General features: G+C 43.1%; 1 protein-coding gene across 1 annotated transcript; it reads left to right on the forward strand.

Moving 5' to 3' along the window:
- The first annotated feature begins 12,765 nt into the window (after positions 1-12,765).
- Positions 12,766-40,324, forward strand: DENR (density regulated re-initiation and release factor). The gene is made up of 8 exons (XM_038763065.1): positions 12,766-12,844; positions 18,950-19,072; positions 31,521-31,540; positions 32,384-32,468; positions 34,732-34,815; positions 37,915-38,031; positions 39,774-39,913; positions 40,026-40,324. Exons 2-8 carry the CDS (start codon positions 18,967-18,969, stop codon positions 40,068-40,070), a joined length of 597 nt encoding a protein of 198 aa, XP_038618993.1. The 5' UTR covers positions 12,766-12,844; positions 18,950-18,966; the 3' UTR covers positions 40,071-40,324.
- The last annotated feature ends 11,611 nt before the right edge of the window (positions 40,325-51,935 follow it).

Here is a 51,935-nt window from a genome sequence, read left to right on the forward strand (position 1 = left end):
GTTAAAGGATTTTGAGTCTTTAGGAAGAAGGCAGCTCTTATGTCACAGGACCAATGAAAGCCCCTCTGGAAAATGAGTTGTATCAGCTGAATTGCTTCCACTTTCTAAAGCCGGATGGCTTCTTAGAACCCAGGTGGCTAAATTGGGCATTTCTTTTTCCTCTGTGTCCTTCTTCGGTTGCAGACGCGATGTCATCTGCCACGTTCTCCGCACTCGGCTCATGTGGTGTGTCAGGAGTGTCCCTGCTTTCAACATCTCCCCACCCTCCCATAACCCTTTAACCTCTGTTGCCTCATCTAAAAAGTCCCTCCTCAATCCTCTGCTCCCCTCTGCAGCTTGGACACCGAGTGAGAGGTGATGGCTGAACGTACTTAACTGGATTGGATTTCATTTCCTCAGAAAGTCCTAGAAGTGAAATGGAAAATAATAATAATAATAATGACGACATTTGTTAAGCGCTTATTATGTGCAAAGCACTGTTCTACGCGCTGGGGGGGATACAATGTGATCAATTATGTTGCCAATTTGTACTTCCCAAGCGCTTAGTACAGTGCTCTGCACATAGTAAGCGCTCAATAAATACGATTGATGATGATGAAGTAGTTGTCCCACGGGGGGCTCACAGTCTTCATCCCCATTTTTCCAGATGAGGGAACTGAGGCTCAGAGAAGTGAACTGACTTGCCCAAGGTCACACAGCAGTCTTGTGGCGGAGCCGGAATTCGAACCCACGACCTCTGACTCCAAAGCCCGGGCTCCTTCCACTGAGCCACGCTGCTTCTCTGAAAATAGGGTTCAAAAGTCATGTTTCCCAGCCTCTAGAAGCTGACATTCAGAGAGTGTGATAGATTAAAATAGATCATTTTCCATTTAGGCTATTTTCTGTGGGGAGGTTGGATTCTTTTAGGGAAAATACCTGTTCTCCCCACCTTAGACTATGAGCCTGATGAGAGGCAGGGACTGTGACTGATGTAATTATCTTGTATATATCCCGGCGCTTAGTATAGTGCACGGCACAGAGTAAGCACTTAACAGATATCATCATTATTAAATTGGAAATGCAGCGCCTGATTGATGAGGCTCAGGAAAAGGTGGAATCCTCTCCTTATTTATAGTGAAACATTTCTTTGTGAAACATTATAGTGAAACATTTCTTTTCTGTGGGGAGGTTGGATTCTTTTAGGGAAAATACCTGTTCTCCCCACCTTAGACTATGAGCCTGATGAGAGGCAGGGACTGTGACTGATGTAATTATCTTGTATCTATCCCGACGCTTAGTACAGTGCATGGCACAGAGTAAGCAGTTAACAGATATCATCATTATTAAATTGGAAATGCAGCGCCTGATTGATGAGGCTCAGGAAAAGGTGGAATCCTCTCCTTATTTATAGTGAAACATTTCCTGTCTCGGAATAATTGTCTCCGAGAAGCATCGTGGCTCAGTGGAAAGAGCACGGGCTTGGGAGTCAGAGGTCATGGGTTCAAATCTCGGCTCCGCCAATTCTCAGCTGTGTGACTTTGGGCAAGTCACTTCACTTCTCTGGGCCTCAGTTACCTCATCTGTAAAACGGGGATTAAGACTGTGAGCCCCCCGTGGGACAACCTGATCACCTTGTAACCTCCCCAGCGCTTAGAGCGGTGCTTTGCATGTAGTAAGCGCTTAATAAATGCCATTAAAATAATAATAATCAATCGTATTTATTGAGCGCTTACTGTGTGCAGAGCACTGTACTAAGCGCTTGGGAAGTACAAGTTGGCAACATATAGAGACGGTCCCTACCCAACAGTGGGCTCACAGTCTAAAACTGCACACTGTGTGCCAGGCACGGTACTAAGTGCCAGGGTAGATAGAAGATAATCAGGTTGGACAATTTCTGACCCATACGGAGCTCACAGCCTCAACAGGAGGGAGTAGGATTTCATCCCCATTTGACCAATGGGGCAACTGAGGCACAGAGAAGTGAGGTGGCTCGCCCAAGGTCACACAGCAGACACGTGGCAGAGCCGGGATCAGAACCCAGGTAATAATAATAATGGTATTTGTTAAGCGCTTAACTATGTGCCAGGCACTGTATTACGCACTGGGGTGGATACAAGCAGATCGGGTTGGACACAGTTCCTGTCCCACTTGGGGCTCACAGTCTCAATCCCCATTTTACAGATGAGGTAACTGAGGCCCACAGAAGTGACTTACCCAAGATCACACAGCAGACAAGTAGAAGAGCTGGGATTAGAACCCATGACCTTCTGTCTCCCAAGCCCATGCTCTACCCACTAAGCTGTGCTGCTTCTCTAAAGTGATGAAACACCGGTACCTGGCACTAAAGGAAATTGTGAAATCCGTGCCCCTGAATTTCTTTGAAAAACAATGAGATCTTCAGATTGGGTAGCATTCTTTGAAGCGCTGCCAGTTCCAGGAACAGCGTTTTAAAGACAGGCAGGCGCAGGCATGCTAGACATGCCGGAGGCCTAAAAAATGAAATGAGTGAATTGATGCGCTTGGCAGTTAAATAAGACCTGAAAATTGGCCTTTCTGAGGTTTGGTAGTGGGAAGAAAACTAATAGGATACAGTGCTGCCAACTCTGTGGTAAAGACTTTGATGGGCACATGGGAGAGAGTTTTGCGCTATTGGTGGGGGCATCATGAAGAGTAGTAACTGAAAAAATAAATAGTCTGCCTCACCCGAATTCAGCTAACCTGTAAATTGTGGCGGGTCAGCTGTATATCTGAGGAGCAAACAAAACTGGAAAAAGATTTATACTATGCTCTGGTCACCACATTTTAGGAAGAAAATAATGAATCTGGAGAAGGTATGAATCGTGAGAAGCAGCTTGACCTAGTGGAAAGAGCCCGGGCCTGGAATCAGAGGACCCGAGTTCTAATCCCGGCTCTGCCACTTGTTTGTTGTGTCACCTTGGGAAAGTCACTTAACTTCTCTGTGCCTGTTACCTTATCTGTAAATTGGGGATTAAGACTGTGAACCCTACGTGGGACAAGGACTGTGTCTGACCTGATTAGGTTAGAAGCAGCGTGGCTCAGTGGAAAGAGCCCGGGCTTTGGAGTCAGAGGTCATGGGTTCGAATCCCTGCTCTGCCACTTGTCAGCTGGGTGACTTTGGGCAAGTCACTTAACGTCTCTGGGCCTCAGTTCCCTCAACTGTAAAATGGGGATAAAGACTGTGAGCCCCCCGTGGAACAACCTGATCACCTTGTAACCTCCCCAGAGCTTAGAACAGTGCTTTGCACATAGTAAGCGCTTAATAAATGCTATTATTATTATTATTATTATTATTATTATTATTACAGAGCCGGGCACATAGTAAGAATTTAACAAATACATAAAAAAGGTATAGAGAAGTACCATCCATCCATCCATTCAGTCACTCACTCAATGGCATTTATTGAATATCTGTTTTGTGCAAACTTTTTTACAGGATTTGTTAAGCGTTCACTATGTGTCAAACACTGTTCTAAGCACTGTTCTAAGAGCACTGCTCCCATCGGTAAAATTAGGACATCAGGCTATGCGAAAGGCCTGTTGGAAATGGAATCAATCAGTGATCAATCAATGGTATTTATTGAGCCCTTTCTATGTACAGAGCACTGTACTAAGTGCTTGGGAAGGAACAATATAACCATATTTAGAGAGGCAGCGTGGCTCAGTGGAAAGAGCCTGGGCTTTGGAGTCAGAGGTCATGGGTTCAAATCCCGGCTCCACCAATTGTCAGCTGTGTGACTTTGGGCCAGTCACTTAACTTCTCTGTGCCTCAGTTCCCTCATCTGTAAAATGGGGATGAAGACTGTGAGCCCCCCGTGGGACAACCTGATCACCTTGTAACCTCCTCAGTGCTTAGAACAGTGCTTTGCACATAGTAAGCGCTTAATAAATGCCATTATTGTTATTATTATTATATAACAGACACATTCCCTTCCCACAATGAGTTTACAGTCTAGAGAGGGAGATAGACATTAATTAAAATAAATAAAATGACAGATATGTACGTAAATGCTGTGGGGCTGGGACGGGAGGGGGTGGGAATGAATAAAGGGAGTAAGTCAGAGTGTGCAGAAGGGAGTGGAAGAAAAGGAAAAGAAGGCTTATTCAGGGAAGGCCTCATGGAGAAGATGGGCCTTCAATCAAGCGCTTAGTACAGTGCTCTGCACACAGTAAGTGCTCAATAAATACGATTGAATGAATGAACAAGGCTCTGATGTGTGGGGAGAGTGACTGTCTTTCTTTCAGATATGAAGAGAGTGTATTCCAGGCCAGAGGCGGGACATGGGTGAGAGTTCGGCAGTCAGGTAGACGAGATTGAGGTAGAGTGTTGCTGAATTTTACCTCCCGAGCGCTTAGTACAGTGCTCGGCACACAGTAAGCGCTCAATAAATACGATTGAATGAGTGAATGGAGAAGATTAGTATTGGAGGAGTGAAGTGTGTAGGATGGGTTGTGGTAGGAGAGTAGTGAGGTGAGGTAGGAGGGGGCAAGGTGATGGAGTGCTTTAAAGCTGATGGTAAGGAGTTTCTGTTTGATGAGGAGGTGGATTGAAGTTCTAGAGTGGGGAAACATGGACTGAACATTGTGAGTGCTTAACAAATACCATAAAAAAGGAGACATGGAAGAGGCTGCTCAATCTTTCTCTACTTTTTCCCTTTTTAGCTTCTGTGGCACGGCCACCACCTGCCCGGCTATTTCCAAACAAAGCTCAAACTGGTCCCCCTGGAAGTCTTGCCGGACGTAGACTGCAACTCCCAAATTCATAGCCAGCCCACTCTATGTGAAACATTTGATCACAGTGGGTGGGAGGATGAATGTGTAAACTCGGAGTAGTTCTGCATCAGGGTAATGGAAGATTTAACCGGCAAGGAGAAGGTAGGGAGAAAGGAGCGAGGGAAACAAATGAGGCAAGCCAAGAAAATCAATCAATCGTACTTATTGAGCGCTTACTGTGTGCAGAGCACTGTACTAAGCGCTTGGGAAGTAACAAGTTGGCAACATATAGAGACAGTCCCTACCCAACAGTGGGCTCACAGTCTAGAAGGGGGAGACAGAGAACAAAACCAAACATATTAACAAAATAAAATAAATAGAATAGATATGTACAAGTAAAATAGAGTAATATGTACAAACATGTATAATAATAATAATAATAATAATAATGGCATTTGTTAAGCGCTTACTATGTGCAAAGCACTGTTCTAAGCACTGGGGGATACAAGGTGATCAGGTTGCCCCATGTGGGGCTCACAGTTAATCCCCATTTTACAGATGAGGTAACTGAGGCTCAGAGAAGTTAAGTGACTTGCCCAAGGTCACACAGCAGACGTGGCGGAGCTGGGATTCGAACCCATGACCTCTGGCTCCAAAGCCCATGCTCTTACCACTGAGCCATGCTGCTTCTATACACTATGTACAGTATATATATGTATGTATATGTATATAGATGTGTATATGTGTGTATATATCTACATATATACAAGAAAAGTTAACTAGTCTGTCGGGAACAGTGGGGGGAATATAGGAAATATGAGAAAAATGGTTTAGAGAGTGTGGGCTGATTCAATTTTCAAAATCCAACAATTAAAGCAGGGGACATTGCATAGATCTCCGCCTGGAGGAAGCAGCAGCATGGCATAATGGTTAGAGCCTAGGCCGGGAGTCAGAAGGTTACGGGTTCTAATTCAAGCACCACCATTTGTCTGCTGTGTGACCTTGGGAAAGTCACTTCACTTCTCTATGCCTGTTATGTTTGTACATATTTATTACTCTATTTATTTATATCTATTCTATTTATTTCATTTTGTTAGTATGTTTGGTTTTGTTCTCTGTCTCCCCCTTTTAGACTGTGAGCCCGCTGTTGGGTAGGGCCTGTCTCTATATGTTGCCAACTTGTACTTCCCAAGCGCTTAGTACAGTGCTCTGCACACAGTAAGTGCTCAATAAATACGATTGATTGATTGATTGTTACCTCATCTGTAAAATGGGGATTGAGACTGTGAGCCCCACGTCCTGTGAGTACCTGGACTCAGTAATCAGGACTGTGAGTACCTGATTACCTTGTATCTCCCCAAGCACTTAGAACAGTGCTTGGTACATAGTAAGTGCTTAACAAATATGGTAATTATTGTTATTATTCTTCAGTTACCTCATCTGTAAAAAGGGGATTGAGCCCCATATGGGGCAGGGACTGTGTCCAACCCAATTTGCTGGCATCCACCCCAGTGCTTAGTACAGTGCCTGCCCCATAGTAAGTGCTTAACAAATACCATAGCTGAGGGGGAATGAGGCAGAATTCCTCATCCACCTTGAAATTCCTCAGGGTGGGTGGGAGGTCAGACAGGTCCTAGATTAGTCAGCCCCTCCAGCATCTGCCCCGAAATAACAATAATAATAATGGGATTTGCTAAGCGCTTACTAGGTACTGTTATCGACAAGTAGGGGGCAAAATAAGTTAACCGGTGTAAATCGGCCGCAGGGTTCGAGAACCCAAGGTGGTGACGCAGATATCATCATCATCATCATCAATCGTATTTATTGAGCGCTTACTGTGTGCAGAGCACTGTACTAAGCGCTTGGGAAGTACAAGTTGGCAACATACAGAGACGGTCCCTACCCAACAGTGGGCTCACAGTCTAAAAGAGGGAGACAGAGAACAAAACCATACTAACAAAATAAAATAAATAGAATATGTACAAGTAAAATAAATAGAGTAATAAATATGTACAAACATATATACATATATATATGTATATATAGTAAGTGCTTAACAAATACCATAACTGAGGGGGGAATGAGGCAGAAATTCTCATCCACCTTGAAATTCCTCAGGGTGGGTGGGAGGTCAGACAGGTCCTAGATTAGTCAACTCCTCCAGCATCTGCCCCGAAATAACAATAATAATAATAATAATGGGATTTGCTAAGCGCTTACTAGGTACTGTTATCGACAAGTAGGGGGCAAAATAAGTTAACCGGTGTAAATCGGCCGCAGGGTTCGAGAACCCAAGGTGGTGACGCAGATATCATCATCATCATCATCATCAATCGTATTTATTGAGCGTTTACTGTGTGCAGAGCACTGTACTAAGCGCTTGGGAAGTACAAATTGGCAACATATAGAGACGGTCCCTACCCAACAGTGGGCTCACAGTCTAAAAGGGGGAGACAGAGAACAAAACCATACTAACAAAATAAAATAAATAGAATAGATATGTACAAGTAAAATAGAGTAATAAATATGTACAAACATATATACATATATATATGTATATATAGTAAGTGCTTAACAAATACCATAACTGAGGGGGAATGAGGCAGAAATTCTCATCCACCTTGAAATTCCTCAGGGTGGGTGGGAGGTCAGACAGGTCCTAGATTAGTCACCCCCTCCAGCATCTGCCCCGAAATAACAATAATAATAATAATGGGATTTGCTAAGCGCTTACTAGGTACTGTTATTGGCAAGTAGGAGGCAAAATAAGTTAACCGGTGTAAATCGGCCGCAGGGTTCGAGAACCCAAGGTGGTGACGCAGATATCATCATCATCATCATCATCATCAATCGTATTTATTGAGCACTTACTGTGTGCAGAGCACTGTACTAAGCGCTTGGGAAGTACAAGTTGGCAACATATAGAGACGGTCCCTACCCAACAGTGGGCTCACAGTCTAAAAGGGGGAGACAGAGAACAAAACCAAACATACTAACAAAATAAAATAGAATAGATATGCACAAGTAAAATAGAGTAATAAATATGTACAAACATATATACATATATATATGTTATATAGTAAGTGCTTAACAAATACCATAACTGAGGGGGAATGTGGCAGAAATTCTCATCCACCTTGAAATTCCTCAGGGTGGGTGGGAGGTCAGACAGGTCCTAGATTAGTCAACCCCTCCAGCATCTGCCCTGAAATAACAATAATAATAATAATAATAATGGGATTTGCTAAGCGCTTACTAGGTACTGTTATCGACAAGTTGGGGGCAAAATAAGTTAACCGGTGTAAATCGGCCGCAGGGTTCGAGAACCCAAGGTGGTGATGCAGATATGAAAAATAAAACTCGGAGACATGAGTTCAGATAGAGCACCTCCCGAGAGGTACGAGTGACAGCCCCCATCCAGCAGCTTCTTCCCTTTTATTTGGTTCCCCATCCGAGCTACACAAAAGATTCCCGGAGCGTGAAATTTTGGCACTCTGTTGTCAGGGGATGTCATCAGGAGACATCGCCCACACAGGATGGGGTCGTCTCAGATAGGGCATAGCCGCTTTAATCATCATCATCAATCGTATTTATTGAGCGCTTACTATGTGCAGAGCACTGTACTAAGCGCTTGGGAAGTACAAATTGGCAACATATAGAGACAGTCCCTACCCAACAGTGGGCTCAGTGTCAGCCCTCCTCGATGACAGAATCATCTGTGAGGCCGAGGCCGTCGCCTATTCCTCACATACCCAGTTAAGCCCTGCATACAATGGAGTCGGTTATGCTAAGCCTTTAGGGAAAATACAATCAATCAATCGTATTTATTGAGCGCTTACTGTGTGCGGAGCACTGGACTGAGCGCTTGGGAAGTACAAGTCGGCAACACATAGAGACGGTCCCTACTCAACAGCGGGCTCACAGTCTAGAAGGGGGAGACAGAGAACAAAACCAAACATACTAACAAAATAAAATAAATAGAATAGATATGTACAAGATAAATATATATGTATATATGTTTGTACATATTTTTTACTCTATTTATTTATTTATTCATTTTATTTGTACATATCTATTCTGTTTATTTTGTTAGTATGTTTGGTTTTGTTCTCTGTCTCCCCCTTTTAGACTGTGAGCCCACTGTTGGGTAGGGACCGTCTCTATATGTTGCCAATTTGTACTTCCCAAGCGCTTAGTACAGTGCTCTGCACATAGTAAGCGCTCAATAAATACGATTGATGATGATGATGATGATGATAAATAAATAGAGTAATAAATATGTACAAACATATATACATGCTGCTTCTGCTGGAGTACGCGGCTAGGGTGGGCAATAATGATAATAATGATGGCATTTATTAAGCGCTTACTATGTGCAAAGCACTGTTCTAAGCGCTGGGGTAGATACAAAGTAATCAAGTTGTCCCACATGGGGCTCACAGACTTAATCCCCATTTTGCAGATGAGGTAACTGAGGCACAGAGAAGTTAAGTGACTTGCCCAAAGTCACACAGCTGACAAGTGGCGGAGCCGGGATTTGAACCCACGACCTCTGATTCCAAAGCCCGGGCTCTTTCCACTGAGCCACGCTGCTAAGCGCTGGGGCAGATACAAGGTGATCAGGTTGCCCCACGTGGGGCTCACAGTCTTACACAGCGTGGTTTGGCGGAAAGAGCCCGGGCTTGGGTGTCAGAGGTCCTGGGTTCAAATCCCAGCTCTGCCAATTGTCAGCTGGGTGACTTTGGGCAAGTCACTTCACTTCTCTGGGCCTCAGTTACCTCATCTGTAAAATGGGGATTAAGACTGTGACCCCCTGTGGGACAACCTGATCACCTTGTAGCCTCCCCAGCGCTTAGAACAGTGCTTTGCACATAGTAAGTGCTTAATAAATGCCATTATTATTATTAATCCCCATTTTCTAGATGAATTAATTGAGGCACAGAGAAGTGAAGTGAGTTGCCCAAAGTCACACAGCTGACAAGTGGCATAGCCATTGGGATTAGAACCCATGACCTCTGACTTCCAAGCCTGGGCTCTTTCCACTAAGCCATGCTGCTTCTCTATTATGATTATGATGATGATTCTCTATTATGATTATAAATTATGGGAGACTCCTGGGGATCTCCCATAGAAGAGAAGCAGTGTGGCTCAGTGGCTCATTGGAAAGAGCTCGGGCTTGGGAGTCAGAGGTCGTGGGTTCTAATCCCGACTCTGTCACTTGTCAGCTGTGTGACTCTGGGCAGGTCACTTAACTTCTCTGTGCCTCAGTTACCTCATCTGAAAAATGGGGATGAAGACTGTCAGCCCACCGTGGGACAACCTAGCGTGGCTCAGTGGAAAGAGCCTGGGCTTGGGAGTCAGAGGTTATGGGTTCTAATCCCGGCTCTGCCACATGTCTGCTGTGTGACCTTGGGCAAGTCACTTAACTTCTCTGAGCCTCAGTTCCCTGATATGTAAAATGGGGATGAAGACTGTGAGCTCCACATGAGACAACCTAAGCACCTTGTATCCCCCCCAGCGCTTAGAACAGTGCTTTGCACACAGTAAGCGCTTAACAAATACCATCATTATTATTAAGCAGAGAATCAGCGTGGCTCAGTGGAAAGAGCCCGGGCTTGGGAGTCAGAAGTCATGGGTTCTAATCCCGACTCTGCCACTTGTCTGCTGTGTGACTTTGGGCAAGTCACTTTAACTTCTCTGAGCCTCAGTTCCCTCATCTGTAAAATGGGGATGAAGACTGTGAGCCCCACGTGGGACAACCTGAACACCTTGTATCCCCCTCCAGCGCTTAGAACAGCGCTTTGCAAATAGGAAGCACTTAACAAATGCCATCATTATTATTATTATTACCTTGTATCTCCCCCAGTGCTCAGAACAGTGCTTTGCACATAGTAAGTGCTTAACAAATGCCATCATTATTATTACCTTGTATTTCCCCTAGCGCTTAGGACAGTGCTTTGCACATAGTAAGTGCTTAACAAATACCATCATTATTATTACCTTGTATTTCCCCTAGCGCTTAGGACAGTGCTTGGCACGTAGTAAGCGCTTAACAAATACCAAAATTATTATTATTATTAGAACAGTGCTTTGCACATAGTAAGCACTTAACAAATGCCATCATTATTATTATTACCTTGTATCTCTCTCCCAGCGCTTAGAACAGTGCTTTGCACATAGTAAGCACTTAACAAATTCCATCATTATTATTACCTTGTATCTCTCCCCCAGCGCTTAGAACAGTGCTCTGCACATAGTAAGCGCTTAACAAATGCCATCATTATTATTATCATTACCTTGTATCTCCCCCAGCGCTTAGAACAGTGCTTTGCACATAGTAAGCGCTTAACAAATGCCATCATTATTATTATTACCTTGTGTCTCCCCCACTGCTCAGAACAGTGCTTTGCACATAGTAAGCTCTTAACAAATGCCATCATTATTATTATCATTACCTTGTATCTCCCCCAGTGCTTAGAACAGTGCTTTGCACATAGTAAGCACTTAACAAATGCCATCATTATTATTACCTTGTATCTCCCCCAGAGCTTAGAACAGAGCTTTGCACATAGTAAGCGCTTAACAAATGCCATCATTATTATTACCATGTATCTCCCCCAGCGCTTAGAACAGTGCTTGGCACATAGTAAGCGCTTAACAAATGCCATCATTATTATTACCTTGTGTCTCCCGCAGCGCTTAGAACAGTGCTTTGAACATAGTAAGCGCTTAACAGGTGCCATCATTAATATCACCTTGTATCTCCCCCAGCGCTTAGAACAGTGCTTTGCACGTAGTAAGCGCTTAACAAATGCCATCATTATTATTATTATTAGCTTGTATCTCCCCCAGCGCTTAGAACAGTGCTTGGCACATAGTAGGCGCTTAGTAAATACAATAATAATAATCAATCAATCATATTTATTGAGCGCTTACTGTGTGCAGAGCACTGTACTAAGCGCTTGGGAAGGACAAACTGGCAACATCTAGAGACGGTCCCTACCCAACATTGGGCTCACAGTCTAAAAGGGGGAGGCAGAGAAAAAAAAAAAAACCAAACATACTAACAAAATAAAATAAATAGAATAGATATGTACAAATAAATAAATAAATAAATAGAGTAATAAATATGTACAAACATATATACAGGCATATACATATATACAGGTATATAATAATAATAATATATAAGATAATATAATAACAATAAATAAACTATATGTTATACAATTATAATAATTATAATTTAATTATATATATAATTATATATAATTATATATAATTATATAATGTTATAATTATATATATAATGTTATATATAATTATATATATAATATATATATTATATAATTATATATAACATTATATATATATAATTATAACATTATATAATTATATATAATTATATATAATTATATAATGTTATAATTATATATATAATGTTATATATAATTATATATATATAATATATATATTATATAATTATATATAATTATAACTATATAATTATAATATGATCGTTATAATGATTACATATTATATAAATAATAATGTATCATTATGTTATATTATCACATAATAATATATTATATAATATAATAATAAATATCCTATGTTATACAATTATAATTATAATATTATAATAACTATAAAATTATAATATGATAGTTATGATTATATATTATGTAAATGATAATGTATTATTATGTTATATTAACACATGTATTATAATCATACAATAATATATAATGTATTATAATTATACAATAATAATGATGATGATTATTATTATTATCTCCAAGGAGGGTGACCCCTGACTGAAAGTGAGAGCACCACTTCCTCTCAACTGGGGACTTCCGGTCAAGCCCGCCTCAGGTGGGTTTCCCTTAGTCACGTTCCTCACAGGCCGCGCCCTAGCCGTCGACCGGAAGTCCCGCCCCTCCCCTCGCCCCGCCGCGGGTCTCGCGAGACCTCAGCCGCTGGTCTCGCGAGACGTTCCCTGTCTTCTCGCGAGAGTGGAGCGGCGAGGAAGGAGGGCGGGTGTGAGGGGAGAGGGGGAAGGGCCGGCTGCATGTGTCGCCTCAGCCGGTGGTAGCGGTCGGGAGCGGCGGCGGTGGCGGCGCTTACCGAGCGGGTAAGTCATTCAGTCCTATTTATTGAGCGCCTACCGGGGGCACAGCACTGGGCTGAGCGCTTGGGAAGGACAAGTCGGCGACAGAGAGAGAGAGAGACGGTCCCTTATGACGCCCCCGCCTTCGACCGGGCCGGGAAAGGAGGGAGGAAAGAGGAATTCATTCAGTCATTCATTCAATCAGTCGTACTGATGGAGCGCTTACTGTGTGCATTCATTCATTCAGTCGTATTGATGGAGCTCTTACTGTGTGCATTCATTCATTCAGTCGTATTGATGGAGCTCTTACTGTGTGCATTCATTCATTCATTCAGTCGTATGATTGAGCTCTTACTGTGTGCATTCATTCAGTCGTACTGATTGAGCGCTCACTGCATTCATTCATTCATTCAGTCGTATGATTGAGCTCTTACTGTGTGCATTCATTCATTCATTCAGTCGTATTGATGGAGCGCTTACTGTGTGCATTCATTCATTCAGTCGTATTGATTGAGCGCTCACTGTGTGCATTCATTCATTCAGTCGTATTGATTGAGCACTCACTGTGTGCATTCATTCATTCAGTCATACTGATTGAGCGCTTACTGTGTGCATTCATTCAGTTGTATTGATGGAGCTCTTACTGTTTGCATTCATTCAATCGTATTGATGGAGCGCTTACTGTGTTCATTCATTCATTCAGTCGTATTGATTGAGCTCTTACTGTGTGCATTCATTCATTCAGTCGTATTGATGGAGCTCTTACTGTGTGCATTCATTCATTCAGTCGTATTGATGGAGCTCTTACTGTGTGCATTCATTCATTCATTCAGTTGTATTGATGGAGCTCTTACTGTGTGCATTCATTCATTCAGTCAGTCGTATTGATTGAGCGCTTACTGTGTGCATTCATTCATTCAGTCGTACTGATTGAGCGCTTACTGTGTGCATTCATTCATTCATTCAGTCGTATTGATGGAGCTCTTACTGTGTGCATTCATTCATTCATTCAATCGTATTGATGGAGCTCTTACTGTGTGCGTTCATTCATTCAGTCGTACTGATTGAGCGCTTACTGTGTGCATTCATTCATTCAATAGTACTGATTGAGCGCTTACTGTGTGCATTCATTCATTCAGTCGTACTGATGGAGCTCTTACTGTGTGTATTCATTCAGTCGTATTGATTGAGGGCTTACTGTGTGCATTCATTCATTCAGTCGTACTGATTGAGCGCTTACTGTGTGCGTTCATTCATTCAGTCGTATTGATTGAGCTCTCACTGTGCATTCATTCATTCATTCAGTCGTATGATGGAGCTCTTACTGTGTGCATTCATTCATTCATTCAATCGTATTGATGGAGCTCTTACTGTGTGCATTCATTCATTCAGTTGTATTGATGGAGCTCTTACTGTGTGCATTCATTCACTCAGTCGTATTGATTGAGCGCTTGCTGTGTGCATTCATTCATTCAGTCGTATTGATGGAGCGCTTGCTGTGTGCATTCATTCATTCAATCGTATTGATTGAGCGCTTACTGTGTGCATTCATTCATTCAATAGTAGTGATTGAGCGCTTACTGTGTGCATTCATTCATTCAGTCGTACTGATGGAGCTCTTACTGTGTGCATTCATTCAGTCGTATTGATTGAGGGCTTACTGTGTGCATTCATTCATTCAGTCGTACTGATTGAGCGCTTACTGTGTGCATTCATTCATTCAGTCGTATTGATTGAGCGCTCACTGTGCATTCATTCATTCACTCAGTCGTATTGATGGAGCGCTTGCTGTGTGCATTCATTCATTCAGTCGTATTGATGGAGCGCTTGCTGTGTGCATTCATTCATTCAATCGTATTGATTGAGCGCTTACTGTGTGCATTCATTCATTCAATAGTACTGATTGAGCGCTTACTGTGTGCATTCATTCATTCAGTCGTACTGATGGAGCTCTTACTGTGTGTATTCATTCAGTCGTATTGATTGAGGGCTTACTGTGTGCATTCATTCATTCAGTCGTACTGATTGAGCGCTTACTGTGTGCGTTCATTCATTCAGTCGTATTGATTGAGCGCTCACTGTGCATTTATTCATTCATTCAGTCGTATGATTGAGCTGTTACTGTGTGCATTCATTCATTCATTCAATCGTATTGATGGAGCTCTTACTGTGTGTATTCATTCATTCAGTTGTATTGGAGCTCTTACTGTGTGCATTCATTCACTCAATCGTACTGATTGAGCGCTTGCTGTGTGCATTCATTCATTCAGTCGTATTGATGGAGCTCTTACTGTGTGCATTCATTCAGTCGTACTGATTGAGCGCTTACTGTGTGCATTCATTCATTCATTCAGTGGTATTGATGGAGCTCTTACTGTGTGCATTCATTCATTCAGTCGTATTGATTGAGCGCTTACTGTGTGCATGCATTAATTCAGTCAGTCGTATTGATTGAGCGCTTACTGTGTGCATTCATTCATCCAGTCGTATTGATGGAGCGCTTACTGTGTGCATTCATTCATTCATTCAGTCGTATTGATGGAGCACTTACTGTGTGCATTCATTCATTCATTCAGTCGTATTGATTGAGCGCTTACTGTGTTCATTCATTCAGTCAGTCGTATTGATTGAGCTCTTACTGTGTGCATTCATTCATTCAGTCGTATTGATGGAGCTCTTACTGTGTGCATTCATTCATTCAGTCGTATTGATTGAGCTCTTACTGTGTGCATGCATTAATTCAGTCAGTCGTATTGATTGAGCACTTGCTGTGTGCATTCATTCATTCAGTCGTACTGATTGAGCGCTTACTGTGTGCATTCATTCATTCAGTCGTATTGATTGAGCACTCACTGTGTGCATTCATTCATTCATTCAGTCGTATTGATTGAGCGCTTACTGTGTGCATTCATTCATTCATTCAGTCGTATTGATGGAGCTCTTACTGTGTGCATTTATTCATTCAGTCGTATTGATGGAGCTCTTACTGTGTGCATTCATTCATTCAGTCGTATTGATTGAGCTCTTACTGTGTGCATTCATTCAGTCGTATTGATGGAGCTCTTACTGTGTGCATTCATTCATTCATTCAGTCGTATTGATGGAGCTCTTACTGTGTGCATTCATTCATTCATTCAGTCGTATTGATTGAGCGCTTACTGTGTGCATTCATTCATTCAGTCGTATTGATTGAGCGCTCACTGTATTCATTCATTCAGTTGTATTGATTGAGCTCTTACTGTGTGCATTCATTCAGTCAGTCGTATTGATTGAGCGCTTACTGTGTGCATTCATTCATTCAATCGTACTGATTGAGCGCTTACTGTGTGCATTCATTCATTCAGTCGTATTGATGGAGCTCTTACTGTGTGCATTCATTCATTCAGTCGTATTGATGGAGTGCTTACTGTGTGCATTCATTATTCATTCATTCAGTCGTATTGATGGAGCTCTTACTGTGTGCATGCATTCATTCATTCAGTCGTATTGATTGAGCGCTTACTGTGTGCATTCATTCATTCAATCGTGTTGCATTCATTCAGTCGTGTTGATTGAGCTCTTACTGTGCATTCACTCATTCAGTCGTATTGATTGAGCGCTTATTGTGTGCATTCATTCATTCAGTCGTACTGATTGAGCGCTTACTGTGTGCATTCATTCATTCAATCGTATTGATTGAGCTCTTACTGTGTGCATTCATTCATTCAGTCGTATTGATTGAGCGCTTACTGTGTGCATTCATTCATTCAATCGTATTGATTGAGCGCTTACTGTGTGCATTCATTCGATCGTATTGATTGAGCGCTTACTGTGTACATTAGTTCATTCATTCAATCATTGATTGAGCGCTTACTGTGCATTCATTCATTCAGTCGTATTGATTGAGTGCTTACTGTGTGCATTCATTCATTCATTCAATCTGATTGAGCATTTACTGTGTGTAGAGCACTGGACTAAGCGCTTGGGAAGTAGAAGTTGGCAACCTATAGAGACCATCCCTGCCCACAATGGGCTCACAGTCTAGAAGGGGGAGGCAGACGACAAAACCAAACATGTGGACAGGTGTCAAGTCGTCAGAACAAAATGGAGAAGGGTCGGTGTCTACCCCGGTGTGCATTTTCATTCATTCCTTCAATTGTCTTTAGCGCTTACTGTGTGCAGAGCACTGGACTAAGCACTTGGGAAGTCCAAGTTGGCAACAGATAGAGACGGTCCCTACCCATCAACAGGCTCACAGTCTAGAAGTGGGAGACATACAACAAAACAAAACATTAACAAAATAAATAGAATAGTAAATATGTACAAGTAAAATAGAGTAATAAATCTGTACAAACATATATACAGGTGCTGTGGGGAGGGGAAGGAGGTGGGGTGGGGGGGAGGGGGAGAGGAATGGGGAGGCTCAGTCTGGGAAGGCCTCCTGGAGGAGGTGAGCTCTCAGCCTTCCCCACATGGGCCCCCTCCCTTTTACTCTAGTCGAGGCTCTCCCCCCGCCCCCCCCCCCCCAGCGACCCTCCCTCTTCAACCCTTTTCACCCCCCCGGCCTGACCCCCTGGCTTCTTATAATAATAATAATGGCATTTATTGAGCGCTTACTATGTGCAAAGCACTGTTCTAAGCGCTGGGGAGGTTACAAGGTGATCTAGTTGTCCCATGGGGGGCGCACAGTCTTAACTCCTCTTTTACAGATGAGGTAACTGAGGCCCAGAGAAGTGAAGTGACTTGTCCAAGGTCACGCAGCAGACAAGTGGGAGATCTGGGATTAGAACCCATGACCTCTGACTCCAAAGCCCGGGCTCTTTCCACTGAGCCATGCTGCTTCTGCAGCTCTTCCTCAGACCGTCCCCCTGTGAATGCTCCCATGTGTTCTCCCTCCATTTCCTCCCCTGTCCCCCATATTTCTTGTCTTGGTTCCTTACATTCATTCATTCAGTCAGTCGTACTTATTGAGCGCTTACTGTGTGCAGAGCACTGGACTAGAGAAGCAGCGTGGCTCGGTGGAAAGAGCCCGGGCTTGGGAGTCCGAGGTCGTGGGTTTTAATCCCGGGTCTGCCACTTAATAATAATAATAATAATAATAATAATAATAATAATAATAATAGCATTTTTAAAGCGTTTACTGTGTGCGAAGCACTGTTCTAAGCACTTAGCTGTGACACTTTGGGCAAATCACTTCACTTCTCTGGGCCTCAGTTCCCTCATCTGTAAGACCGTGAGCCCCAAGTGGGACAACCTGATCACCTTGTATCCCCTCCAGCCCTTAGAACAGTGCTTTGCACATAGTAAGCACTTAATAAATGCTATCATTATTATTACCAAGCGCTTGGGAAGTACGGATCGGCAACATATGGAGACGATCCCTACTCAGCAACTCAAGGGCGTCCCCTCTCCCCATTCCCTTCCGCCCTGGCCTACTCTTTCCTCGACAAATACCATCATTATCATTATTATTCCCTCCCCCCTGGAAGATAGTAACCCCTTCAGATCCTTCCCCATCCCTCAGTTATACCCCGCCACTCTTTGCTAACATTTCTGTTAGGCCTATAATAATTTTGGTATTTGTTGAGCGCTTACTATGTGCCAAGCACCGTTCTAAGCACTGGGGGAGACACAAGGTGATCAGGTTGTCCCACGGGGGGCTCACAGTCTTTAATCGCCATTTTCCAGATGAGGGAACTGAGGCACAGAGAAGTTAAGTGACTGGCCCAAAGTCACACAGCTGACAAGTGGCGGGGCCGGGATGAGAGCCCGTGACCTCTGACTCCCAAGCCCGCGCTCTTTCCACTGAGCCACTCTGCTTCTCTCATCCCCTTTATAGTCTCACCATTCCTTTCTCTTGCAGCTCATTTCTAATATTTCAGCACTTCCCCGCAAGCAGTGACTCTTTCGATCCATTTTCAACTCTCCCCGCACTTCCCGTCCTCAGCCACTCTTTCATGCCTTAAATCTAGAATCCTTCCCTCGTACTCCATTCCGTAGGGGTGGAACCGCTCAGGCACTTCCTGCTACAGCCCGCTCATTTTTTTTTCCATTTGTGATGGTTTTTGAGCTGTGGACACTGAGGAAAATTTGTGTTGCTTTTTCATGCTTGGAATACCTAAGAGAATTCAGTCATTTTATGTTCCTCAGGTCTTCAGGCTGGTGAGATGGCTGCAGACGTTGCTGAGGCCACCGTTGCTGACTGCAGAGGAGACCAGAGAAGCAATCTCAAATTAGATGCAGATTACCCACTCAGAGTCCTCTACTGTGGAGGCAAGTTTATATCTTTCTGGGGTTATGCAGTGCTTAGAACAGCGCTTGGCACATAGGAAGCGCTTAACAAATACCATCAGTATTATTATTTCTTGTCTCTGTACCCCCAGGACAATCCGTTTATCTTCTACTGATCTAGGCATGAATACTACATAATGCCACAATAGGAAAAATCATGCTAGGTTTTATTTCTCACCTCTTGTGCTTGTGACAAAATCCCTGATTACTCTGCATCAAAAGATTCAAGCCCTATGTGGCATAGGGAGTGTGTCTGCTGCAATTATCTTGTATATCTACCCCAGATTGGGTGCAGTGCTTGGCACATAGTGAGTGCTTAATAAATGCTGTTATTACTGTTATTTCTACTAAGGATAAAATGGGGTGTGGTAGGTCACTATCTAAATTCTACAGGGGATCCTCAGATTTAAAACACAAGTGGTCCATACAAATAGTCATAAGTCGTTGAGTAAATTGAAACCAAGACTCTCATAGGATGGTATCTGAACCACGGTCAGGTGCCCTGTTTTTACCAAAATTATCTGGAATTGTGTACTCAATTCTAGATAAGCGAGGTGCTTACATTTATAATTACAATAGCATTAAGTCCTTTCTATGTACTAAATTTTGAACTAGTTGTAAGTTGATCACGTATAGCTCATCCTCTAAACTGTAAGCTCATTGTAGGCAGGGAATGTGGCTGTTATACTGTACTCTCCCAAGCGCTTAGCTCAGTGCCATGCAAACAGTAAGCACTCAATAAATATGACTGATGGATCAGCTAGGACTGTCCCTAGCCCACCTGGGGCTCAGAACAGTCAACGAGTGTATTGATATTGTGCTTAGTACAGTGCTCTGCATACAGTAAGCGCTCAATAAATATGATTGAATGAATGAATATTGAGTCAGAGAGTTCCCACAAAGTGTGTAGCAACTCTTCATTGGCAGTCAAATGGGTGTGTTAACCCTCCCTGGCAATCACGTAGCCCCTTCCCCATCCCTCTGCCCTCTATCTTTCTCTGTGGCTCTTAAAATATCTCCTTATTTCCTGGAGCTCCTGTATATCCTTCCCACCACATGAGCACCTGGCTGTTAGTGAATGATGGACCAGACTAACTGGGCAGTCCCAAAAGATTTTTCATTTTAAGATCATTTCTTATCGTTTGGAGTTTCTCTGGGTTTGGATAACTAGTCGGTATTCTCATCAAACCCCTCCAGATAATTGGAGGTAACTATTAAATCCCTTAGCCTTCTCTTTTGTTTCAGGTACTACTTTAATCTTTTCTCATAGGACCTATTCTCCATCCCTTTTTAAGCTCATTGTGGGCAGGAAATGTCTGCCTGTTGTTATATTGTACTCTCCCCAGTGTTCAGTACAGTGCTCTGCACACAGGTGCTTAATAAACACGGTTGAATGAATGAAATTATTTTTATCTTGATTCTCCCCTTGCACCTTTCCAATTTCTTTGCAATCTTTTAGTAATGTGGTGTAAAGCTGGTCAGAGTAATATAAAAAGTAACTGCTGAATTCAGAATCAATTAATCAGTGGTATTTATTGAATGCTTACTCGATGCAGAGCACTGTACACTGAGTAATCAGTTGTATTTATTGAGCAGTTACCTTGTGCAGAGGACTGTACTAAGCGCTTGGGAGAATACAACAAGAGTTGGGAGACATAATAATAATAATGATAGCATTTATTAAGCGCTTACTATGTGCAAAGCACTGTTCTAAGCTCTGGGGAGGTTACAAGGTGATCAGGTTGTCCCACGGGGGATATATACCCTGCTTACAAGGAGCTTACAATGTAGAGGGGGAGACAAATATTAAATTATAGTTAAGTGCTGTGGGGCTGAGAGTGGGGTGAATATCAAGTGCTTAAAGAGTACAGAACCACGTGTAAGGGTGACACATCATCATCATCATCAACATCAATCGTATTTATTGAGCGCTTACTGTGTGCAGAGCACTGTACTAAGCGCTTGGGAAGTACAAGTTGGCAACATATAGAGACAGTCCCTACCCACAGAAGGGAGAAGGAGTAGGGGTAATGAGGACTTAGTTGGGGAAGACCTTTTGGAGGAGATATGGTTTTAGTTAGGCTCTGAAGTTGGGGAGAGAGGCAGTCTCTTGTATATTTAGTGGGAGGGAGTTCCAGGCCAAAAGAAGGAAATGGGCAAGGAGTCGGTGTGAGGATAGACAATTTTGAGGTACAGTGAGTAGGTTAGTCTTGGAGGAGCGAAGTGTGCAGACTGGGTTGTAGTAGGAATTCATGGAGGTAAGATGGGGGAGAGGTGATCGAGTGCTTTAAAGCCACTGGTAATGAGTTTCTGTTTGATTTGGAGGTGACTTGGCAACCACTGAAGGTTCTTGAGTGGGGAGACCTGGACTGAATACTTTTTAAGGAAAGTGAACTGGACACCAGAGGGAAGTAAGGTTTGGAATGGGGAAAGACCAGAGGCCTGGAGGTCAGGAGTGAGGCTAATAAAAGTAGTCAAGGTGGGTCAGGTTAAGTGGATTGGCATGGAGCTTGGATGGAGAGGAAAGGGTGGATTTTGGAGATGATTTGAAAGAAGCCCTGACAGGCTTCCTGGCAGGTGGACTATCCGAGTTGAATGAGAGAGATGAGTTGAGGATAATGCCACGGTTATGGGCTTGTGAGTCAGGGAGATTGGTGGTGTCTGCAGTGATGGGGAAGATGGGGAGGACAGGGTTTGGTTGGGAAGATGGAGTTCTGTTTTAGACATGTTAAATTAGGGGTGATGGAGGGACACCCAAGTAGAGATGTACTGAGGGCAGGAGAAAATGTGGAACTGCAGAGGATGAGAGGTCAGGACTGGAGAAGTAGATTTGGGAATCATCCAGTGGGACAGTTATTGAAACCCATTGTACAGGTGAGGAAACTGAAGCACAGAGAAGTTATTTGACTCGCCCAAAGACACACATTAGGCACTGGGCAGAGTTGGGATTAGAACCAGATCCTTTGAGTCCTCGGCCCGTACTCTTTCCACTAGGCCAACTCCCACAGTTAGAGGATGGGAGGCAGAGGAGGATCCCGCAAGAGACTTGATAGGAGAACCTTGGCAGTGAAGCCAAGGTTAAATAAGTCAGTCAGTCATATTTTATTTACATTAATGTCTGTCTCCCCCTCTAGTCTGTAAGCTCGTTGTGGGCAGGGAATGTGTCTGTTATATTGTACTCTCCTCAGTGCTCTGCAGATAGTAAGCCCTCAATAAATCCTAGTGATTGATTCCCCCATATGAAAGCCTGGAGGAGAAGTAATAGTAGTAGTTCAGTAAATAAATAAAATTATGGGTATGTACATAAGTACTGTGGGGCTGGGATGGGAGATAAATAAAGGGAGCAAGTCAAGGGAGTGGGAGAAGAGGAGAGGAGGACTTAGGGAAGGCCTCTCACAGGAGATGTGCCTTCAATAAGGCTTTGAAGGTTGGGGAGAGGATTGTCTGTCGAATAGGAGGAGGGAGGGCGTTCCAGACCCGAGGCAGGACGTGGGCGAGAGGTCGGCAGCGAAATAGTTGAGATCGAAGTACAGTGAGAAGTTTGGCAGTAGAGGAGCAAAGTGTGCGGGCTGGGTTGTAGTAGAAGTGAAGCGAGGTAGGCGGCAAGGTGATTGAGTGCTTTAAAGGCCCTGGTAACCTTTCCAGGAGATGGGCCTGGTCCACAGAAGATTAGGATGTGGAGCAGAGGCTGTTGGATTTGGCAAGAAGGTCATTGGTGACCTTAGAGAGGGCAGTCAGAATAGCAAAAAGGTTGATTCCCTCGTCTTTCACGTCATGTTTGGAATGATAATCCCAGTTTTTCTTACGTTGCTGACTCATTCAGCTGCGGTTGACTATGTCTCCCAGATTCATTCATTCATTCATTCATTCAGTCGTATTTATTGAGTGCTTACTGTGTGCAGAGCACTGTACTAAGCTCTTGGGAAGTACAAGTCGGCAACATATAGAGATGGTCCCTACCCAACAACGGGCTCACAGTCTGGAAGGGGGAGACAGACAACAAAACAAAACATGTAGACAGGTGTCAAAATCGTCAGAACAAATAGAATTATAGCTATGTGCACATCATTAACAAAATAAATAGAATAGTAAATTTGTACAAGTAAAATAGAGTAATAAATCTGTACAAATATATACAAGTGCTGTGGGGAGGGGAAGGAGGTAGGGTGGGGGGGGTGGGGGGGTGGAGAGAAAAAAGGGGACTGAGTGTGGGAAGGCCTCCTGGAGGAGGTGAGATCTCAGTAGGGCTTTGAAGGGAGGAAGAGAACTAGCTTGGCGAATGTGTGGAGGGAGGGCGTTCCAGGTCGGGGGGATGATGTGGGCCGGGGGTCGACGGCGGGACAGGCGAGAACGAGGTACAGTGAGGAGGTTAGCGGGAGAGGAGCGGAGGGTGCGGGCTCGGCTGGAGAAGGAGAGAATGGAGGTGAGGTAGGAGGGGGCGAGGGGATGGATGGACAGCCTTGAAGCCCAGGGTGAGGAGTTTTTGCTTGATTCGAAGGTTGACAGGCAGCCACTGGAGATTTTTGAGGAGGGGAGTAACATTCCCAGAGCGTTTTTTTTTCTTTCTACTTGCACCCAGCCAGTCTTTTCCCTTTCTTTATTTTTTTCTAATTTATTAAAGCCATATTGAATTTTATTTCTGTTTTCTAAATGGACAGCAGTCTTGCCCAATTTAACATCCCCTGCCAATTTGCTGGGCAAGGGCATGCTCAGTGATCTCTGTGGGAATCCCACTCAGTACTTTGTCCGGAATTGCCTCTGCATCATTGATAACTACCCTTGGGTTGTAGTCAGGATAAGCAGCATGGCATAGTGGATAGAGCACAGGCCTAGGAGTCAGAAGGTCATGGGTTCTAATCCCGGCTCTGCCATTTGTCTGCTGCGTAGCCTTGGGCAAGTCACTTCACTTCTCTGGGCCTCAGTTGCCTCATCTGTAAAATGTGGATTGAGATTGTGAGTCCCACATGGGACAGACTCTGTCCAACCCAATGTACTTGTGTCCACCCCGGCGCTTAGTACAGCGCCCGGCACATAGTTAAGTACATAACAAATATCCTAATTATTATTATTATTAGTCCTTGAGGCAGCTGTATAACAGCTGGCTCAACGTGATCATTTTCTAATTTGTAGTTGAGACTCACAAGTGAGTTGGTTAGAATCCACACTACCAAAGTCTAGGTGACCTTATTTCTATTGCTTTTCTCTTTGCCTGTTTCACCTGTGACATAATCACAGAAGGAAACTAAATTGTTCTGATGGTTTGTTTTTCACAAAGCCTGTGGTTGCTTTACAGTATTCATTCAATCATATTTATTGAGCGCTTACTGTGTGCAGAGCACTGTACTATATGACCTTTTAATTGTTGGCTTATTGACTGAACATTTATTACAGCTGACTGGCTTATTACAAGAGCATTCTCTTTCCTTTTTTAAGGTGTAAACATTTTCCCTTTTCAAATTTTTAGGAACTTTCTTTGAGAATTCTAAAACAGTGGCAATTGGTTTTTCAGCAACATTTGCCAATTAAGTACTTGAGGATGCATGTAATTGGGCCCTCCCGACTTGCTAAAAAAGGTATTATTTCCTCATTCCAACCTTCCCTTCACAATTTAATAATAATGATGGTATTTGTTAAGCGCTTACTATGTGCAAAGCACTGTTCTGAGCACTGGGGGTGATACAAGGTGATCAGGTTGTCCCACATGGGGCTCATGGTCTTTAATCCCCATTTTACAGCTGAGGGAACTGAGGCCCAGAGAAGTTAAGTGACTTGCCCAAGGTCACACAGCTGGCGGAGCTGAGATTTGAACCCATGACCTCTGACTCCCAAGCCCGCGGTCTTTCCACTGAACCACGCTGTTTCTCTTTGCGAAAGATCTGTTTTACAAAAAGTGGAAAATTACTAAAGCTGCCTTTTCAGTCATTTTTAGTAGCATTTCCTTTCTGTAGCAAAGAGTGCAACATGTAATCTGGTGTTCTTTGACTAAACTTGATTTTTTGTTGTCCATTTGTGTTATGCTATCTACATGTTCATTCTGGGTTTAGCTTTTCATATAATAATTGTGGTACTTGTTAAGCACTTACAATGTCAAATACTATAATAAGTAATCAGGTGCAACATGGGACTCTCATGTCTAAGTACGGGAGAGAGCAGGCATTGAAGTCCCCATTTTGCAGACAAGGGAACAGGCCCAGAGAAGTTAAGTAATTTGCCCAAGGTCAATCAATCAATCAATCGTATTGAGTCGTTACTGTGTGCAGGGCACTGTACTAAGCACTTGGGAAGTACAAGTTGTCAACATATAGAGACGGTCCCTACCCAACAGTGGGCTCACAGTCTAGAAGGGGGAGACAGAGAACAAAACATATTAACAAAATAAAATAAATAGAATAGATATGCAAGTAAAATAAATAAAAAAATAGAGTAATAAATATGTACAAACATATATACATATATACAGGTGCTGTGGGGAAGGGAAGGAGGTAAAGTGGGGGGGTGGAGAGGGGGAGGAGGGGGAGAGGAAGGAGGAGGCTCAGTCTAGGAAGGCCTCCTGGAGGAGGTGAGCTCTCAGTAGGGCCTTGAAGGGAGGAAGGGAGCTAGCTTGGCGGATGTTGGGAGGGAGAGCATTCCAGGCCAGAAGGATGATGTGGGCCGGGGGTCGACGGCAGGACAGGCAAGAACGAGGCACGGTGAGGAGATTAGCAGCAGAGGAGCGGAGGGTGCGGGCTGGGCTGGAGAAGGAGAGAAGGGAGGTGAGGTAGGAGGGGGTGAGGTGATGGACAGCCTTGAAGCCCAGGGTGAGGAGTTTCTGCCTGATGCGCAGGTTGATTGGTAGCCACTGGAGATTTTTGAGGAGGGGAGTAACATGCCCAGAGCGTTTCTGGACAAAGACAATCCGGGCAGCAGCGTGAAGTATGGATTGAAGTGGGGAGAGACAAGAGGATGGGAGAGCGGAGAGAAGGCTGATACAGTAGTCCAGACGGGATAGGATGAGAGATTGAGCGAGCAGGGTAGTGGTTTGGATGGAGAGGAAAGGGCGGATCTTGGCAATGTTGCGGAGCTGAGACCGGCAGGTTTTGGTGACGGCTTGGATGTGAGGGGTGAATGACAGAGTGGAGTCGAGGATGACACCAAGGTTGTGGGCTTGTGAGACGGGAAGGATGGTAGTGCCGTCAACAGAGATGGGAAAGTCAGGGAGAGGGCAGGGTTTGGGAGGGAAGACAAGGAGTTCAGTCTTCGACATGTTGAGCTTTGGGTGGCAGGCATACATCCAGATGGAGATGTCCTGAAGGCAGGAGGAGATGCGAGCCTGGAGGGAGGGGGAGAGAGCAGGGGCAGAGATGTAGATTTGGGTGTCATCAGCATAGAGATGATAGTTGAAGCCGTGGGAGCGAATGAGGTCACCAAGGGAGTGAGTGTAGATTGAGAACAGAAGGGGACCAAGAACTGAGCCTTGAGGAACCCCCACAGTAAGGGGAGGGGGGTGGGAGAGGGGGAGGAGGAGCCTGTAAAAGAGACAGAGAAAGAACGACTGGAGAGATGAGGAGAACCAGGAGAGGACAGAGTCTGTGAAGCCAAGGTCGGATAGCGTATTGAGGAGAAGGGGGTGGTCCACAGTGTCAAAGGCAGCTGAGAGGTCGAGGAGGATTAGGATAGAGTATGAGCCGTTGGATTTGGCAAGCAGGAGGTCATCGGTGACCTTTGAGAGGGCAGTTTCCGTGGAATGTAGGGATGGAAGCCAGACTGGAGGGGGTGGAGGAGAGAGTTGGTGTTGAGGAATTCGAGGCAGCGTGTGTAGACGACTCGTTCAAGGAGTTTGGAAAGGAATGGTAGGAGGGAGATGGGGCGATAACTAGAAGGTGAGGTGGGGTCAAGAGAGGGTTTTTTTAGAATGGGAGAGACATGGGCATGTTTGAAGGCAGAGGGGAAGGAACCAGTGGAGAGTGAGCGGTTGAAGATGGAAGTTGAGTGGAGAAGGGACGGAGCGAGAGAGGTCACCCAGCAGGCAAGTGGCAGAGTTGGGATCAGAATTCAGGACCTCTGATTCCCTGGCCCGTGCTTTTTCCACTAGGCCATTCCTTACATTTTTTATGGAATATCCCTCCATAGCGATCTAGGTTAATGTATCATTTCTTTACTTTTCCCATATGCTCTTCAGTTCCTTAAACAGTTCTGAATTTAGCCAACCTGGCATTATTACCTGATTTTTCATTTCTGTGTGCTGGAATATTTTGCTTCAGGGTTTACGGAATTGTGTCTCAAAAACAAAGTTTGCTTTATTGAACTCCTTTTGCTCCTCTAATGCCAACCTTCTCACTGTACCTCAGGTAGTCAGTTGTATTTATTGAGTGCTTACTGTGTGCAGAGTACTGTACCAAGTGCTTGGGAGAGTATAATATAGTAAGCAGACACATTCCCTGCTCACGGTGAGCTTACAGTCTAGAAGGGGAGACAGACATTAATGTAAATAAATGACAGATATGTGCATAAGTGCTGTGGGGCTGGGAGGGGGGATGAATAAAGGGAGCAAACCAGGGCGATGCAGAAGGAAGTGGGAGAAGGGGAAAGGAGGACTTAGGGAAGACCTCCTGGGGGAGTTGAGCCTTCAATTAGGCTTTGAAGGCAGGGAAAGTAATTGTTGGATTTGAGAAAGGAGGGCATTCGAGGGGGTGAATGGGGGATAGACAGAGGAGACCCGAAATGCAGTGTGAAGATTAGCATTAGAGGAGCTAAGTGTGCAAGCTGAGTTTAGTAGGAGAGTAGCCAGGTGAGGTAGGAGGGAGCAAGGTGATCGAAAGCTTTGAAGCCAATGGTGAAGAGTTTTTGTTCCACTCTTGGGAGAATGCAGAAGGGTAGCAGTCTTCAGGGCTGCTATATTTTCTCCCCTCTTTTTTTTCTGCCCCTCTGACTGCTAATTCCCTTCCCAGTAGCTCCTCCCTTGGTTTTGGGCCGCAAAAGAGTTGGGGCAGTTATGCGAGTAAATGTGGTATGTGGTGGGGCATTAATTAAAAAATTCTGATTTGGTCTCCTGATTGCCAGAAGTGCCACGGAGGTAAGAGGACTTTCCACTTGTCTGCTGTACACTAACTGCCCGTAGTTTTAAATTAAGACCACAGCCATATGTGTTCCCATTCCTATAATGTGAGGGGTGTGGTCTTGTGAAAAATTGCACAGTAGTACTTCCCTATCCTGACGCCATGCACTAAATGCAGTTCTTTGATAATGAGAATTTTCTTTGATAATCAGCATCCCAAACTCAAGCAGGCTAGTATTGTTGGAAGAACATTCCCTAGTCCCCTAATTCCTTAATAGCCCTCTAGCCGAAGTGGCTATTAAAAATGTGTTATGCTAGAACTGGGTAGATGTAGGTGGTAGTGAAATCAAGGTAATTATACTGATTCTTGACATTAGACTTTATGCTGTGAAAATTCTTTAACAGTGATATGGACAAATAATTCCTCACCAGCTTATACCTGCTTTTCTCTCTTACTTGGGGTGCATCTTTTGGAGTCCTTGCATTTTTTATCAGTTTGTTCAGGCTTAAAATACATGCCAATTTGAGAACTGTGAAATTATTTTCACTGCCAGGTTAAGCATTTTGCAAGTAGCAGATGGGACCAACCAATCGAAGCTAGAGATAAATAGGGTGACTATCCCGTAGTGGTATTCCTTTAAACTGAGAAATTTACTTAATCATTTTTTATCTGTGTCTCCTCGGGGGGCTTTGTAGTTTTGGAAATTGTGAAGAAAACAGGACAGGTAATGGAGGAAATGAGAGCAAGCTACTCACTATTGGCTTCAAAGCTCTCCATTCCCTTGCCCACTCCTACCTCACTTCCCTCCTCTCCTTCTCCATCCCAACCCGCACACACTGCTCCTCTGTACTTAGTTCTCTCCTGTCCTGCCGTCAGCCTCTGGCCAGGAATTCATTCATTCATTCAATCGTATTTATTGAGCGCTTACTGTGTGCGGAGCACTGTACTAAGTGCTTGGGAAGTACAAGTCGGAAACATATAGAGACGTTCCCTACCCAACAAGGAGCTCACGGTCTAGAGGGGGAGACAGACATTAATACAAATAGATAAAACAATCAATTCCCTCCTCAAATCTGCCAAACTAGCACACTTCCCCTCTTCAAAGCCCAGCTGAAGGCTCACCTCCTCCAGAAGGCCTTCCCAGACCAAGCCCCCCTTTTCCTCTGCTCCTCCTCCCCTCCCCATCGCCCTGACTCACTCCCTCTGCTTTGCTCCCTTCTCCTCCCCTTAGCACTTATATATGTGCATTTTGCGAGCATTTAGTACAGTGCTCTGCACACAGTAAGTGCTCAATAAATACAATTGAATGAATGAAAGAGAAGGTAAATCAATCATTCAGTGGATGAATGAATGAATAAATGCCAAAGAGCCCAAACTGAAACTCCAGGAAATTTCTGAGAGCTCTATCTCCCCATTCGTTCATTCATTCAGTCGTGTTTATTGAGCGCTTACTGTATGCAGAGCACTGTACTAAGTGCTTGGGAAGTACAAGTTGGCAACATATAGAGTCGGTCCCTACCCAACAGCGGGCTCACAGTCTAGAAGGGGGAGACAGACAACAAAACAAAACATATTAACAAAATAAAATAAATAGAACAGTAAATATGTACAAGTAAAATAAATACAGTAATAAATCTGTACAAACATATATACAGGTGCTGTGGGGAGGGGAAGGAGGTAAGGTGGGGGGATGGGGATGGGGAGAAGGGGGAGAGGAAGGAGGGGGCTCAGTCTGGGAAGGTCTCCTGGAGGAGGTGAGCTCTCAATAGGGCTTTGAAGGGAGGAAGAGAGCTAGCTTGGCAGATGTGCAGAGAGGGAGGGCATTCCAGGCCAGGGGGAGGACGTGGGCCGGGGGTCAATGGCGGGACAGGCGAGAACGAGGCCTAACGGTGAGGAGATTAGCGGCGGAGGAGCGGAGGGTGCGGGCTGGGCTGGGGAAGGAGAGAAGGGAGGTGAGGTAGGAGGGGGAGAGGTGATGGACAGCCTTGAAGCCGAGAGTGAGGAGATTTTGCCTGATGCGTAGGTTGATTGGTAGCCACTGGAGATTTTTGAGGAGGGGAGTAACAGGCCCAGAGTGTTTCTGCACAGAGATGGTCTGGGCAGCAGTGTGAAGGGTAGATTGAAGTGGGGAGAGACAGGAGGATGGGAGATCAGAGAGGAGTCTGATGCAGTAATCCAGTCGGGATAGGATGAGAGATTCAACCAACAAAGTAGTGGTTTGGATGGAGAGGAAAGGGTGGATCTTGGTGATGTTGCGGAGGTGAGACCGGCAGGTTTTGGTGACAGATTGGATGTGAGGGGTGAACGAGAGAGCGGAGTCGAGGATGTCACCAAGGTTGCGGGCTTGTGAGACGGGAAGGATGGTAGTGCCATCTACAGTGACGGGAAAGTCAGGGAGAGGGCAGGGTTTGGGAGGGAAGATAACGAGTTCAGTCTTGGACATAATGAGTTTTAGATGGCGGGCAGACATCCAGATGGAGATGTCCTGAAGGCAGGAGGAGACACGAGCCTTAAGGGAGGGAGAGAGAGCAGGGGCAGAGATGTAGATTTGGGTGTCATCAGCGTAGAGATGATAGTTGAAGCCGTGGGAGTGAATGAGTTCACCAAGGGAGTGAGTGTAGATAGAGAACAGGAGGGGACCAAGAACTGAACCTTGAGGAACCCCTACAGTAAGGGGATGGGACGGGGAGGAGGAGCCCACAAAGGAGACTGAGAATGAGCGGCCGGAGAGATAAGAGGAGAACCAGGAGAGGACGGAGTCTGTGAAGCCAGGGTTGGATAGCGATCCAAGGTTGGATCCCCAATCCACAACAGGGAATATTGAAACCTCTGGCTCCCAGGTCTACTCAGCCTTCCCTTGCCCTGTTGAATTCACTGTGCCTTCAGTCAGTCAGTCGTATTTGAGTGCTTACTGTGTGCATGGCACTGTACTAAGCCCTTGGGAGAGTACAGTATAACAATATAACAGACACATTCCCTGCCTACAGTGAGCTTACAGACTAGAGGTAGAGATGGCAGACTACTCTGAAGTGAGCAAAATCCACCCCCTATAACCTCTCTGTATAGGGATTCCATGAACTGGTGAAGCCAACACTGCTTTTTGACCCCACTGTCCCCAAGGCTGAGCCTCCCCTTCCCTTCCCCAAGATTAGTTATGGTTTCAAATCCAATTTTAGGGATCCATGCTACAAAACTCTACAAATCAAGGGTTAGACCAAGTGATTCTACTTTCAGGGAAGTTATTTTTATAGATTTGGGGGAAGGAGAAGATTGTGAAAAAATGTAATTCCCATTAAGTGAGCAATGGACTGAAATATTTAATGACATTTATTATTCTAATGTTAACATTCTGCATATGAAATACTAAAATTTATATTTTTTTTCTCCTTCCTCAGTCTGTTCATTACCAACAGAGGTAAGTACTTTTGAAATATGCATTTGCTTTTGTTCTCATTTTGGGACTATCCTTATAATGGTGAATGGCTCCAGCGATTTTCTTTTTACTTTGACCTCATTTTTAATTTCCCACCCCGGAGAGTAGTGTCACAGTTGTCATTAAGGAGCACTAGCATTAAGCCGTTGGAGTAGCTTTGTGCTTTTATGAGTTTGAGTGTTGTTTTGCTTTTCAGCCTGTCAGTTGTATTGGTAGTATTTCATAACAATCAACAGTATTCAGTGAGCACTTACTGAGTGCTGTGGGAGGGGAAAATATAATAGAGTTGATGGACATAACAAGCTTACAGCCTATGTGCAGAGCACGCCTAAGCGCTGGTAAAAGTACAATGCAATTTTTGCATATGAATTTTTGCCTTAAAAAAAAAAGCATTTGATACGATGCCCAAGTTTGCATGGGGAAACTCTGCATACTACCGATATGCCCGTAGGTTAGATTGTACAGCTGTTTAAAAGGTACCTGAAAAGTCAGTCACAAATTCCTCTTCCTCTGACAGTGCTCTGCACACAGTAAGTGCTCAATAAATATGATTGATGATAAGCCCCCTGGGGCCCTACTGCTAAGTTAAGAGAAACTGTGCTACCTCAGTGTGCTATGGCGTGATCTTAATATATTATCTTCCCAGTGTCTCCCCGCCTCACTCTTTCTCCCTCCCCTCAACCCCTCCCGCCTCGTTCCAGTGGCGAACCAGGTGTGAGGGTAGCGACTCTTCTATATTGTATAAAGCATATCTGTAAATTTAATACATGTAGACTATGTTGTCATTTTTTCCCCTAACTGTTGAACTTGATGCTTTTCTTCCAGTACTGTGAATATATGCCTGATGTTGCTAAATGTAGGCAGTGGTTAGAGAAGAACTTTCCAGATGAGTTTGCAAAACTTACCGTGGGTAAGAACACTTTTAAAAATCTTTTCTAGTATTTAAGTATTAAGTATTCTAGTATTTTAGTATAGAGATATTTAGCATTTAAGCATTTCTAGTATTTAAATTGAAACAGTTATTTAAAACTAATCTTACAACTCCACCTTTTAATCGCATTCATTCATTCGATTCATTCGATCGTATTTGTTGAGCGCTTACTGTGTGCAGAGCACTGTACTAAGCGCTTGGGAAGTACAAGCTGACAATATCTAGAGACGGTCCCTACCCAACAACGGGCTCACAGTCTAGCCCTGTACAGAACCACACGATGTTTAGACTACAGTGTGTGACTGCCAATTAGAAAATACAACAATTTCCACACTAACGATTTTGAGGCAACATCACGTCTTCTGAATTATATTTAGAAATATGCATCCCGTTATCTTCTTCATCAGTGGTATTTATTGACTACCTACTGAGTGCTTGGGAGAGTACAGCCAAAGTAAGGCACATTCATTCATTCATTCAATTGTGTTTATTGAGCGCATACTGTGTGCAGAGCACTGTACTAAGCGCTTGGGAAGTACAGTTTGGCAACATCTAGAGACGGTCCCTACCCAACAGTGGGCTAACAGTCTAGAAGGGGGAGACAGAGAACAAAACATATAACAGAATAAAATAAATAGAATAAATATGTACAAGTAAAATAAATAAATAAATAGAATAATAGCAATAGTAATAGTAATAGCACATGTTGACTGCTCTCCGAAAGCTCACATTCATTCGAAACAATTTCAGGTTTTTAAATTTAAAAAATTCCGTCCTCACCCTCCAAGCCCTCCATTGTAGTTAAAGTTCACCTGTGAATGCATGCGTGGCTGGAAAGGTCAGTGAGAGGTCCAAGGTCCTGGCCGCCCAAAAGGGTTATCCCTTGTTTTGGTGATGTATTTAATGTTTGTGGTGCCTGGTTCTGTTTCCTCTCTGGCCTCATCTCTCCGTATGAAGCTTTTGGTCACAGAGTCACTCCCTTCTCGATGGCCGTGCACCCTGCAGGTGTATCCTCAGCAGTCGTCTCCCAGTTTGCAGCTGGGATGCGGCATTAAGGTTTTATTTCATCGTGTCCTTAAAATGCTTCATCTTTCTTCTGGTATCTCCCAGTATCCAAGTTCGGAGGTAGGCATTGTCTTCCTGTAAAGGAAGACATTTCCAAGGGTCACAAAATGAAGCAACTAAACCCCAAATCCCGAATCAATATTCCTTTTTTTATGTTGCCAACTTGTACTCCCCAAGCGCTTTGTACAGTGCTCTGCACACAGTAAGGCACTCAATAAATACAATTGATTAATTTTTTTACATCCATTTTATTAGCATTGTCCCAACCACAGCTGGCCACTAGAAAGTGCCCTTTGACTTCATCATTCCTTTAGGAGCACAAAGGCCCTTTCCCTCTTGGATCAAAGGGAACAGAGCTTCCCAACAACCAATTTAGCAACAGTATCAACTAAGGACCCCGAAGTCTCTCTGTCAAAAAGACCGTAAAAGTCTTCACTGATTTTATGCTTTAAATCGAAATTATATTTCACATTTATTCAAATCATCATCAATCATATTTATTGAGCGCTTACTATGTGCAGAGCCATAGTATCAAATGCCAAAGAAGTTATTGATATCCGTCTTTTCCATGAAGACTCTACATTCCGTGGCTTGGAATTCTCTGGATGTTGTCAGACTTGAATATGAAAAAACACAAATGTCATATTTCAGATTGAGTCAAGCCGATAGTTCATCCAGATCTGTGTCCTATCTCTAATAGTACTAGAGACCCTGTAGAAGAACGGCAGTTGAATTGGTTTATTAGAGTTACAGTCACTGTCTTTTCCTTCCAATCCATTAAGGATTCTCTTATACGTGAATTTAGTCAAACCCTTCTTGAATTATTACCATTTTCTGCCTACACTGCGTACTACATTGATAAATTTCAAATGCTTATTAAGGCAGGGTGAAATAATTGTATCTTTTTCCTGGACCTATCCTCTTCAGGTTTTAGTAGGTTCCATCTAGTTCTAGAATTGTGAGATCTGGTGAACAGTAATCTGCCCTGTCCATGCTCTTCTAGAGAAGGTGGAACGTTGTGCCCCCCAAATATTTATCAGGATGTCTAATAAACGTATTAAAATAGCATTCTGTTTTTGGCATCGGAGACAGCACAATCTTAGGTATTCTTAAAGGGTATTTAAATGTAAGCTCTCAAATTCCATTAATGCATTTGGGAATCCATTTCTTATTACAGAAAATTCACCTAAACAAGAAGCAGGAATTGGAGAAGGTCAAGGAACAGCAGGTGAAGAGGAAGAGAAGAAAAAGCAAAAGAGAGGCAAGGCCTAAAGATTTTATCTTTGTTTTGGTTTGGGTTCTATCAGCTACATCCAATGGTGAAAATAGGGGGAAGAGAAAAATGCATTTACAAGCCTTCTCCCAGTCAGTACACACATTATTTACTCTGGACACCAGGCCTCTTTTGCCGTACAGTATTGGTACAAAAATTTCCACTTTTAACCATTGGCTAAATATTATGTAAGTGATGTGGGGGGGATTCCATGAAAGTGGGGTTGAATTTGGCATGACGTAAAGTAACTGGTCTTCTTCCCAAGAGTTAAATAGCCCCAGAAGAATAACTTTTAGAATATGTAACAAAGATGTGAACATGGGTTGTCTCACCCTGAAGTTCTTTTGTAACATGGTGATGCTTCAGTGCTACTGTTTCTATTTTAATTTGTTCCTTCCTGAATCTTTTCCCATACTTTAACTTTAGTAGGCTTAACTACTTTAGGTCCTGCTGTCTTACTACAGTGTGACTGAAAGCGTTTTATTTGGTTTTTCTGGGGTTGGAACTTATATCTGTGTTTTTAGCAATGATGTGATCTGACACTGGAATCTCTTGACATTGAGTCCTTTAAGATGTAGGTTCCATTCATAATTCACTACCATTGAAGTTTCTTTCAGTTGGTCTGGGTTCAGTCAGGAGAGAGTTCATTTTTTGTTTTTTAAAAAAAAGACAAATCACCGAAATCATGCATCATACATTGGGAAATAGAAATCATAGTCACTAGTGTTGGTGAGGCCGTCTCGCTTCATTTGGAAGCAGAAGTGTGACTGGAGTCAGGGAAGACATGCATGGCGAGAAGCAGCATGGTGTAGTGGATAATAATAATAATAATGATGGCATTTGTTAAGCGCTTACTGTGTGCAAAGCGCTGTTCTAAGTTCTGGGGGAGTGCTTAGTACAGTGCTCTGCACACAGTAAGCGCTCAATAAATACAATTGATGATGATGATGATGATACAGGGTGATCAGGTTGTCCCACGTGGGGCTCACATTTTTAATCCCCATTTTACAGATGAGGTAACTGAGGCTCAGAAGTCAAGTGACTTGCCCAAGGTCACACAGCAGGCACGTGGCAGAGCTGGGATTCGAACCCATGACCTCTGACTCCCAAGCCCGGGCTCTTTCCACTGAGCCACGCTGCTTCTCCCGGGCCTGGGAGTCAGCCGGTCATGGGTTCTAGTACCGGCTCCACCATTTGTCTGCCGTGTGACCTTGGGCAAGTCACCTCACTTCTCTGGGCCTCAGTTTCCTCATCTGTAAAATGGGGGTTGAGACTGTGAGCCCCATGTGGGACAGACACTGTGTCCAAACCAATTTGCTCGTTTCCATCCCAGCGCTTAGTACAGTGCCTGGCACATAGTAAGCACCTAACAAATACCATAATTATTGTTATTATTATTATTATGGTGCAGGAGTGGTCCGAGTCAGAACTCATAAGGAAAGCATTTCGGCAAAGAAAGCGGAAGGAACACTTGGAATGGCCCCGGAAACAGGATGGGGCTGCAGAGTGACTGGTTCAGTGGGAAAGGAGAGAGCCTTGAATGTGAGGGACAAGAAGAGTGGTAGCTGGAAAAAAGCTGAATGAAGTAGAATGAACAGAGTGAATTTCGAGTAGATAGGAAGAAATTTTAAATTCTAAATTTCACCTGATATGTAAATCGTCTTGTCACTGGATAGCAGTAATAATTAATGATGGTGTCTCCATCCCCCCGCCTTACCTCCTTCCCTTCCCCACAGCACCTGTAAATATGTATATATGTTTGTACATATTTATTACACTATTTATTTTACTTGTACATATCTATTCTATTTTATTTTGTTAATATGTTTGGTTTTGTTCTCTGTCTCTCCCTTCTAGACTGTGAGCCCACTGTTGGGTAGGGACCGTCTCTATATGTCGCCAACTTGTACTTCCCAGGCGCTTAGTCCAGTGCTCTGCACACAGTAAGCGCTCAATAAATTTGATTGATTAAACACTTACTGTGTGTTAAGCACTGTTGTAAGCCCTGGGGGAGATACAAGTTAATCAGGTTGAACGCAGTCCCTGCCCCACATCGGGCTCACAGACTTGATCCCCATTTTCTAGATGAGGTATCTAAGGCACAGAGAGGTGAAGTGACTTGCCCAGCGTCACACAGTGGACCAGTGGTGGAGCTGGGATTAGAACCCAGGTCTTTTTGACACCCAGGCCTGTGCTCTGTGCCAACCACCATACGAGGATAGATTGAAAAATATTCCATTAAGACGTAGTCCCTCTCCCATTTGAGACTCACAGCCTAAGGAGAGGGAATAGGATTTAATCCCCATTTTACAAGGTGAGGAAACTGAAGCACATAAAAGTGACTTTCCCAAGGTCACGGTAGTAAGTGAGTGGTGGAGTTGGGATTTGTACCCAGGTTTTTTGACTCCCAGCTCCACACTCTTTCCCTAGGGCTTTGAGAGATTTCTGTTTTCTGCGTGAATATTCCTTGTGGAATGCATTTAAAAAAGAAACGGGGGGGCTCTTGAATTTAGTAATCAAATTTTTTAAAATAGCCAAGTTTGCATACAAACGGGTTTTTATTGTTTCAATTCTGCTAGCGAGGGAATTAAATTTGACTGACTAGTTTCTTTTCTAACTAGAGTTGGAATATTATTGGAGTGAGGTTTGGGGTGGTATTCTTACATTTTATATAACTGAAAAAATTGAGTCCAGTCTACACACATTTTGCAAATGTTGGTCTCCTCCACTAAGTTGTAAGTTCCTCGAGGACAGGAATCATGTTTACCAACTGTTGTATTGTCCTCTCCCAATCATTTTGAACAGTGCTCTGCACACGGTAAGCGCTCAATAAATATGATTGAATGAATGAATAGGTGCTCAATACATAACAGACTGTGAGCCCACTGCTGGGTAGGGACTGTCTCTATATGTTGCCAACTTGTACTTCCCAAGCGCTTAGTACAGTGCTCTGCACACAGTAAGCGCTCAATAAATACGATTGGTGATGATGATTGATGATAACAGTGATTTATTTTTAAAAATATTATGTAGAATTTCACAGTTGGCTTCAGAAATATTATACCATGTTCTGCCTTTTAAACATAGGTGGAAGGGGCCAGATAAAACAAAAAAAGAAGACAGTTCCACAGAAGGTTACAATAGCCAAAATTCCTAGAGCAAAGAAGAAATATGTAACAAGAGTGTGTGGTCTTGCGACTTTTGGTGAGTAGGAGTTTTTAAGTATTTCATATGTAAACCAGGTTTAAAATATACAATCTTTTGGTCCATGTTGTTTGGTGTATGAAGTCTCCGCGGGTGAATGCTTTTTCTGCAGAGAGGATTCCTATGTCCTTGTGTTTTTAACCTCTGATGAGGAAGGCTAGACTTTTAAAGCCTTCCATGGCTTTATACTTTAAGTATGAAGTGTTCAAGATTGCAATGTCCTTGGGGAAAATGGCAAATCGACACATTTTATGGGTTCTGAAATTCTGAAAGTTTTCTCTTCACGTGTAGTGCCTGTCTCTGTACTACACTCTGTTATTTAAATATCATGGTCAGGTTATTAATCAGCTTCTGAAAGGACGTCACGATTAAACATTAGTAAAATCCTATCTGGAAAAAGATGAATTTTGCCAATTGTTCCTCTCCTCAGATTTATTTCACTAATTAAGTGTAGATAATGTGTAAGATGCGGTGATGAAACTCTAGTCTATTAGCCTTATTATTCCAGATCAGGTACAAAGCGTTGTGCGGGAGAAATAGTGTCAAAGCTACAATCTAATGATAATTTCCTTGTATTTATTTATATCTTGGCCAGCTCAATTCCAGCACAACTTTCAAAGTATGAGAGAAGCCAAACTGATTATCTGAAGCCTCAGAGAAAATAATTATGGTATTTGTTAAGCGCTTACTATGTGTGAGGCACTGTGCTAAGTGCCGAAGAACTGTTGTCAGTTTAGCTCAGGAATTTTAGTGGCACTTCTTAAAGGATTGTGTTCATAAGCAAGAAGTCAATTTAACCAAAATTTGATCAGACTTCCACCGAGTGCAAGGCCACCGGATAGGAAACTGGTTTCAGTAGTGAGAAAATCAATTTTTTTAAGCCACACGGAGCCATGTTGGTTGCAAGGGGTTCCAAAATGGCTCGTCTCCTTTAGGAGGCTGTGAAGGGTGAGGGATGGAGAGTAGCGGTACACTGATTTCCTCCGGGCCTTAAGCAATGAAAATGGAGAAAATATTTAATATTAATATTAATTAATTAAATATTAATATTTAATATCCTCTGCATCAACACAGATGCAAAACAGTGAACTGAATCGCATCTATTTATTTTGATGGTTTTGATGTCTGTCTACTTCTTTTGTTGCCTGTCTCCCCCTTCTAGATTGTGAGCGCGTTGTTGGGTAGGGATTGTCCCTATCTGCCGCCGAATTGTACTTTCCGAGCGCTTAGTACAGTGCTCTGCACTCAATAAATATGAATGAATGAGTATGAACACCAAAGTGTGGGGCTTGCATTGTCTAAAAGCTCACGTGAAGGAAAACTCACTCTGTAGCGGTCTGACACTGTGGGCATGTGTGCAGCTAATTCTCCTGATAACCATGTATCACATTGTCAAATAAATTGTCTTTGATGCTGTAAACAAGGTTTAGGCAAAATGCCTAGGGAAAAAATTAATTTCTGTCAGAAGTAGTTTTAATAAGACCCGCTTCTCTGGAGAAAAAAAGAGTTTATTCCTCCTTTGGAGGGTAGGTGTAATATTTCTGAATGTAAATAAACCTTTAAGGCTTTAATGGGACTTTGATGACAAGGCTAATCACAAAGTATTCAGGGGATTTGTAGTATGTAATTTAAAGTGAAGCAGAATTAAAATTTTATGAAAACATGTTGAATTGTGTTTCTGAATTAAATAAAATTAAATTGGGAAAAAGCATAATGCCATCACTTTTTATTTCTTTCAACAGAAATCGATCTTAAAGAAGCACAAAGGTTTTTTGCTCAAAAATTCTCCTGCGGTGCCTCAGTTACAGGGGAGGATGAAATCATCATTCAGGGAGACTTTACAGATGACATTATTGATGTAATTCAGGAGAAGTGGCCAGAGGTAAGGATATGAAACACTTTCAACTGGTAGGTCTTTCAAAACGTGTTATACAACATCCATTTTATTTCCCTTTCCCACAACTCATGAAGTGCAATCAATCTGTGTTCTGCAGGTGGACGATGACAGCATTGAAGATCTTGGCGAAGTAAAGAAGTGATTTTTCTTTTGGAAAACTTGCCTGTAATTTAAAGACATGAAATTAAATTAGAATTGTTGTAGCCAAAGGGAGGGAAACCTTTAAAAATATATATTTATCCTACAGTAAAACTGTAGATTACCCTATCCTTGGCATTTACACTGTTCTGTACAAGGCTGCTTGTTTTTTTATTATTGCCAAAGTCTAATAAACTGGGGGTTCTGTCATGCACATGCATGAAATAGAGATTTAGTTAAATAAAAAAATTTTGGTCATATGGTGCTTTTTTCTCTTTTTGCAGTACATTGTAGGTCTTTCTGTCATCATTTCAATTTATATTTGCTACTTCATGGCTCCGTGTGGCTTAAAAAAAATTGATTTTCTCACTACTGAAACCAGTTTCCTATCCGGTGGCCTTGTACTTGGTGGAAGTCTGATCAAATTTTGGTTAAATTGGCTTCTTGCTTATGAACGCAATCCTTTAAGAAGTGCCACTAAAATTCCTGAGCTAAACTGACAACAGTTCTTCGGCACTTAGTACAGTGCCTCACACATAGTAAGCGCTTAACAAATACCATAATTATTTTCTCTGAGGCTTCAGATAATCAGTTTGGCTTCTCTCATACTTTGAAAGTTGTGCAAGAATTGAGCTGGCCAAGATATAAATACAAGGAAATTATCGTTAGATTGTAGTTTTGACACTATTTCTCCCTCACAACGCTTTGTACCTGATCTGGAATAGTAAGGCTAATAGACTAGAGTTTCATCACCACGTCTTACACATTATCTACACTTAATTAGTGAAATAAATCTGAGGAGAGGAACAACTGGCAAAATTCATCTTTTTCCAGATAGGATTTTACAAATGTTTAATCGTGACATCCTTTCAGAAGCTGATTAATAACCTGACCATGATATTTAAATAATAGAGTGTAGTACAAAGACAGGCACTACACGTGAAGAGAAAACTTTCAGAATTTCAGAACCCATAAAATGTCGATTTGCCATTTTCCCCAAGGACATTGCAATCTTGAAAACTTTATACTTAATGAAAATAAAGCATGGCAAAAATAAGAGAAAACTTCATTACAAAGGAATTTTAACAACTAGTGACCTGTTAAAAAGAACTATCAATGAAAACAACCATCAAGACCATTTTTTTGGTTTGAATGCACACATGCAGTTGGTGCCAGATGTCCCTCTGTGTGCCGGTATCAACACTTGTGACGCATTTCACATATAGAGGTTTCTCAATTTTAAACTCACTGAAGGCAGTTTCAATGCAGATATGGTCAACAGTTGGTATTAACTGCCAGAACGTGTAGGATTAAAAGTATCCTCGTCAACAGCATTTGTGGATTTATTCTTGTTTGGCTTGTTTTTTCAAGTTTGGTATACCCCTTCCAGTTAGGTAAAAAAAATCTATGCAATTCAGGAATTAGATTAATTCACACAATTTCTGTCACTCATTTTAGTTCATAGTGGGTATTTGCATGGTTTTCAAAAATTCCTACATCTAAGACCCTTTACAAAGTCATTTTTACCAAATACTTATTGAAGTTAAATGGCCTCTTACCTGCTTAATTTGAGAAGTTCTGCCATCTTTTGAGCTGGCACCTTCAAATGCAGAAATAATTTTGTATGTGTTCTTTGAATGAGCTAAATGTAAGGGCTTGTAATTGAATTATTCTGTAACAGTAATTGCACCATTCAAGAGACTGGATGCTGTCAGTTGTCCTCCAGAAATAACCCAAGGCATATTAGAACAGTGCTTGGCACATAGTAAGCACTTAACAAATACCATCATTATTACTACTATTATTACTAGCTCAAACAGCCCGTATTATTTTTCAAATCAATCAATTGTATTTATTGGGCACCTACTGTGTGCAGAGCACTGTACTAAGCGCTTGGGAAGTCCAAGTTGGCAACATATAGAGACGGTCCCTACCCAACAGTGGGCTCACAGTCTAGAAGGGGGAGACAGAGAACAAAACCAAACATACTAACAAAATAAAATAAATAGAACAGATATGTACAAGTAAAATAGAGTAATAAATATGTACAAACATATACAGGTGCTGTGGGGAAGGGAAGGAGGTAAGATGGGGGGGATGGAGGAGAAATCAACCTAGATAATTTTCTCCAAAGTGGAATTACTTTATATCAGATGTAAAATCAAGTTCTTGCTGTAATCTTTCCATACTTGTTTGAAATAATTTGATAATTTATCCCATTAATTAACCTATTAAAGTCCTTCAAAATGGTTAAGTGAGGGATTCATAGAGTGCACATTTTGGGTTCATTTATCCATCATCCATTAAATGGTATTTATTGAGTGCCCACTGTGCTGGACACTGTTCTAAGCCCTCCAAAGGGTACAAAAGTTAGAAAACACAATGCCCTCAAGGAACTTACGGGCTAGTGGGGGAAGCAGATAAATTACAGTTAAGGGGAATTAACGGAGTACGTAAAATGTGGTCTTGGGAGGACGGAAGTGGCATTTGGGGGGATCTAAGTTGGGGAGACTATTTGGGGATGGACTTCGGGAGGCAAAGGTCTCAAGTGGGGAGAGTATGAGCAAGAGATTGGGGGCTGAAAAGCTGAAAATGAAGCACAGTGGGTAGGTAAGTTTGAAAGAAACGAATATGGCGAGCAGGGGTGTAGTGGGAGAAAAGTGAAAAAGGTCAAGGATTCAGACACGGTCCCTGAGGCACAGGGGATTTGCAGTGCAAGAGTAAGGGGAAGTTGGGGATGGACACTCAAAAAAGAAGTAAACAAAAATGACCAGGGCAATAACATTTATTTATTTCATTTGTACATATTTATTCTATTTATTTTATTTTGTTAATATGTTTTTTTCTCTGTCTCCCCCTTCTAGACCGTGAGCCCACTGTTGGGTCGGGACTGTCTCTGTATGTTGCCAACTTATACTTCCCAAGTGCTTAGTACAGTGCTCTGCAAACAGTAAGCGCTCAAGAAATACGATTGAATGAATGAACATCATTGAGAGCAATAGTTTGTAATCAGTGGTATCTAACGAGCATTTACTGTGTGCAGAGCACTGTTCTACGTGTTTGGGAGAGTATAATACAACAATTAATAATAATGGCATTTATTAAGTGCGTACTATGCACAAAGCACTGTGCTAAGCACTGGGGAGGTTACAAGGTGATCAGGTTGTCCCACAGGGGGCTCACAGTCTTAATCCCCATTTTACAGATGAGGTAACTGAGGCACAGGGAAGTTAAGTGACTTACCCAAAGTCACACAGCTGACAACTGGCGGAGTCAGGATCTGAACCCATGACCTCTGCCTCCAAAGTCCGGGCTTTTGATCCCTGTCCGCCATGAGTTACTGTTGTCCGCTAGCGAACTTGGCATGACTGACTCCATCTTGTGCATACTAACAGTAACCCTCCAATTTTGTGCAGACAGACAGTACTCCAGTGTGTGTAAATCAATCAATCAATCGTATTTATTGAGCGCTTACTGTGTGTAGAGCACTGGACTAAGCGCTTGGGAAGTCCAAGTTGGCAACATATAGAGACGGTCCCTACCCAACAGTGGGCTCACAGTCTAGAAGGGGGAGACAGAGAACAAAACCAAACATACTAACAAAATAAAATAAATAGAATAGATATGTACAAGTAAAATAAATAAATAAATAAATAGAGTAATAAATATGTACAAACATATCATCATCATCATCAATCGTATTTATTGAGCGCTTACTGTGTGCAGAGCACTGTACTAAGCGCTTGGGAGGTACAAGTTGGCAACATATAGAGACAGTCCCTACCCAGCAGTGGGCTCACAGTCTAAAAGGGGGAGATAGAGAACAAAACCAAACATACTAACAAAATAAATAGAATAGATATGTACAAGTAAAATAAATAGAGTAATAAATATGTACAAACATATATCATCATCATCAATCGTATTTATTGAGCGCTTACTGTGTGCAGAGCACTGTACTAAGCGCTTGGGAAGTACAAGTTGGCAACATATAGAGGCGGTCCCTACCCAGCAGTGGGCTCACAGTCTAAAAGGGGGAGACAGAGAACAAAACCAAACATACTAACAAAGTAAAATAAATAGAATAGATATGTACAAGTAAAATAAATGAATAAATAGAGTAATAAATATGTATAAACATATATACAGGTGCTGTGGGGAAGGGAAGGAGGTGGGATGGAGAGGGGAATGTAAAGCTACATTAACCAAAGTGGCTCCTCTCTGTGACGTCCCCATCCTGTACTGACCGTCATCTGATAAGAGGGATTTTGACACTAACCAAACCATGCCAAAGGGTTGTAATTTAACTCAGGATCTAGGAATGCCAAGGTTTCACGCACGTACGCGGGAATCCTTTGCGTAGCTCGGATTGGGAACCAAATGAAAGAGGAAGAAGCGGCTGGGATGGGGCTGCTTGCCACTCGTAGCTCTTTCGGGAGGTGGTCAACCGTCCTACCTTTCCTGCTCTATCTTAACTCATGTCTCCGAATCATTTTTCCTATCTGCGTCACCACCTTGGGTTCTCGAACCCTGCGGCCGATTTACACTTACCTCCTTCCCTTCCCCACAGCACCTGTATATGTGTATATATGTTTGTACATATTTATTACTCTATTTATTTTACTTGTACATATCTATTCTATTTTATTTTGTTAGTATGTTTGGTTTTGTTCTCTGTCTCCCCCTTTTAGACTGTGAGCCCACTGTTGGGTAGGGACTGTCTCTATATGTTGCCGACTTGTTCTTCCCAAGCGCTTTTCAATATCAATCAGTCGTATTTCGATAACAGTTACAGTCTAGACAGTCCATTTAGGTGTCGTTAAAGCTGAAGCAGCTGTTTTCGGGCTTATTAGAGCTCAACAGCTGCAATTCTTCCAAGTGTTCGAAAGTTGTGGAAAGTGTGCTGCTGTTGCTGCTGTAAACCCTCCTCCCAAAGGAGAGGACATCTCTCCGCAAACCCTCAGTAGCAGCACTAAAAAATTGCCCAGCTCCAATTGATCACTGTTATCAGTATTTGGCATTTCTAGACTGTGAGCCCACTGTTGGGTGGGGACCGTCTCTATATGTTGCCAACTTGTCCTTCCCAAGCGCTTAGTACAGTGCTCTGCACACAGGAAACGCTCAATAAATACGATTGATTGATTGATTTTTAGGAGCCTAGGAACATAAAAGAAGAAAGGATCCCTACCTTTAAGGAGACTGCAGTCTAATGGGAGGAAGTATAGGTGGACACAAATTATATAGAAGCCGAAGTTAAACCAAAAAAAAGGGAAGTAGAATTAACTTGAGTGCTAAACGTGCCTGATGGTTTGTTAGGGAAATGGAATGTCTCCTGGAGGAGGTAACTTTTAAGTGAAGTGAAAAATGTCACCTTAGAAATAGCTAAATAATAATTATGATATTTGTTAAGCGCTTACTATGTGCGAGGCACTGTTCTAAGCGCTGGGGAGGATACAAGCAAATTGGGTTGGGCACAGTCCCTGTCCCATGTGGGGCTCACATTCTCAATCCCCATTTTCCAGATGAGGTAACTGAAGACCAGAGAATAATAATAATGTTGGTATTTGTTAAGCGCTTACTATGTGCCAAGCACTGTTCTAAGCACTGGGGAGGATACAAGCAAATTGGGTTGGGCACAGTCCCTGTCCCATGTGGGGCTCACATTCTCAATCCCCATTTTCCAGATGAGGTAACTGAAGCCCAGAGAATGATAATAATAATGTTGGTATTTGTTAAGCGCTTACTATGTGTGAGGCACTGTTCTAAGCGCTGGGGAGGATACAAGCAAATTGGGTTGGGCACAGTCCCTGTCCCATGTGGGGCTCACATTCTCAGTCCCCATTTTCCAGATGAGGTAACTGAAGACCAGAGAATAATAATAATAATAATGTTGGTATTTGTTAAGCACTTACTATGTGCCAAGCACTGTTCTAAGCACTGGGGAGGATACAAGCAAATTGGGTTGGGCACAGTCCCTGTCCCATGTGGGGCTCACATTCTCAATCCCCATTTTCCAGATGAGGTAACTGAAGACCAGAGAATAATAATAATAATAATGTTGGTATTTGTTAAGCACTTACTATGTGCCAAGCACTGTTCTAAGCACTGGGGAGAATACAAGCAAATTGGGTTGGGCACAGTCCCTGTCCCATGTGGGGCTCACATTCTCAATCCCCATTTTCCAGATGAGGTAACTGAAGCCCAGAGAATAATAATAATAATGTTGGTATTTGTTAAGCGCTTACTATGTGCCAAGCACTGTTCTAAGCGCTGGGGAGGTTGCAAGGTGATCAGGTTGTCCCACGAGGGGGCTCACACAGTTTTAATCCCCATTTTACAGATGAGGTAACTGAGGCCCAGAGAAGTTAAATGACTTGCCCAAAGTCACACAGCTGACAGTAGGCAGGGCAGGGATTTGAACCCATGACCTCTGACTCCAAAGCCCGGGCTCTATCCACTATGCCATGCTGCTAAATGATTACTACAGGCAGTTCTGCCATAACAGGTTTTCAGTATGCAAAACAGAGTTCAGTGGCAGAATCGGGGAAAATTCTGGCAATACCTCACAAATAATTATGCACATGAATGTGGTGTCAAACACAAGGGGAGTTCTATACTGTAATTTCTCTTTTAGGAATTCAAGAACTGCAACTTCTGTATATTGGGCTCTGAGGTGATTAGACATAAACATAACAACTGACAAATGGTTGGTTTGGGGTTGAATTGTTACATGATCTTTGAAAATACTTGTTAATTGAACAAATGTAGTGGTCTCTGTTCTAATCTTTGACTTTGCTGTGCTTTCAAGTGCAGCAGGCGAAGTCTCAGAGAAACTCAGGAGACCATATTGATGGTAATCACTATTTGTGTAATTTTTAATACTGCTCTGCACATAGTAAGCACTTAATAAATGCCATTATTATTCTTAAAAAGAATGTGATATAACAATAGGCAAGAATGACGAAAGCATCAGCTGTTTTAGTGATGGAAAAGAGCAATAAAAAAGAATTTCAGGTGACAAATTTCTGTCATTTTGGGGTTCAGATGCTCAGTTGTAGTACCAATCCATCAATCAATCAATCAATCGTATTTATTGAGCACTTACTGTGTGCACAGCACTGTACTAAGCGCTTGGGAAGTACAAGTCGGCAACACATAGAGACAGTCTCTACCCAACAGCGGGCTCACAGTCGAGAAGGGGGAGACAGAGAACAAAACCAAACATACTAACAAAATAAAATAAATAGAATAGATATGTACAAGTAAGATAAATAAATAGAGTAATAAATATGTACAAACATATATACAGGTGCTGTGGGGAAGGGAAGGAGGTGAGATGGGGGGATGGAGAGGGGGACGAGGGGGAGAGGAAGGAAGGGGCTCAGTCTGGGAAGGCCTCCTGGAGGAGGTGAGCTCTCAGTAGGGCCTTGAAGGGAGGAAGAGAGCTAGCTTGGCGGATGGGCAGAGGGAGGCCATTCCAGGCCCGGGGGAGGACGTGGGCCGGGGGTCGATGGCGGGACAGGCGAGAACGAGGCCTAACGGTGAGGAGATTAGCAGCAGAGGAGCGGAGGGTGCGGGCTGGGCAATTGGAAAGAGCTTGCAAAGCTGCATTCATGTAGCATGTGTTGCCAATGTTTTCCAAACCTGTAAGGCCTCTTGTTTCAAGTTCATCTTCTTCTTCCACTTCTATATCCAGATCATCAAATACAGCTGCAAGTGGCATCTTTAGAGTTGGGGTCCCAGATATTTTAAAAACCTTCACATTTTCCTGTACTTGCTGCAGTTGTCTTGCACTTGGTAATGGAGACTGAGTTCCCAATTTTCTATCTAAAAACACTTTTTCGCTGCAAGCATAACACCCAACCCGTAGAGTGGTAAGGTTCACAGTTAGACAGTGCTTTGTGTCCTGAGAATGTATGGTACTGTGATCTACATATGATTCTCCACAGCCAACATACGAACACCCATCCTCCAGACAAGCCCAAAGATTTGGTCCTCTGACTTTACAGTCCTGGCACGTACCGTGAGATCTGTACCAGAGTCCTAGTGCCCACTGTTGGGAGCTGAGGTTAGGACTTCACACTAGCTCACCCACCCAAGATTGTGGCACTATCAATCAATCAATCAATCGTATTTATTGAGCGCTTACTGTGTGCAGAGCGCCGCACTAAGCGCTTGGGAAGTACAAGTTGGCAACATATAGAGACGGTCTCTACCCAACAGTGGGCTCACAGTCTAAAAGGGGGAGACAGAGAACCAAACCAAACATACTAACAAAATAAAATAAGTAGAACAGATGTGTACAAGTAAAATAAATAAATAAATAAATAAATAGAGTAATAAACATGTACAAACATATATACATATATACAGGTGCTGGCTGCTTTCACCCCCGATGGTGGCCCATCAACTCTCCCTCTTCATATTAACCGTTCCTCACCGTACCTCGCTCTCGCCTGTCCCGCCATCGACCCCCGGCCCCCGTCCTCCCCCGGACCTGGAGTGGCCTCCCTCTGCCTATCCGCACAAGCGGGCTCTCTTCCTCCCTTCAAGGCCCTGCTGAGAGCTCACCTCCTCCAGGAGGCCTTCCCAGACTGATCCCCTTCCTTCCTCTCCCCCTCGTCCCCCTCTCCATCCCCCCATCTCACCTCCTTCCCTTCCCCACAGCACCTGTATATATGTATATATGTTTGTACATATTTTTTTTACTCTATTTATTTATTTATTTAATTTATTTGTACATATCTATTCTATTTATTTTATTTTGTTAGTATGTTTGGTCTCTGTCTCCCCCTTTTAGACTGTGAGCCCACTGTTGGGTAGGGACTGTCTCTATATGTTGCTAATTTGTACTTCCCAAGCGCTTAGTATAGTGCTCTGCACATAGTAAGCGCTCAATAAATACGATTGATGATGATGATGATATTAACTTGAACGCTTTGTTCCTCCCAAGATAAAATCCCTGCGCCCCTTTCCCCACTGTAGCCATCCCTAGCCATTTCCTTTCCTCCTGCCTGAAATTCCCTCTTCTCCCTCCTTCCAAACCAAATCTGCCAGCCCACAGCATTCCCCCTCTTCAAAGCCTTCCTGAAAACCCACCCTCTCAAGCAGTCCTGTACTAAGCGCCACCTTTTCAGGTTACATCCATCCACAATCCCCTTTAGCACTTGTGTTTACACCCCTGACACTTAATTTTTCTAACTTACACTTATTTCTTTATCCTTTCAAACTTTGGCTCTTAGCCGTTACTTTTTTTTTTCAATCAAGTAATAGTATTTATTGCGGGCTTACTCTGTGGAGCGGTGTAGTAAGGGCTTCTCTGTGCCTCAACTCACCTGTAAAATGGGTATTAAATACAGTACGCCTCGCACGGGACATGGGCCGTGTCCAACCTTAGTTTGTATCTACCCAGCGTGACTCGATGGAAAGAGCCCAGGCTTGGGAGTCAAAGGTCATGGGTTCTAATCCCGGCTCCGCCGCTTGTCAGACGTGTGATTTGGGCAAGTCACTGAATCAATCAATCAATTGTATTTATTGAGCGCTTACTGTGTGCAGAGCACTGTACTAAGCGCTTGGGAAGTACAAGTTGGCAACATAACAACTTAACTTCCATGGGCCTCAGTTACCTCATCTGTAAAATGGGGATGAAGACTGTGAGCCCCCCGGGGGACAACCTGATTACCTTGTATCTACCCCAGCGCTTAGAACAGTGCTTGGCACATGGTAAGCGCTTAACAAATACCATCATCATCATTTGTAAAATGGGGATTAAGACTATGAGCCCCACGTGGGACAACCTGATTACGTTGTACCTGCTACACCCAGCGCTTAGAACAATGGTTGGTACATAATAATAAGAATTAAGGTATTTGTTAATCAATCAATCAATCAATCGTATTTATTGAGCGCTTACTGTGTGCAAAGCACTGTACTAAGCGCTTGGGAAATACAAGTTGGCAACATATAGAGACAGTCCCTACCCAACAGTGGGCTCACAGTCTAAAAGGGGGAGTCTAAAAGGGGGGTTTACTATGTGCTGTTCTAAGCATTGGGGGGGATACAAGGTGATTAGGCTGTCCCACGTGGGGCTCACGGTCCCAAGCCCCATTTTACAGCTGAGGTAACTGAGGCACAGAGAAGTTAAGTGACTTGCCCAAGGTCACACAGCAGACAAGTGGCAAAACAGGGATTAGAACCCACATCCTCTGACTCCCAAGCCCGTGCTCTTGCCACTAAGCCATGCTGCTCTGCTACATAGTAAGCGCTTAACAAATGCCATCATTATTATTATTATTACTCCCAGCAGTTAGTATAGTGCCTGATATATAGTAAGAGCTTAAGAAATACTGTAAAAAAAGCTGAGGCCTCTTGGGCCGGCCCTGGTCTAGGAGCAGCCGTCCTGGTCAAGCGTTTAGTACAGTGCTCTGCACACAATAAGAGAAGCAGCGTGGCTTAGTGGAAAGAGCCCGGGCTTGGGAGTCAGAGGTCGTGGGTTCTAATCCCGACTCCATCGCTTATCAGCTGTGTGACTTTGGACAAGTCACTTAACTTCTCTGTGCTTGTTACCCCCAGACTGATCCCCCTTTTTACTCTCCTCCTCCCCATGCCCCCGCCCTACCTCCTTCCCCTCCCCACAGCATCTGTGTTTATGCTTGTACAGATTTATTACTCTATTTATTTTACTCGTACATATTTACTATTCTATTTATTTTGTTAATGATGTGCATTTAGTTTTAATTCTATTTGTTCAGACGCCTTGACACCTGTCCACATGTTTTGTTTTGTTGTCTGTCTCCCCCTTCTAGACTGTGAGCCCGCTGTTGGGTAGGGACCGTCTCTAGATGTTACCGACTTGTACTTCCCAAGCGCTTAGTACAGTGCTCTCCACACAGTAAGCGCTCAATAAATACGAATGAAGGAATGAATGACAATGGCGATTAAGACTGTGAGCCCCATGTGGGACAACCTGATTACCTTATCCCCTCAGTGCTTTGAACAGTGCTTGGCACATAGTGAGTGCTTAACAAATACCCTCGTTATTATTATTACTTATTAATAAATACGATTGAATGAATGAATGACAATGGCGATTAAGACTGTGAGCCCCATGTCCTGATTACCTTGTATTCCGCCCCAGTGCTTAGCACTGTGCTTGGCACATAGTGAGTGCTTAACAAATACCCTCGTTATTTATTATTATTTATTAATAAATACGATTGAATGAATGAATGACAATGGCGATTAGGACTGTGAGCTCCATGTTGGACAACCTGATTACCTTGTATCCCCCCAGTGCTTAGAACAGTGCTTGGCACATAGTGAGTGCTAAACAAATACCCTCGTTATTTATTATGATTTATTAATACGATTGAATGAATGAATGACAATGGTGATTAAGACTGTGAGCCCCATGTGGGACAATCTGATTACCTTGTATCCCCCCAGTGCTTAGAACAGTGCTTGGCACATAGTGAGTGCTTAACAAATACCCTCATTATTTATCATTATTTATTAATAAATATGATTGAATGAATGAATGACAATGGCGATTAAGACATTTAGGCCCATGTGGGACAACCTGATTGCCTTGTATCCCCCCAGTGCTTAGAACAGTGCTTGGCACGTAGTGAGTGCTTAATGAATACCCTCATTACTTATCATTATTTATTAATAAATACGATTTAATGAATGAATGAATGACAATGGCGATTAAGACTTTTAGGCCCATGTGGGACAACCTGATTGCCTTGTATCCTCCCAGTGCTTAGAACAGTGCTTGGCCCGTAGTGAGTGCTTAACAAATACCCTCATTATTTATCAGTATTTATTAATAAATACGATTGAATGAATGAATGGGCATGACTAAAAT

The sequence above is a fragment of the Tachyglossus aculeatus genome, chromosome 21, assembly GCF_015852505.1.
Source record: "Tachyglossus aculeatus isolate mTacAcu1 chromosome 21, mTacAcu1.pri, whole genome shotgun sequence".
Lineage (NCBI taxonomy): Eukaryota > Metazoa > Chordata > Mammalia > Monotremata > Tachyglossidae > Tachyglossus > Tachyglossus aculeatus.

What these genes read in the sequence shown, in the direction of transcription:
- DENR (XM_038763065.1), top strand. Translation starts at nt 18,967, where the DNA reads ATGGCTGCAGACGTTGCTGAGGCCACCGTTGCTGACTGCAGAGGAGAC. An exon ending in CAGAGTCCTCTACTGTGGAG is followed by an intron (nt 19,073 to 31,520) that starts GCAAGTTTATAT and finishes CTCCTTCCTCAG; the next exon opens with TCTGTTCATTACCAACAGAG. An exon ending in GAAGAAAAAGCAAAAGAGAG is followed by an intron (nt 34,816 to 37,914) that starts GCAAGGCCTAAA and finishes TTTTAAACATAG; the next exon opens with GTGGAAGGGGCCAGATAAAA.